Here is a 72,089-nt window from a genome sequence, read left to right on the forward strand (position 1 = left end):
CTATAATTAAAGATAATTATATGCAACGTCTACCTCCTTGGGTTTTCCACGACAGCTGATTCCAATCTGTACAGAAGAGTTACAACCTGTGGCGTTGAAAAGCTGAGCCCAGCATATTGCTGTTTAGCTAAGTTTCCGTCAGGAGAAATACATAACAGTTCTACGTCTCCTGATGAACGCTCAGTCTCAGTCGGATCAGATCCACTTTGTTAACCAGTGACTGAATGTTAACCAGAAGGAGTGATGAAATGGCTGGCCTGGTCACGTTAGCTTTTAGCTTGGCTAACAGATCGGCCCACTGACCCCTTTTCTGCTTCTGTGCACTTCACCTCCTCTTGCATCTGAGCCATTGTAGTCTGCTATACCAGTCTACTGCCACAGGGCATTGTGTCCTCAGGAGCTACAGTCTGCTGAGCGCCACTCTAAGCTCCGGTGGAAGTGAGGTGGGCGAGTTGTTGATAATGTTGAGAACTTCTTTTGGGATGTACCTTCTTGGCCTAATTGCACTGGTCATGTTACCTGCACACTTACTCATGTTAAGAGAAGAGTCCCTAACACTCTTTACACCATAACTGGGAGTCAGAGAAGCCACTGCACTACTGCGTGCCATCATGAGTATATTTGCATATTCATAGATTATGATAATAGTTATATTTTTTTGCAGAAAAAACATATAAGACACACATTATTGCTCCAAGCAGAGTATGTTTATAGTCTATACATGTCTGGAGAGGATCTTAAATACATTTCAGTAAATGCAAAATGCTTCTGCTCACTCACCCCTGTACCCATCAAACAACTTGGGGTCTGCACACTGCAAACACATTATGTCCCCTCTTCCCTTGTATGTTAGACTGGCTGGTTGGCTGCTCAGTAATGTATTTCATGCAGATATGCATTGGCAAATGCCATGCATATGATGAAAGATGAGAATAGAATCTGTATTGAAAATGTATAGAAATGTGTTTTGCTGTGTGTTTGCATGTAAGTATATGCGTATATGTGTGCGTGTGCCTAAGAAAATAAACTGAACAGACTGACTGAACAGAGCCGTGTTGAGACCAAGGCAACATAACTAATCAGTTCTCCTGAGTGTAATCTCATGAGAGTTCAAGACTGCATAAAGTTATGGACTGAATCTGCATGGTGGATTGGCCATTGACTCTTTTCTTGGGCCAATCCACCATGACCCCCACACACACATACACACAAAATGACTTTTTTACTTCACTAGTTAATTCTTCAGAAGATCATATTATACACTTCTGACAACAGGAATTTATTTTTTATAAGAAAATCCCATTATTTTTGTATCTCAGAAATACAGCTTATTTTTTGTGCCATCATCATCAACATCATAGCATATCAGTGAGCGTAAAAAAATGTCAATTTTTCTTCTTATTGTTTTCCACCATGGTTAATCTTAATCAACACTATGCAAGGCTTAAGTCATGAGGTGAATCTGGTCCTAAGTGATGACATTAATCACATTACTCAGTGGTATAATGACACGTAAACATTATATACACATAATAAGTCAAGTGATGTTTGTCTGGTATCCTTGTTTATTTATCACTACTAAATGGTAAGCACTGTATGTAAATTATGCCATTAATCACTGAGATCACCATGATGTTGATGACATTGTGTGTGTGTGTGGATCCATTCCTGCTCTCCCAGAGTCTCGGGTTTATTGGATTTATCTAACTGATGTCTTAAAAGTATGGCAATATCATTCCCTGGTTTTTCAGGTCTACAAATGGCTATTACAGTATCAAAATGTTGAAATCTAATTTTTGATGAATTATCCCATCCTTGACAAGCCTGTAAGAATTAGTTTCTACTACATTTTAACTCAGCTGTATCACATTGTGTTTGCCTTGTTTCTCTAGCATCCATTTGGACCCAGACGAGATGCTGTGGATAAGCATTCCAGTTGATTCTCAGCAGGAACCAGCCTTTGTCCCATCACGCTTCCCATCTTTCTGGAGATTGATCGGTATCAGTCACCTGCCTGACAGCGCCAGGATTAAATCTCATTTAGCAAACCTGACAATTTGAGACTGAATGAAAAACAAGTGAGACAGACAGAAGGACGGTAAGAGAGAAAAGAGACTGTGAAGGGTGGATGAGGTGATGGAGAATGTGGACAACAGAGAGAAGAAGGCAGATAGAAATCAGGATGACTCCACCACAGAACTTCAAGCTGTGCTCATGTAAGGCACTTAAACGAACAATATGTAATTTCAGCTGCTAAGGGGTCTCTCAATCAAAACAATAAAAAAAGACGGAGTGTGATGACATTGTGAAGTAGCGTGGGATCATGGGAGTTTTTGTCTTCATTGTTAAACAACTAGCTTCTCCGGGTTAGGATTAAACTCCAGTGTTCATCGTTCAGGATGTTTTCACTGGGTAAAAACACTGAATAAAACAGTTTCACGTAAAAAATCAGTTTCTCTTTTGCTGTTCGGCTGGCACCAGCCAGTAGGGGCTGTTAGCTGAGCTATTGCTAACATTTGCTCAGCTTGTTTCTCTGATAACTTAAGATCCAAAGGCCGATGACTAAAATCCTTCATCTGGTCAAAAGATATAGTCAAAAACAAAGATCTAAAAAGTTTATCATAAAAATGTGGCTTAAAACTGAGTAAAAGTCAATTTATATCAGTTTCTGTCAAACAACCACAATGCCAATGTATTATCTTGTATGCATATACTCCTCTTTGGTAGATGCCATTGTGGCAAACAGCCACAATACCAATGTATTATTTTGTGGGTATGGGTTAGGGTTAGGGTTGTATACTGTATACACTGTATACTCTCTGGTCAACACCATTGTAGCAGACAAACACAACGCCGATGTATGCATTTTGTGCGTGTATACTCTAGTAGAGGGGGTATGAGGCTATTGACAGGTGACCAAATGTAATAGACCGTTAATTTGCTTAAAATTACAGATTTCTCTGGGTTTGAAAATTGTTGGAAACATCTGGGATAATGTAAGTACACAACTCAACAAAATACATAGGTCTAGTTGTTTTTAGACATTTTAATGCGGAATAGTTACATATTACAGCATTAAAGGTAGGTTATATATATATATAGGACACAGTTACCAATATGCCTTAAAAGTTATCAATGATGTCTTAAAATCAATTAAAGTCAAAGTTGTTGTTTTTTTGTTTTCTTTTGTTTTTAAGTATTAGTTAACTCAATACAATATGCATTAGAATTGAATACATATCGTTAAAAGTAAAACTGAATTAAACTTTTAAAGTGCTGTATCAGATAAATAATAACAAACACTGTAAAAATATTACCAGCAGTGATAATTCAAAAAATAGAGTGAAAACAGGGAAGATTGAGAGTTAAAACATAAATAGAGGTTGAGCTAGTGGACGTAGTTACAAAGTGATAATAGGTAAGTCTTAAGATGAAGGTCGCCAGTGAATGATCTGTTCTAATAAGGGTGAGAAGACATGATAAGAATTGGAGGGAAATGTTTCTTAAATTATGGGTAAGTAACCTGTGCATGGTGAGGTGTACAGTATAGGGCTTAATGGGAGCTGAAAGGGCAATACTGTTCTACACAGAGCTTTGTAGGTCAGGGTATATATATATATATATATATATATATATATATATATATATATGCTGGTGTGTATGGGCAACCAATGGAGGAAGATGATGGTCAGTGTGAAGTGGTTCAAATATTCTGGTACTTGTTACAGGAGTTAAGGTTCTAAGGCACCATGCCCTCAGGCATAGACCAGTTTTAAATTCATATAATACTTAATTCAATACATTGTGCAAATTTCCTCCTGGACATCTTTTCAGGCTCACAAATCTTTTCTTGCTTTAATCCATGTAGTTAGGATTCTTGTGACAGTATTCAGAACAAGTAACTGGTTTTTGGTGAATAAGTAAGTTTGAATGGAGAGGAGACAATTGCAGTATTCAAGTCTGAAGGAAGTGAATTCATGTGTCAGAATTTCAGTATCAGACACAAATGTCACAGAGGTGGTAATAGGCAATCTTGAGCTTATGTGACCGTGTGATTATGAAACTCAAATGGCAAGAAAGAATCAGTTATGACACAAATTTATCAATGTTCAGGAGCAAGAAGTTAGAGGACAGCCAGTTTCAAATACCAAATCAGCAACCTTGAAGTTTTTGATGTCTCAAAGGTCACTTGGTTGAATTGGCACATATAACTGTGTATAGTCAACACAGCCCTGCAGTTGAATACTATATTTGTGGATAATGTCATTTAGTGGACACTTATCAGGAAATGAATACCTCTGCCCATTCTGTTTTTTTTCTGCTAATACTGGCGCCCACACATACTAGTGTGTATGTGTGTGTGTGTCCATGGGGCTTTAAACTTTCTGCAAAAGCAAACGAATAGAAACAACCAAAGCTATCAACATCAAGAGAGTAGTTTGTTGTTGTTGTTTCTATAATTTAACATTTGTAGCATTATTTGGCTAGTAATACCATTTGTTTGCTTGCTAAATCACTTATTTTGTAAGCCTTTATTTAACCAAGGAAGTCCAGTCAGAGATCCCTTTTCGAAAGGAAAACTAGCTAAGATGGCGGCATAAAAAGTCGTAGACAATATGGTACAAAATCAGTCAAATAGACAAAACTGTGAAGGAACTTATGGAGAGCTGGTTAACCCAAAATGAAGAAGGTTTTAGGAGACTGGGATGTCTTGGGTGGGAACATCCATTGAAGCTTGATCGAGGAGAACAGAGTTAACAGTACAAGTGAAACTACTGTGCAGTGTCACTCAGTTCTGCCGGTCTACTTCTGGACATAGAGTATTTAAACCCTTCACCAAACCCTTACTCATACTACATGTCTAAATAAGGTTATTCTTTACTCATCTATGCCTCTATTGGGTATCGGATTATAAACAAGACACTATGCTGACTAAAAGTTTACTGAAGTCACATTGTCTGTATACAGGTCACATGCAATACATAGTAAGAGGAGACCAGTCTGACCGTCTGCACAAAGCACAGCATATCTCTACCTGACCTTGGCTACCATAGGGGACAGCCAGCCTTATCAGGACAGCTGCTTGGCCCAGCCAACCTCAGCAGGCAGAGAGATGAACTGCTCTGAAAAAGACAGGTCATGACCTACTGCTCCCAGGATTGCAGATGACCAGAAAATGACCAGGGGAACACTGTGTCATATTTCCTTTAGGTAAAAACTATGTGATTGCACACTGTGTGATTGAAAGCCAATCACACAGATCCAACACACATTAGCATGCTAATCTGGGTATTGTAGAAACAACTGATGATGGTAACTTGACTAGGAATTGAAATTGGGTGTATTTGAAGTATTTTTGCTTGTATAAAATCAGGAAGTCTAATGTTCAAAATTGGCATAACATTTACAATAAAAGAAGTGCAAAGACTTATTTGAACAACTGGTCAACATTATTATGATGGTGGTTTTGGGCTACTTTGAAAGTCCTGTGTACACTGTCGACTAAAAGATAATATACAAGTTGACCCCAAGCATAAATTATCAAGACATATCAGTGTTTTGCATCCCTCACTGAGTTGTTTTTATTCATAATAACACAGCGACCCACTCCACTCACAAACACATAACCACGCATACACATGACACTAATAGGCTGGCACCAGTGGATGTGATCAGATAGGCCTCCATGCACAGAACTAGCCAGATGGGAGCTTAGTGGTTGGCTTTGCTGTTTAGCTACCATAAATAGTGGCAGGGACCTCAACAGCATAGGGTACCAGGCCTTTATTGGAAGCAGGCTTATATTAGAGAGAGGCCTTTATTTCTAAATCCCTCTGTCTGCTAAGTATATTTGCTCATATTTTAGTACGAAGCCTCCTTGTTTTCTGATCTGCTTCTGTTTGCTTTGTTAAATTTTTGTTACTGCATTATTGGTAATCCAATTACTCCAACATGCAGAATAATAATTCTAGCACTTGAGTTCCACCTGTAGTGTCGTTGCCGTGATTATTATTAAAATATGCATCGTTATCCCGGTATTTAAACAATATTGCATCTCTTCCGTCCCCCTCCCCTCTGTGTGATGGTCGGCTAGAGGGCTACGCATGTACTTGTAGAACTGGAGTTACATCCAGGTAACTACTATTTATGCTTTCTGGTAATTCATTTACTGCAGCAAAACAACATCCTTGCAAAAAGAACTCTCTCTGAGAATTAATTTAACATCCATTTCCAAGCTGTGGGACTGTATATGGCTCAAGACAGTCTGTGTGTGCATCCCCGTGTGTGTGTGTCAGTGCCCTGCTTCAGCTCAGGTCCCTCTGAATTCTTCATTAGCACTGTCTGTGTGGTTTAATTTTGTCTTGACACTCATGACTCACTAAACACACATCATCGTCACACAAACACAAATAGTCAGACACTTCAAGCAGTTTCTAAGTCGCTGGGCAACAGGCAGCTTGCTGGCCACCTCTCTCAGCAAAGTGTAAGACCCCCACTGGGCCATTAGAGCATGCTGGGAGATTAAACTGGCTCTCCAGAAGAGTCAGAGCAGAAAACAGCCCTTCACCCACTCATTGCTATAAGAGGGTATGTCTACAGGTTGTTTTTGTTTTTTTGTTTTTCTTTTGAAACTTTCAACGACACAGTAACACCAATGATTATTAGAATTAGTGAACTCAGTCACACTGGGTTCTTATGTACTGTGCCTGTTGAGCATGTCTCAGTTCACTCTGCGTTACAGTATGTATGCATTGTTTAACAGCTTTCCCATGGGTACTACTATCATTAATGCAGTGAGATCTAGCTAACAATGTTTTGCACAATTCAATTGCTTGTGTCTTACTCCTAAATTATGGTTTTAATTAAAGGGAGGCAAACAAAGCCTCTAAAATTGTGTGTTTACAAATACTGTATGCTCCAAGCATAAATAAGACACCCTCTCAGTTCTCTCACCCTCATCCTGACATTTGTGTACAGGCGGAATGTAAGTGAATTAAATCATCTGTTCTTGATGCATTTGAAATGAATGCCCTCTTGTGTAAAACTATGTTAAATATATCAAGCAAACCAAGTTAGTTTTACACTGACTGCGCAACAAATTTCCCCCCAGAGACAATACAGACTTAATCTACTCTTTTACTGCGTTTGATAGATGAGAAACTCATTTGAGGGTGTTTTTTAACCATTTTCACAGTTCATTTAAATAACTAAATAAAAAACAAAATTGCTGATGTAAAAAACAGCTGAATCAAGAACTGTTATTGCAGTATAATTGTTTCCATACAGGACAACAACATGGGCTTCTATGTATTCATGCATGTCTGCTTCTATTCACGAACATAAGTCGTCTGGCTGAGGCCTTGACTTGTCTGGGATGATTCACTTGTGTAAAGCACTGGAGTTCATTGGTCCATTTTCCAGCTCACAAAGCAGGTGTGGCAGAGCAGCAAGCACATGTACTCCCTTCATGGCTACAGTGTGTTACTATATGACACAACATTTTATGGTCCTAAAAAAATTAAAATGATAAGCATTAACTTGTCCCTACATCTCATATAATCCACAGAGAAGGCAGGGATACATGTTGCATGAGGGTTCGTGAACACTGAAATATCAAATACACACTTATCAACATGAGTTCTACAGCATACATACGAACTAATGTTGAGTTGTTGTGCATATTACAGTTCATGTTTATTCCCCCTCTTATTTTTGTTTTCTCTTTGAGCAGTCAAACCTCAGTTCTCACTTTCTTTCACCTTCCTCAGTCTCCTCTCTTCCTCTACCCTAACCCTCCCTCCCCACAAACCCTCTAGGTATAGGGACTATAGCTAATGACAGATAGAGGTAATCAATGCACTGCACGACTCCTGCTAAGCCCCTCTATCCTATTCTCATGCATTACTGGCCTGTCTCCTTCATTACCTATTCAACCTCTCCGGTTCGCCGCATGGCTAATCCTTTCTTTAGCTTTCCATCCCTCCCTCCCTCTGTCCACACCTCACTTTATCTCACTATCCATTCCCCAGCTCCACTTCACTCCGCCTCTATTTTACTGTAATACCTCACTTTGCTTGCCACTCCTTGCAGTGTCACACTCACAGCGCACTTCCCCCGCCATCCCAAGCTGTACCTGTATTTCTTTAAATGACCCCGATTACAATTAGAACACAATAAAGAGCACTTTTAAACTCAAATCTCTCCCATTTGTGGGAGTGATTAATAATGTATTATCCTCATTTCTAGTGTGCTTATCCTGTTTCTACTCAGGGATGCTGATGCGGTATTGGATCCATGTAAAATAGCTCATTGTTCTTATCTGTCCAGAGCTAAATCTGAATATCTTATCTACTCAACAGGAGTCTAATGAAGTTACTCACAAGGCTGAAGAAAGGAAATATCCACAGTGGATTCCCATAATCAGTTTTTCTCACTGTGCCTCATTAGATCATTATCTCAGTGTCATGCCTGTCATCTCTGTGTGTATTCATGTGTGTGCACAACTTTGTGTGGTTGCAGGTGTGTTGTTATACATGGTTCATGTGCATTTCCCATTCATTTATACTGTTCACATATACACACAAAAGCATATACAATCCATCTGAATGGATTGCCATGTTGATTGTTATTTTATTCTAGTGAACATACATTTTTCTGTTTTTGTTTCTTTTTTTGTTTGTTTGTTTTTTGTTTGTAAGACACACACCCACAAACATAGGTTAGCAGATACACTGGTGCAGAGACTAAGCCCACAATAATGACAGTTTTCCCTTCTGCTGTGCCACCACCATCTGCTATTTCTTGAGAGGGAACTATGACACACATACTCTCTCATACACACACACACACACACACACAAATATCTGTGGCACCAAAAAACACACACCTTGCAACGTCGGTCTCTGCAGGTTCAAGGCAAGCATGCTGTTCATCAGTGTTCACAATCTGTTTGCTGGTTCGGGCCTCCTATCCAACTGTTCAGTAAGCAAACAGCCCACACTCCAGCATGGACCAAAGCACACGCATCAATCCAAGATGTTTCAATGTGAGTCAAGCCAACGCGCTCACTAACCACTGCACTGGATAATATATCGGCTCCTTCATGAGGGAAATTTATTGTCATGTCACAATTTACCAAACAGAACGCTGATGTCTGGTCATTAGCTATATAAACCATATCCAAAATTAGTTTATACTTCTACTTTATACTTATTAGTTTATACCTTATTTCTTTATTTGTGTATGTGACAAAGTGGGTGAGACCACACCATTTGTCTCTATTACACTTAGCTGTAGTTCTTACGATGCTTGTCATTTGTTTGTTTAGCCAGTGTAACATATCTATTTGTAGCATTGCTTTCGCATACTATCCCGGGTTTATTTGTGTTTAGCATTGTTTTGTTACATTTGCATCCACATTTCTGGTTTAAAGAAGACAGACAAGTATTTAAGACTTGTTTTGTTACTTACCACACACACCATGCTTTCCAGGATGGAAAAGTGGGAGTCACCCATTGACTTCCTGCTTTTAAGCTCAAGCTCGCTTGTTGACATCACTAATGATGTCATAGGTTGGACCAAGTTTGGTGGGATTTATTTATTTAGTTAAATGTTTTGGTTTTTTTTGTTTTGTTTTGTTCTTTTCTTATGGTGAGGAGAGGTGTGTGCAAAGTGTGTAAACAATGTTAACTAATACAAGTGACATTGCCATATACCAGTTGTTAGGACCACAGATGCAAACTAGCTTCAAGCTAACTCTAGTGCAGTGCATCTTCAATGTTTCAAACTGCACACTATCCCAGTTAATCAATCAATCAATCAAAATAAGGTAAAGGACACCCTTGAGAGAAATATGGTTCTGCCTAGATGGATTGGAGGGCGTATTTAAGGGGAGAGTTGTTGATTTCACAGGAGAGAGCAGAAAAGCAAAAGGATGTCTATGAGCTGTGTGCACATGATCATGCCTAAGTTTGTTGAGCTGAGTTAAGATTAAGCTATGTTTTGATTTGTTTGTTCTTCATTTCATTTCACCTTCCTAGCTACTCTGGCTAAGCTTCCTCACAGTGTACACTATATATCCATTGTGAAAGACACCACATTCCACCCATATATATATATTCTTATGTTGTAATAGCAGTACATTCATCTATACTGTCTTTCACAGACTAATGATGGATACACTGATAGCTGAAAGTGGCATATTTGCTAAACATACTCAAGTAAGTATGCATGAGTAAGACTTCATAACACTACTGTGAAACAAATCTCCAAAATGTCTTCTGAAAAACTAAATGCTCAACTTGATGTGTGGAAATGCTGTTATGTCTGTTTTTGTAGACTGGTAGAAAAAAGACAAACCTGTCTTCCAGTCGAAATTCTGTATCTCTATCTATCCAGCTGCTAAGCCCACCACCTTCTAGAGTCGGGCTAATTGTGTTAGTCTGCATGCCGAAAAAGATAGGGACAAACACAGGGAATAAGGAGTAGAGGAGAAAGGGACAGAAAACTGTCAAATTGAAGTGGTTTTAATTATTCTGTCTGGGTAAGAATGACCTAAAACAATGTTGCTCAATTTGAATATATATTTTTACAGATTTATTTTATTTGCCTCATGTTGGCTTAATTAAGAGCAGACACTGCTTTATTCAGAAAGCTGTGTGTCCCAGGATCAGGAGTCAATTTAATGCATGAGTAAATTAAATCCTGTTTGCAATAAATTGCACTCATGGCTTTCATTCTTGTCAGAGAGATTTGTGCTGATTTAAACCTCCGCCATAAAACAAGAGCTTTACAAATCAGTGTGGTTAAATTCTTATCTTTCCATGATGCTCATACGCTTTCATTTCAATGCAGTGGCTTTGGATGCACACACAGACACATGCATAGATAGACCTCAAAGGGGGCTTGAGAACATGATGTTTGGCCTCCTTGAGAGAAATTACCCTTTTTCTGGGATGTTTTTTTTTTTTTTTTTTTTTTTTTTTTTAATAGATAAATAAATTCCTGTTTGTACAAAGCCTACCCTACCAAACAGATAAATTGATTGAATCAAGATATCAGGTCGGGAGATTGGTGTTCCCAAGCAATGCCTTCTATCCTCCCTCACCTCCTGATTTCCTGCCACAGAGTGTGGGCACCAAGCCTTTCTATGGTGAAAAGGCACGCGAAATTGCACACATATGCATGCATAGGTACTCGACAGTCAGTGTGAGTCAGTCAGCATGAAGAGTTACTTTGACACACACATAAGGTATGTGGCCAAACAAAGTATAAATACACTGCTCAATTTCGTTTTATGTTGATATTGATGTGCTTTAGGAATTGCTTGACACTATTTGGCGAGTGGGGTCTATCAATGCTTGAACTATTTAGCAGCTTGAAATGTGCCAACTAGCTATCGTTAGCATTGATACCTTTTGCTAGTAATGTGGGAATCAGTCGAATATGATTGAGTTCTTGTGTCCCATCCACTGTACTTAAAAGAACGGTCCCATCACACCACAGCAGTTTTAATGTTGTCTTACTGTCTCAATAGCTAGTTACCTAATCTAATATGTTAGCTAGCTAATATTAGCTCCCTCTGTCTCTCTTTCTCTCTCTTGGGAGTTGTGGGTGAGCGTGAGTGATGGTGAGTACATGTGGTGCGGATTTCTAATTTGTTTCTATTTCTATTCTTGGTATAGTTTCGTCTTCCCTTCATCTTTTGTTTCTGCATAATCAGGTAAATGTATTTTTTCATGTATTGGTTCGTTTATTGAACATTAAGGAGTTGGATTTCAGCAAGGATAGCATCCATTGAGATGCTATCTTTGTCCATCCAACATAGTAGCAATGGAAGAGATATTGTTGGCTGTGGGTTAGAGTATAGGACATGATAATATGTTATGCTCCACCTATGAGTAAAGCGGTCATGATATTTATGAAGGTAAGTAACTCAGTTGATTTAGAATGGTGTAAGTATTCGCAATCTCTATGTACAGGTTTCACCTTTAATGGTCCCTTCAACAAAGATCACAGTTTCAGGAGTTCCACCTTTTATCCCAGATGAGCCGTTAGAGCAAGAGCCCCATAGGTTTGTGAAGTTTGCAAGCTCTTTTAAAACCATGAGCCTTGGATGTAAGGATCCGAAGCACATACGCAATCTCTGAGAAGACAGATGTATTTATTCTTGAGCAGTCTTTGGAAGTATCTTTCAGGGTTAAACACAGTGATGGACATCATGTGGTATATGCCAATTCTGGTAGCATTAAATGCTTTGAGTGCAGTGACATGGGTCATAAATACCTGGCATGTTCACATAGGCAGCGAACGGAGGGCAGTGCTGGAGCTGGTAATTTGGTTGGCTCCGGCAGTAGCAGGGGGAAGGGAAAGCAGGCTGAAAAAGTCCCATCACAGCCAGAGGAGTCACACACTCCTCCGGTGGTAAAGGGGAAGAGCACCTCTCTGTCCTCAGCATCAGAGACAAAGGCGAGGGGGTGAGCAGTGTGAAATCAGGGCTATACCTGTGGGTAATGGTGTGGTGGCATCCACTAATCTTGCAGTTTTAGAGGGTCCTGTGCCAGCTAAAAGTGTAGCAGGTAGCAAGCCCAAAGGAAGTAGTGTGGCGAGGCCCGTTGTTCCTAGTAGTCAGGCTAACACAGATATTGAGGAAATTAAATATGACTCTGAGGCAGAGTGTATCTTTGTTTGATATAGGTAAAAATGGCGATCTGTACTCATTAGAGAAAATTAATGATTTTTTGGATGAGACTTTTGGCAAGTCAGTGAAGGTGACAGTATTTTCAGGATGCTGATTAATCTTATTAGATCTGTCACCATTCTGCAAAAACTTGTTGGATTTGAGGTGCTGGATGAATAGAAAAGATTCCATTTAAAAAACATGTAACTCCATTGAGGAAGGCTGTAAAAACAAATAAAGGAAAAAGGGTGAAGAAGGCCAAGTAGAAAAATGATCATGCATCACAGGGTGTTTTCCTCTTTTTGGCTGTTTTTACTGATTTCTTTTTTCTTCTCCTCTATTTCCAATCAAATGCAGGGGCAAGGGGTTGATTATTAAAATATAAATGGTGGGAGAGATAGGCTGAAGAGAGATCTGGTAAAGGAGGTTGTTCAACAGAAAAAGTTGGATGTAATTTTACTTCAGGAAATACAGTGATCATGATAATTAAATAGATTAGGGTTTATGGTGGAGGATTCAAACATCCAAAGTTATAGAACCAAATTCAGTGGGGGGTAGCTATACTTTTGCTGCTGGCTTGAATGTAAACATACTTTCTACTACTGAGCTAGTGAAGGAGCATGCATTGCTGGTAAGAGTAGAGACAGAGGGTTTTGATTTTTCCTATATTAATGTATATGCTTTTTTTGGAAATTAAAGAAGGAGTTAGTGCAGCTTAACTTAGACTGTATGGATGGGGACTGGAACTGTATGCCTCAATTTACCCTGGATAGGATGACTATGGGGCCACACCCACAATCATTCAGCACATGGGGGAAGTTAATTACTCTGATTTAATGGATGTATGGAGGGTCAAACTTGCGTTAGAGTGACAATAATAATACAGTTGTAATACAATTAGTGCTGCCAGGTTAGATAGGATTTATACTTCTCAGAGTATACGGTAAGATTGGTTAGTATAGTTCAATTAGTCCAGTAGGTTTCACTGATCACCATCTTACTACAATAAATGTATATGTCTCTCCTTGTAAGAGAATAAAATCCTACTGGCATCTTAACACTAAACTACTCCGAGACAATGCTTTTTGTCAGAGTTTTGATCTCTTTTGGAAAAAATGGAAAAGCAGAAAGGGTGAATTTGAGTCCTTAAGCCAGTGGTGGGGGGTGGGAAAGAGCAGTATACTGCTGGCAGAAAACACACCTTTTTCTACAGCCAAGGTCAAAGCAGCAGTCCAGCAGCTAGAAGATGACATAAAGAACATTGAGCGTGGAATGGGAACTAATACCAGCCCTGGCAGTGACAATACATTGGACAGGAAGAGACAGGAGCTTGGTGCAGGAGAGAGTGAATGGTGCTGGTGAGATCTAATTTCCTTAGTATTATGGAAATGGATGTTCCAAGTTCTTTCTTTTTCAATGTGGAGAAAAATGTGGCAAGAAGGAAACATATGACCTGCCTTAAGCTTCCTGGACACAGGGTGACTACAGACCCAGAGGAAATGAGGAAACATGCTGTTAACTTTTGTAATATGCTCTTTGGGGCAAAAGACTGTCATGAAAACTGTGTTGCAGAACACCTGGAGGGGCTTCCCCAGCTTAGCCCTGATGAGAAAGCTACCCTAGACAGGGACTTAAGCTTGGAGGAGCTGACTACAGCTGTTGGTCAGGGTTGGATTGCTTACCCATGGACTTCTATAGGCGATTTTGGGGTCTTGTTGGCTCTGACTTACTTGAGATGTTGTTGGACTGTTTTAAAGGCGGTCTACTGCCAGTCTCATGTCGGAGAGCTGTACTCTCATTGCTGAAGAAGAAAGGAGATCTGGCATTAAAGAAAAGAACCTGGCTTTACTGTGCACTGATTACACAGTGCTTTCCAGGGCACTTTCAAAAAGACTAAGAGACTATCTGGAACTTATTGCACATGGACCAGACTTACTGTGTTCCAGGCAGGACAATCTTTTTCTCCTAAGAGAGATATATGTGAATTTCATGATATGGATCTTGGTATTTTATCAGTGGATCAAGAAAAGGCATTTAACAGAGTGGACGATAGATATTTGTTTTCTGTTCTTAAAACTTTTGGTTTTGGGGAAGGGTTCAGGTCATCACTGGGCTTATTGTACAGTGAGGCAACCTGTATGGTCAAGGTGGGAGGGGGGTTCAGTACAGTGGGGGATAAGACAGGGCTGCCCTCTTTTGGGACAACTGTACAGCTTGGCTGTAGAGCCTTTGGTAAGCAGGTTGAGAAATATGCTTAAAGGGCTTTCCCTACCAAGGCTGCAGCAGAGCTTTCCCTTAATAGTACCAGCATATGCTGATGATATAAAGATTTTCATCACCGATCAGGGGATGTACAGGCTTTGGTGGATAGTTTTGGGCTGTATGAGAAGTGTTGTAAGGTTTAATATACACTTTTGTTGAATCGTAGTATCTTTTAGTAATTTAGTAAAGGTATTTTTAAAATTCAAATTCTCTCTCTCTCAGTTCTATTACAGAAAATAAATGTTCTATAATATCATAATTGAACATTAAGATCAGACATGTTGACTGGGGTCTTCTTGGAGGCATACAGGCTAATGGACAAACCGTAACTGCATAATTTTGATTGTAGGCTTCTGACTTACTAACCATTCATTCTACTGGATTGTTGTATACTCATAGATCATCAATGACAGCCTACAGACAGGCCTCCCTCATAATAATAATAATAATAATAATAATAATAATAATACATTATACATGATACATTATACATTATACAGTTAATTAATAATTGATGCATGGAAATAGAAGCTGAAGGTTATCTGGGTTGTGAAACATTACAAAGTAATTAAACAGGATTCATTTTAATCATGCCTGCAGTGTAATGCTAAAAAAGAAAGAAGTCAGAAAAGGAAGGAGAAGGAGCACCAGAAAGCAGCAAAGGGTAGCATATCTCTTAATGCATGGTTAAAACTAGGTAGCAGCAGTCTGAGTTATCTGTTCTCTCTTCTACTGAGAGGAGAGAACAGATAACTCAGACTTCGAAAGTGTTACACCTGAGAGAGGCAAAGGCCTTACAAGCAACACCTGAGAGAGAGGAGGAGGCTTTAGATGCAACACCTGACATAGACACCATAGATGATCAAGAAATCACTGTCAGTGTTGGAGAGGAAGAGGCATGCATGTAGATTTGGGTATGGACATGTCCCTACCAATATCAAGGTGTTGCTGGATTGTCCCTACGAATATTTTTACTAATCTCAAACAATTTAGCCGCTTTGACTTCACATAACGTTTACAATAAGATCTCTGCAGAGTTGCCAGGTTTGTGGGTTTTCTGCAAAAAAGTGCGCTATTATGATAAAGAGTGAAAGAGCAGGATATGGGGGATACTCGACTTGATGATATGGCAACCCTCAAATTCAAGCTGTAGTCATTGTTGACTAGCAGCAGCAGCAGCAGTAGAGGAGTCAGTGAGGTGGAGAATCTGATACAGTTAGTATTTATAATTTAAATGTTCCAGTCATCACAGAATTGAAAACGACTTCACTGGACAAAAGTAAGATCATTTGATATTTCATTTAATTTGAGGCGTTAGGTGTTGATACCTAATTTGTGATTGTTGCCCAGACATGCTGTTTAATTAAACAACTTCATTACTGTTGGTGAATTCCTACCAAAACCAAATTAAGATATCTGGTCCTTTTTAAAGAAGTGTCAGTAACAGTTGAGCTTAGTTGAGGTGAGCTGCATCCTCTCAGGTGAGCTCTGATGTCATAGTGAAAGATCTAGCCATAAGTTCAGGAGCTGAACGAAACATATTACAGATAGAAGTTTTTGAGATGATTTAAAGATAGATTTGAGCATCACTGTGGCTCTGTCATGAAACTCTTGAGTTGTGTCACCCAAATCCACAAACTGAAAGGGCAGAATCTCAGGTTAGGTTTGAAAACCTTACAGCAGCTGGTCACAGCTATCAGCACATTACCTACAAGTTTCTATACATTTATTTTGGTGTAACATTTATTGTGACAGTCTATGACATGTTATTTTTAAAAATTCATTTTGGTCTCAGATTTATAGTTAAGTAGTCTATCAATAAAAAAAAATGAAAATCAGAGAAAAAAATCATGATGCAAGTCCAGTTTCAGGCAAGTCAGCAAATGCATATTCAGTAAAGTAAACATTTTGAGGTGTGAGACTCTTTATATGTGTATGTGTGTGCACACATGTGCCTATGAAAGAGAAAAGAGTAACAGAGCAAGTACACATACACAATTATTTTGGCCGTCTGACTAAAAGTGTCCCTATCAAAGTTGAAACCAAACCTGCGCCCTTGCTAAGAGGCCACAAGAGGGTAAAAATTGGATATTGTTCAGTTTGAGGGAGCTATAGAGGAGGGAGAGGTTAAGGGAACTATGAGCAATGTAGAAGAGGCCCAATCGAAACTTGCACCTTTAAAGTATCCTCCAGATCCTGTCAACAAACAAGCTTTTGATCTCAAGTGTAATGCCAGCTATGTCAAACTGTGTGTTGATAGAGGACCATGTCAACTTGTTCTTAGATGTCCCAAAAATTCAGATGGCTGATCATTTCAAAGGAAGTGAAGTATAAAAATAAGCCACGGTTGGAGTATTTGCCGGACAAGGACACTATGTACTGCTTCAGCTGTCAGCTTTTTCTTAATGAAAAAAAGTACAGTAACAAGACTGCTTGGAGAGTGGCTGGGGTAATCAACTGGAAAAAAGGGCTTGAAAAAATGCAAGAGCATGAAGACTCAGAGGCCCACTTAACAAGCATGGTGCAAGGGAACACATACAAAAAGAGTGCTTTACAAGCAGCTTTTGATGTATCAGATGTTCAAGGCAAGGCGATAAGAGAGCGAGAGAAACAAAGAAACTTTGACCAGATTAATTGACGTAATTTCATATCTCACACAACAGGGGAAGGCTTTCAGGGGTGACGATGAGTCTGCCACAAGCTCAAACCAGGGCAACTTCCTCACAACTTGTGAAAATGTTTGGCTAGTACAACAGTGTACTCAAGCTACATTTAGATAATGTAAAAGAGAAGAAAATGGATAAAAAGAGGTGTCAGTTTTTTTCAAGAATACAATGACAAGGATCTGTATGTGCATTGCTATGCCCACTGCTTAAATCTGGTCTTAGCTGAAAGTTCAAAATCAAGCTTCCACGTTATTACCTTTTTCAACCTGATAGAGAACCTCTATGTGTTTTTTACTGCCTCTACGAAAAGACACACTGCAGTTGTAAAATACCAAGAGGCCCTGCACCCTGGAGAGTGTGTAATTCAACTGCAGAATCTCTCTGACCCATGCTGGACATGCATAGAGAAAGCCCTGAAGGCCCTCCTCAAAGTGATGAGTGCTGTGGTCAAAGTCCTCACTGATATAACAGAGCAAGAGCCTCTAGGTACTGCTGCTGGGTGTGCAAGGATGTACCTTAAAACCATAGACTTTGAGTTTATGCTTTGCCTTGAGATAGCCACTCCAGTTTTTGAGGTCACCACACTTGCCTCTGATGATCTACAGAACCAGAGTGACCTATCCTCAGCATATACTGTTGTTGGAGTGATGGAGTGACACCTTGTCCAACCTGAGGACAGAAGAATAGTTTAAAACTCTGTTTAAGAATGGCACTGAAAAGGCAGAAGTCACTGGGATCAGCATCCTCACAGTCCCCCCAGGACAACAAAGACAGAGGAGGGTGCCTGCAAAGTATAGTGTACTACTGCAGCCACAGAGAGCCACTCCTTCCAGTCAGTAGAGGACTACTATAGAGGGAAGACATTGACCTCTCAGGACCTACACAGGAGATTTAGGTGAGATGGGGAGACATAGTCCAGTAACTCAATGCACTCCACGATTTGATGAAGTCCAGCAACAAGATTGGAAATGATGCCATGGGTCCTGACTCTGTTGAGGCCATTCACACACTGTGTGAATTCTATGGAGGAGAGGAGGAGAGGTTGAACAGAGCTCAGGGTTTCTCGTGCTTCTTTCCCAGATACATCCACCATGAAGGGGATGTTAAAAACACTGAGAGACAACAGTGGACAGGATATCTTTCCAACACTGGTGGAAATGATAAGAATATGCAACAATTCCAGTGTCATCAGCAATGGTGGAGAGGTCCTTCTCCAAGCTCAAGCTGGTGAAAAACACTCAGAATCCTATGCATGCAAGAGAGGCTTCCTGATCTCCTCCTCCTTGCTACTGAGAAAGATATTCCTGTAATCTACAATGAGGTGATAAAACATCTACAGGGACATGGCCCCCAGAAGGTTGCTGCTTTAAGGGAGGAAGGAGAGACAAGAAGGGAGGACACAAAAAAAAGAAGTAACAAGTTCTTAACAAAGGACACAAAGTAAGGAAAGGAAGTAACAAGCTAGTAACAAAGGAAGAGAAGGAAGTAACAAAGGAAGTAACAGATTTTCTTAATTTTCAAGTTCAAGCAGTACTTTACTGAAGGAATTTTAACTGTTAAAATGTGTATCTTAAATCAGTTTAAAAAATACTAAACCAGTGTCTAATACACTTTTTCTAAAGGGTATGTGTTGCTTTTTCAGAATTGTGGCTAAAATGCATGATGTCTTCCAAGCCTCAGTATTATGATATGATATGTGAATTATATTAAATTAATTTGTTGGCACATAGTAATAGTATCTTAGCCTAGGGCAGTGAAGGAATTTCCCCTGCAGTGATTCAAGGTGGCCCAACAGTGTGGTATGGGGTCTCTGCAGTATTAGCACCACTTTTTCTTCTCCTCTTTTTTTTTTTTTTTTTTTTGGTGAAAATCAAGGGTTGGTTGGTCTGATTATGTGTCAGCCAAATGGAGAAGCAGTACCTGACAAACACAGAAAACACTTTAAATTGTGTTGTGGCAGGAAACAACGTTGGCCTACAGCCAAGTCCCCTTGAACCTGGGATATATGAATGGAGTCTGGCAGGACATGCCTTTAGATTGTATGATTAGTGGAAAGCTACTTTAACTCACATTTTAAATGGCAGCCTGTTCGGCCGTGTGGTTACTCTGGAGAGTTTAAACATATAACAGAGACATAATATTCATATAGACCGATCCCAGTCAGTTCACCCCAAGCCAGGGTCTGTTTTGAAGGCTGGGTGCCAGGTTAGCTGGCGTTCAGAGCGCAAGACACTTTGCAAGGCGGGCAGGACTCTCTGGTGCCATCGGACCAGACCAGGGGAGCCGCCGGAGATGGACCGGTCCAGGGGAGCCGCTGAACATAAAATACACACACATTGAAGTGTAAAACAAGAACGGTCTAGCCTCATTAAAAAAAGAAAAAATGTGAACATAGCACGGTTGTGGCAGTTGCTTGCCATCCACTGCGGCTGGCTTGTCTATAGCACAGTATTGCAATACTGGGGTTATTGACACAGCCCTATCAGCCATACAATATCAGCATCTTCCTATTGCCCGTTATTACTGAAGCAATTATGCCGTCTATGGAGAGGTGATAAGAGACAAATATGGAGGCAAGAGAGGCAGCCATGCGGCCAGAGAAAGTGCATCTTTGTCAGCAATATTAAGCTGAGCTTCTGCAAGTGAGGATGTCAGTCAGAGGGCTACATTAGGTAAGAGTTGGGCTGGTTAACGTGAGGAGAATTTACTGAAATACACACATTTCTTTGTATGTATCATTTGTTTGTTTGTTTGAACCAACCTCAGTCATGAGTTTGTTTTAAATACACTTTATATATACTTTTGTGGCCGATGTCAACATCTGTCAGTGGTTATAGGTTTATCACATCTTCTCTGTATTAGCCCACTTTGAGTACTGTACTCTTTCTGTCTATATGGCACAACTGGCATCGGACTGGCATCAAATGATGGAACACTGATCTGTGTTTCTGTCTCTTACACAAATTTAATATTGAGATTATTACTGTCACATGGTTTGCATTGCCCTTCAAATAAAAAGATGTGTTTTAAAGTTGTTGTATCTACCTTGAACAATGGTTTGAATTATGGTCAAAATTTTTGGGAAAAAATGTAACGTCATTACTATTGTTACAGACTGCCCAATACAGCTTCCCTACCAAATTGTAAGTAATAGGTGATCAGGGAAGTTTATTCTTGACCTAGGCCATAGTAGTTTGACAAAATCTTAACCTCAAATCAACCTTTTAACCTTAAAAGCCAGGAGGTAGACCTTGAAGTTAAGATCTTTTTGTGAATAACATACTTCACACAAAAACCAAAAGACATCTCAGAGAAGGGAACAGTTCATGTGTATGTTAGTGTGTCTCTGGGTGTGTTGAGACCAAACCATTTCCATGATGCTGCAGTTCCATAAATCATTCAGCAGAGATATTTAAACTGTAGGTTGAAATGTCAAGACATTACTGTTGTGTGAGCGTTTTATGTGCATGCTTGCATCCTGTATGTGCCTCATATTTTAACATTTCAGTTACTTTGGCCCAGTGGGTGCATTAAACCATGGGGGAGAATGGTCTCCCGTGGTTTGTTCAGATCTTTGAGCAACATGAGGCCCTAGCCTTTCCTGACTATCTTTGTAAAAACTTTGCCACTTAGGCCAGATCAGAATGCAGGCAGGGCCCCCACTGAGAAGAAAAAATAGATGACATAATGAGACACAACAAAAAATGTATACTATAAAGTCTAATAGGGTTCAAAATGTAATTCAGTGAACTCTGCATTATCATTGTTTGGTCAGTCCAGCTCCTCACATATCTGACAACATGTGGAGCTGGATGCATGTATCCTTTCAGTATGATTTTAAATGTCTTCATATGGCATCTTCTCTTGAAAACAATTAAAATCCACCACTGCACAAGTTCACTTAGTGTCTGATTAAAACTTTATGAGAAGCACATATAGTGTCCTACTCTGCATTAGAGTTACATGTCAGGTGCACTCTAAAACCCCTTTCACACATTCAGTCTATCCCTGAAATATTCAGGAACATTTCCTGCATGAGGTCATGTGTGAATGGCAGCAGGCATTGATATTCAGGGAAATCTGTACTGCCAATTTCCCACCCCAAGACCTAGTAACATTTCAGGGGAAATGTCGGTATGGCTGTGGTAGGAATGAAAGCAGTTACAATGCAGGGACAAGCACATAAAGGGTTACGTCCATCTGACGAAAGACGCTTTCACGTGGAGCAAGCAAACCAGTCAGAAGACTCCGCTGATGACATATTTGAATGTGCAACTTGTTTATGGTTGCCTTGCCAATGCCTTCATGGATGATTTGTCTCACAAACTTGTTTAATATTAAACATTGGCACCCGACAAAAACAGCTCCTCGCCCACCGTTCCTGAAAATAATAAGAGATGTCTTCCGCCGTGTACACATACAGTCCCCTCCAAAAGTATTGGAACAGCAAGGCAAATTCCCTTTTTTTTGTTGTTCACTGAAGACATTTGGGTTTAAGATCAAAAGATGAGTATGAGACAAGAGTTCAGAATGTCTGCTTTTATTTCCTGGTATTTACATTTAGATGTGTTAAACACCTAAGGATATATCACCATTTGTATCACACAGCATTTTTAGGTGAGCAAAAGTACAGGAACAAATAATCTAAATTAAAGTAAATAACATTTAATATTTGGTGGCATAACCCTTGCTTGCAATAACTGCCTCAAGCCTGCGACCCATTGACATCACCAAACTGTTGCATTCTTCATTTGTGATGCTATTCCAGGCTTTTACCGCAGCTTCTTTCAGTTCTTGTTTGTTTCGAGGGGTTTCCCCCTTCAGTCTCCTCTTCAGGAGGTGAAATGCATGCTCTATTGGGTTAAGGTCAGGTGATTTAATTGGCCAGTCTAAAACCTTCCACTTTTTTCCCCTGATGAAGTCCTTTGTTTTGTTGGCAGTGTGCTTTGGGTCATTGTCCTGCTGCATGCTAAAATTCCTCCACATTGGTTTGGATGCATTTCTCCATAAATTGGCAGACAAAATGTTTCTGTACACTTCGGAATTCATTCTGCTGCTACCATCATCAGTTACATCATCAATAAATATTAATGAGCCTGTTCCACAAGCGGCCATGCACGCCCAGGCCATGACATTACCTCCACCATGCTTCAGAGATGAGCTTGTATGCTTCGGATCATAAGCAGTTCCTTTCTTTCTCCACACTTTGGCCTTTCCATCACTTTGGTAGAGATTAATCTTGGTCTCATCAGTCCATGAGATTGTGTTCCAGAACTTTTGTGGCTTTGCAAATTTCAATCTGGCCTTCCGATTCTTACTGCTGATGAGTGGTTTGCATCTTGTGGTATAGCCTCTATATTTCTGCTCTCGGAGTCTTCTTCGAACAGTGGATTGTGATACCTTCACCCCTGCACTGTGGAGGTCGTTGGTGATGTGACTTACTGATGTTTTGGGGTTTTTCTTCGCAGCTCTCACAATATTTCTGTCATCAACTACTGTTGTTTTCCTTGGCCAATCTGTTCAACGTCTGTTGCTTAGTACACCAGTAGTTTCTTTCTTTTTCAGGATATTCCAAATTGTTGTGCTTGTTATGCCCAATGTTTGTCCAATGGCTCTGATTGATTTTCCTTCTTTTCTCAGCTTCAAAATGCTTTTCTCCCATAGACAGCTCTCTGGTCTTCATGTTGGTTTATCCTCTTTAACAAGAAATGCAGTCTTTTTAGGTTTAAACCCAGCCCAAAAAGTAGACTAGTCATGCAGAGTTATTTAATATTTGAACAATCAACCTTAAAGGCAACACCTGGTCAACAAGAAACACCTGTCAGTCACATGTTCCAGTAGTTTTGCTCACTTGAAAAATGGGTGGGTTCAAACAAAGGGTGGTATGTCCTTAGATCTTACATCTAGATGTAAATACCAGGAAATAAAAGCTGACATTCTGAACTCTTGTCTCATACTCATCTTTTGATCTTAAACCCAAATGTCTTCAGTCAACAACAAAAACAAGGGAACTTGTCTTGCTGTTCCAATACTTTTGGAGAGGACTGTACATCCAGCCTTGCCCCATCTTCTTCTTCTTCTGTTGAGTTTTATGGCGGTTGGCATCCCTAAGTGTTGCATGACCGGCATTTGCTGAACTGTCCCCTGCCCCATCTATTCCGGCATTGTCACGGTATGTGTGAAAAGGCGTGAGACAGGAATGCTCCTGAATGTCGCTGCATTTGTGAATAGTGAAAATCACTAGCAATGCCTGAAAGGTCATCCCAGTAATTTACTGGGAACTATGTGTGAAAGATGCTTAAGGTGCACTTTAAGTCTTTGACGTAAGCTCATGTGAACTGTTCTTTACTGTTTAAGAGGAGTGTCAGTCAGAAAATGTACAGTATGTCTTGAGAATTCTTGTTTTGTTGTAGTTGCTGCCTTTATGACATCTTGTTGTCTTCATTCTGTAAATTTTATCAATTTATACGTTTCAAAACATCTCGCCAAAGGACTGCAGTTGAAAATTAGCCAGCTGGCTAACACTTGCACATTTACAGAAATGTTGATTAATGTTTGTTGTCCTTATAAATAAGTAAATTAAATGAAATGTGGCACAGTAACATTTTTATACAGTTTTTTGTCTGTCAGATAATGATAAAAAAAACAGCAATAGTCAGACCAACACACTGCACATTTAGCCATAAACAGAGGTGAAAACAATATGGTACATACTGCACGTGTTGGTATGATTGACCCACGCATCATCTATGCTCTTTGTGTATAATATCCTCCGGGAAGTGCTGCTAAGCATTTGCCAAGACTCGGTCATTTTATTCCAGAAAAAAAAACTGGGGCTTTGCTCAAACTTATTGCAAAATCAGAAGCTGTAACATATAAGGCTTCAAAAAAGAAGCAGGATTTCTGTACAGCTCTTAAATCAAATCCTGAATCATCCTCTAAATAATGGCATCAATCACACGACTGAAACACAGAAGACAAGATAAAGACTATAAACTGACTATATATAAACATAATTTTTCCTGTTGATTTATGCCCCATGTCCTAAAACACCAATTTATATTTATCACTATTAAATATAAAGGAGTGCATGGTAGACATATCACCCATAATAAAGACTCACTGAGATAGATATACCACTGCTCTGTCTCCGTGCTTCAGTGTTTGAATGCCTGTGTGTAGTGTGTGTGTGTGTGTGTGTGTATTTGTAAGGAGGGTCTTTATTAAGCCATCATCACATAAAGGGCGGTTGACTTAGATAATAGAGGTGAAGCCTGTGTGTGTGTTGTTTTATATACAATATGTGTGTCATACTGTATGTGCACTGGCTGTGGCTTTTTCAAGCAATGGTTTAATACCGGATTACAGTTGATTGTCTAGCATTATATTAAATGAACGCATAATGAAGCCATGAGGATGACAATACAAACAACGTTGATGAAAAATTGAAATGTGCATGTATGTGAAGCCTTCATTTTACATATCCATTATTTCAACAATAAATAGAAAATGACAGAAAATGAGAATGAAAAGGAAAAAAAATATTTGTGCGAGTGATAGGGGAGTTGTGTTCACCTTTATTCAACCAAGCTATTGTGTCACAAATGATTACAGAGGCAGTATGTAGTTCTCTATGAAAAATGAGATGGTATGGAGCACATACTGTAAATGTAATAGTGAAGCAGTGAACTGACAATTGTTGTGATGGTGTGTGTGTGTGTTTTTGCACATGGAATGATGTGTGCGCAGTGCCTCAGAGTGTTAGGATGATATACTGACGCTGACATGAGGCATGGAGTCACATCTTGTCTTTATTAGTGTGGAGAATTATGAGGCTTCAGACCCGTTCTAATCATGTAACACACAGTTTAGCGACACTCACATTGCTGATGAATGCTCACATATTTCAACCAAGAAAGTCGAAAATGCTAAAGGCAACAACCCAGCATTGAAGCCACTCAGTCGACTCCCTGTACTTAAATCCTTAAATTAATTTTTAATTACGATTTTGTGTTTTTTTTTAAATGCCACTTTGTAATGAAAAGACATTTCTGATTATGAGTCGAATTCGGTCAACTCTGATGAAAGAAATGATCTGGTGTTTTGAAGAATCATGTAATAGTCTGAATTCAAAGTGAAGGTGTCCATGAAATTAGGATCACATTTTTTTTTTTTTACCTGCATGCAAAAAGAGCCTCATAACCCTGTCCTGTCCCCATAACCCTGGAAAGAAATAAGCAAGCAAAATGAATAAATTAAATAAATTAAAACATTGTTTGAATGACTGAGGTTATTGGCATTATTTAGCAAGTGAGACATTCAAAAGTGTTTTTGTTTTTTTTCCTCAGGCTCTATTATGATGATATATTAATAGTATCTCAAGCCCCACAAAGATGCCAAAATAAAAATGTATACACTTAAAACAGGTATGTGCTCCCCAAAACTTGGAAACAGGGCACATGTATCACAGTAGAGTACTGCAGTATTGTCTTGAACACATTTAGCACAAGACACAAAAATACACAGAAACAACACGCACAAACATTCATTTCAGAATATGTTCTTCCAGAGGAAGTAACCCTTTCTAGTGTTTTGATTAACTGAAGTGACCGACTAAAACTAGGGCGCAACATAAATACAACATAGTACAGCAGAGAGAGAAAAAGGAATGACAGAAAGAGCGAGAGAGAAAGACAACACAGTCTAACAAACACCCAAAATTAATACTTCAATATACTTCAGGAATTTAAAGCTGTACAAGTACAAAGACACTGAAAAGAACTGACCATTACTATTTTCTCTCTCTTGCACACTAACAGCACTCTGGTGGATTTATATGTGTATCTGGAGATCTCTTGGAGCTCATTCACAGCGTCTTCTGTAACTTCACAAATATAGCAACTGTCTACTAGACTAACATCCCCTGAAGCTAATACATGGTCATGGAAAATCTGCAGAATGTAAGAGAGCCATACATGCAATATGTGTCCAATATGCATGTGTATGCCTGTATATAATGTGTGTATATGTGCATTTTACCATCTGTGCACAATGGTTTGTGTCATTTTCTGTTTGTATGTATGTTTGTGTATGTGTATGAAGCATGCATAATAGTCATAAAGCAATTTTCCAGTTCCATTCATTTGTCCTCTGGCAAACTTCAATGACTATCTGAAATTAGTAACAGTTTGCTAACTTTCTGTAACTAGTTAGAAACAAAGAGCACAGTCAGGTAATACAGTACCTTAAAATGTGCACATACACCTTTTCAGAGAATCTGTGAGTAGATTCTTGATGTTTGTATTGTGTGCATTGTGGTAGGCTACACAAGATAAGGTTTTCCTCGAAATTCTATAGTCATCAGACATTGAAATGCATCATGAAGGAACAAGTCCATAAGGAGAGAGATTACTGTGGAATGTTTCTATTACTGCACATTGTTAACTTAATGTAAGTAATGTGTCATTCTTCTCAACTTCCTCCAAATTTTTCCTCTTACATTTCTTTCTCATACACTTCATCTGACTCCATCCAGTTCAGAACCAAAACTACATATGATATTGTGTGTGTCTCAAGGGCTCCAGAAATTCATTACATTTCCATTTCCCATCATCACTTTTATTATTCTCCACATCTCCTTGTTTCCCTCCTTCATGAATAGCATGGGTATTTGGTTTTATGTCCATCCCTATGGCCACAGTCATAGATTTCTCCTTCCTCTTCAAACAACAGAAATCATATTACACAATCCCCCCCGTCCCCCCCCTCCCCCCCTTTCCTCCAACTCATGAAGCACAACAGAGGTACAGTACAAGGCCTCATGTAAATCCCTACAGGGTTGCAATAACACAGTATATACCTCCACTCCATCAGCCTAATGTCATATTATTATTGACCATCTGAGAGATGATAGCTGCAGGATAATTATCTGCATGTATCACAAGCATGTCTATTGCACAAGCCAAGGGACAGCTCATAAAACTACCCCACATAATGAACAACCAAATTATCTGCCAACAAAAGGCATTTAATGACATCACAAATGTAAAGCCAATTCTGAGGCACAAAGGGTAGATTCAATACTACCACCATAGTAGGAATACAAAGGGAGATGTTCAAAACAGCAGATAGATAGATCATGTGAATGAGTCACATCGGCCAGGGACCTGAACATTGCATCCATTATTAGGGCGGGTAGTCAATGGCAAAGGCAAGCAAATTACATTGTACTTCTTCAGCTTCTGACAGGCATAAAGAGTGAGGTCCAAAATAACACGGGAACGAGCTGAAAGACGAACCGACTCGCAATAAGACAGATAGATAGGCAGACAGACACAACAATCCAGAAGCAGACAACTAAACATGTCAGCCAGGCAGGCAGGGAGAGAATCATCATAGAGATGGAGCAAGATGGACAAACAGACCGCATCATGGGCAGTAAAACAGCATTTGTTGTCACGTCCATAAGTCAGACTCCCCTGAGTTTTTCCTCTGAAATGAAAATCGGATGTTGTAGTTCCTCCACTGGGGTGTCAGAGGAGAAAAAATCCATCCCTCTTCCCGCCTCTCCTCAGATCCCTCTCTAAATCTCATCTGGTTTCATCATAAAAAACGACAGGCTGTCTTGGTAAAGCATAGGGCTTATATCAGCATGGGGTCTGGATGGGACAAAGACAAAGGCAGGACAAACAGAGCCAGCAGCTTTACACTCTTGCATTTTGTTACTGCAGTAAACGTAAATCCCTCAAAAAGTCAGTTTTTCATAAGCTGAGGCAAAATGGTTACCTTCATAGTAACACAAATTTTGAATAAAGTACCAAGTAGTTGTTTAGGTTTGTAACAATACAGTATAGGTACATATTTTAAGTGAAAAAATGTGACAGATTGTTTGTTTGTTTGTAACACTGCAGTATGGATGTTGACAGTGGCTATAGCTAATCAGATATATGTCCCCTGGCAGTGCATGCTTATGTAATTTTCCCAGAGATTGTTCCATGTGTGTTTGTACTTGTCACGTTCTCCTAGCAGAAAATATGTTTGTGCTCCTGTTCCGGCAAGACAGTTGTTTATTTTCTGTTATTTGAGCTCAGTCATTGTATACAAGAATTGCTGTGGTGTCACATTCTGATTCATCAAGTCAGCATAGAAGAGTCCTATGCTGCTCTTTTGTTCAGATGAGACCGGAGGAAGCATTTGAGCTCTATCACTGTTCTGACATTGCATGGATACCTCCAACAGCCTCATCTTCAGTATGTTTGTCTTTCCTTGCACATGTTGGTATACATGTAAGATGTGATATTGCTTCTACTTTTGACAGCAATGTTATAAAGAGCAGCTGAACTCTATGTCCCAGCGACAGTACGGGACTTGTAGTAGTTGGCTTAGTATTAGTTAAGTTTAAAATAAAGAATGGGCTTTCTGATTGAGTGAGCATGGTAAGTGATCAGTGTCCTGCCTACTGGACTGACTAGCCTGGAGTAGGCGGTGATTTGTCTGTAACTGGTATATTAATGGACATCTTACACTGACACACTGTTTCACAAGAACAATTGAATCTGTCAATTACTCTAAAGAAATGTGGTTGCATTTTCTCAAAACCACCCACATACCCAATAAGCCATAATGCTCATTGTTGCCATGGTTCACACAGAGCAATACTTACTGCCATTTACAGGTTTTCCAGAGCTCATGATTACTATGTTACAAGGTAATTTAAGTAATATTAGCAAACATGCTACCCAGTTGTTTTATGGAGTATATTATTTTGCCATTTTCCCATCAGTGTGATTTAGTAGAGAAACTCCACTGAGACATGTACTCCACTATAATGGGCTTTCATCACACTATCTTCCACTAATGACTTACCATTGTAAGTGTTCTGCTGTACACCTTTGACACAATATCATCATAAAGAGTTATGTTTACTAGCAGCACATAAAACATAAAAGTTAAAAGCTAAAATCCAGAAGTCTGCAGCAGTATCCACTGAAATGGAGTTCAATTTAAGCAGTATTTTACTAGAGAAAGATGCCAAGAGAAACTTGTTCCTGGCGTTTACTGTCTCTTTTCAAAGGTAAATTGCATCTACTGCAACAGTTGCTATTATAATTGCTTGCTATTATAATTTTAATCCTTCATGGAATTTAACAAATGAAAAACAATGATTAGTTGAATAAACAACAGCTCTCATGATGTATTATCAGTACATAACCAGTACAAATACCTAAAATGATGTACTATATGTTTACATTTACCTAACACAGGCCTCATGAGGCTGTTCAAATTATGACTGATGTCTGGCAGGAGCAAAGGTGAAAGTAGTATCACATTATTATTAAGGGTGCCTTTAAACGTTTATGATTTAAATTGTTAGACTGATTCTTGTCTCAAATGACCTAACTACAAATCTGTGACAAGCATGTGACAAATTCAAATATCGTATCTTTTAACCCAAACCACAAACTTTACCTTAACCAAGTAGTGTTTGTGTCTAAACCTAACAAAACCTTAAAGCAATAGTTAATAATTTTGGGAAATATATTCACTTCCTGGCTGACAGGTGTGTTTTCTTACCTTTTGACAGAGTTAGTCTAGCTTTTTCACTCAACACTTAACAGTTTATAAAAACTCAGATACAGGATAAGATCAGATCAGATCACACCACATCAAATCAGATCAGATCAGATAAGATTTTATTGATCCCAAGGGGGAAATTTGCATGTTACAACAGTGCAGGAAACAAGGAAACAAATAAGAACTAGAAGTAATAAATGCAAACAAAATAAGAGGTCAGGTAAATGGAAACCAATCCATAGACATTATAAACATTACAATACTTAGGCTATATAGGTGCCTGACTTGTGGATTGTAAAAATAAAAAAATGAAAGATATATACCCTTATTTAAAATGGACAGATATGAAAGTGGTATTGATCTTATTACCTAACTAATCTCGATAAGGTCTCAAAAAAAGAAAAAAAAATCTGGAAGTTTCTCTGTTTCACAATTCTCAAGTTTAATTAGTTTATTTTGATTACATACTGTTGCACAGAATCTCAATAAAATAAAATAAAATTAATAATAATAATCTCAAGTCATGCAAGTCACTGCACTGCCATGTATTAAGGCTAACATCACCAAAATATTTATTTTATCCTTCTGATAAATCACATATTTCTCAATGACCAATGGACATACAGTAAATGCATTTTTCATCCATGGTATAACTTAAAAGACTCTTCTCCATGATTCATGCAGGAATCTTGCTGTTAGAAAAAAAAAAGAAGACAGGAATGAAAAGAGGAGTAATTTTATTTGCAGATCCTGGAAAAAATATGTAAAGGTACTGACGCTGTATAATTTTTCACAATTTGATCTTGTTTTTCATCATGTTAGTTTATTATGTTATTTATTATGTTATTTAAGTGCTTTTGTAAGGTCTTGAATCAACAGGTAAAGTGCACTTATGCTGATAGGTACACGTTCTGTATCTCTGACGTGCTGAAATCCGAAAGGACGCAGTAAAACTCACTATTTTTCCATGAATGCTTATAATGATATACTATTTACCTTGTTTTAACATGAAATGTTTCACATTATAATGTGATAAATTGGTCTCGGGCGGAGGTGTACTCCCCATGATGTATTCCAGTTGTGAGCTGGCATTTGGCCTTTTTCAGTGAAACTACAAGATGACTCAATCCTACATTTCATCTACTACGGCCTCTTGCAAACTAAATGGCCCGCTTTTCGGTGCTGGTGTGTGAAGAGGGGCACACTTTGTCCATTCTATCTCATGTGTTAATTTTCATCCAGCTGTTAGTAGATAGAAGTGTGGCTCTATCTACAGTTAAAACACGCTGCGACTAATTTCATCCTGCCATGAAGGCTATGGAGATCTGTCTTTCCCTGGTTAAGCGCTTCTTAAAAGGAGTCAGAAGATAGTGACCTATGCACTCCTTGCGTGTGTGTCAGTGCTTGCGGACTCTGGTAGCTCCTCCAATGTCAGCTGAATAATGCCCCTCCAGCTGATCTATGAGAAATGACACCACCTCCAGAGGGTGTGACTCATTCGTCCTTCTGTACAGCCCCATGCATTTTAAAATCCCTCTTAGTGTACGCATACTTATCACAATATCATCCACCCTGCTCAATCACAGCATAATCTTGTCATGTCTCAACCCAAGCATGAAGTAGAACTTAAAACCATTCCTGTAAATGTGCCATATTCCTCAATTTACCCGTTCTCCGCACACCGTTTCCTCATTCAAACATAAGTTTAACATTATAACAATAAAAGTTATCACGTGATAATATGAAACGTATCACATGATAAGTTTGTATGTCGTTATAACGTGAAAATATCTTGTTATAACATGAAAAACAACTTGTTATAACAATAAGCTGAGCATGATGTCAGAGGCGCGTTTGACTCCTGTTTTGGCTAAAATATCTGAAATAAACCAACATCTTTACTTTTTCTTAACACATATCATCTAGATGCAGTGTAATTACTAGTTTAACTGTACTAGATATTTGATATAGTCAGTAGATCTTTTACACATACATACACACATACACACATTGGAGTGCTTTATTGGATGACGTGTCTCAATGTTATGTAATTTAGGAAGACTCTATGTTTTAATCAAGATAATATTAAATATCCTCAGCCACATATCATTGGAAATATAAAATTAAATGAGCAACAAGAGATAGTAGCTTTCGGATTCAGGTTGCGGTGGAATGGCAGCAATTTGAAATGGAATGAAGCCCACTGACAACCTAAAACAGTAGTTGAACACGCCACATCGGCCTACAGCAAAATGCTCTTCTCTAGCCCACTGCTACCAAAAACTGACCAAAAAAATTTTTGGAACTGCCGCAAGACTGAGTTGCACACACACATACACACACACACACACACACACATTCACGCACAAACGTTACTAAGTAACATTAGCTAGACCCGAGACGGAGCAGAGCCAGAGCACTGGTGTTGGTTACTCAATACTCCATTCATCAAGGTTGCAGGGAAATATGAATTGTTGCTCCCCCCTTGCAGTTTGTCCAGACTTCAGAGGTTGAGGTAGTTTCTTCAATTTAAAATGCCCCATAAACTGTGTATTAATGTGTGGTAGTATTGTTACGTTAGCTAAGACAGTTAAAGCTACATCAGCATGATGAAACCGTACATGATGTGGGTTTAAGTTACTAAGGAGAGGGACGTCTGTACTCTTGAAACAGAGAAGACCATTAAAATTTTTTATCAGGATCTATTTCATGTATTACTTATTACTTCTGGGCAGCTTAGATTGTATTTCGGGACGGTTTCAGGAGGATGGTGAAAAAAGTTAGTTAAGAGCCCTGGGACCCACTCAAATGACCACCTTTGGGTCCTGGGGACAACATTGAAAACCTATCAATATCACTGAAAGTGGAAGTTTAAGTTTGAATGTATGTATTTGTGATGGTTGAAGGATGATAATGGCATCAACAGGCTTCCTTTCTTTAGCTCTTGCCCTGTTTCTATCCTCCCATGTGGTTCCCTTTTCACACTTTCTCTGCAGCTGTCGTTATGGTTGGGTATCGTTTACAGTTCATCAAATGTAATTATGCTTATTGGTACTGACATCAGAAATGCTGCAGTCTCATGCCCTACTGCAGTAAACATTTTTGCACAGTGATTACATTTCACTGTATTAGTTTTGTGAAGACTGGCCACACTTTTGCATGCTGGCTCCCTTTCAGGCTATTATAAACCTGATCCATGTGCATTTACATTGTGTGTTTTACCACAATGTAAGAGTAAGTAGAGTAGATCCAAACTCCACTTTCAGATATTAATAAGAAGATTCAAAAAACACATTTAATAACAAATCCATGGCTGGTTCTTAAAGTTTGGAGCTGAATTTTAGACCAGTTCTCATCACCCAACCATAGCAGTGCCTCCAGTCCCATTCATCTCCTCAAAGATAGGAGGGTGGTGGGAGGAGAAGAGATAGAGCGTAAGTGGCTTTTTAGGGGTTCTAGTTTGTTGAAGTTGTTGCGCAGTGACCTCTCTACTATCTTCACTGTTTCTTTCCTAGTCCACTATTCTCTGCCTCGCTCTTTCTCTCTCTCTCCTTCTTTTCACTTTCTCTTCCTCTGTCTGCCTGTTGCCTTATCTCCCAGGCAACCTTATTGACTTCAGACCGACTGCACAAAATGTGTTTTCAACACTGGTGATGGCGGTCTGAGACGGACAGCCAGGACTATGGTTTTTAATCTCCTGCTGCTTTGCATTTTAAACCAAGAGCAAAGGGGCAAGAGAGGAAAAAAATGGAATGTGTGTGAGTGTATGTGTCAGACAGAAAGAGAGAATGACAGAGAGCTATCCTTGACCTCTAAGACCAGACATAGAGCACTTACTAATCTCCTTCACCAGCTGCCAAGCGAACATAGACAGTCCAAATAAAATCTGAACAAATGACAGACTCCTTCAGTGTTTATTTACTCTCTGTGGTCACCACACAAATAAACACAGGCAAACACAAACACAGAACCTCCCAGACATACTCATATACACCAGCACATGTATACATGTACAAATACAATTTCTGTCGCAATCAAACACAACCACCACCTGAAATGGAGTGTCTACTCATAATCCATAATCATGTGTTCCTTTGTTGCAGGACACTACCACACTATGTAGAAACAAAACCACAGGCTCACTAACATAACTGTCAGATACATTCAGAGGTGATCGGTCAAGGTTGCCTATACGTTTCAAGTGTCCTAATTTGATCTTACTGTTCATAGTAGAATACTATGGAAACAGCACATGACAGTTACAGTTACAGAACAGAACAGTTGGATTCCATTCCACCATTAAGGTGTACAATCAGCGATTTCCTCCTGTCATGTTGATTTTGGTGATAGGCCAGTGTTGAATCACCTTCTCTTTAAACAGTTTCTGTAGTTAGTGAGGCAACAGAGGCTGATAGTCTACCAATCTGTGCCCCAGTGGGAGTCTTCTGTGATGCTCAGGGTACTCTGCTGTGAGCCATATGAGCCCATTGCAGAGAATTCACTGAAGTCACTGTCTTTGAGGACAGCCTCATTGCTGTCACCGACTATGCGGAAGTGAGTGGGTGATTTCTGTCCTTTTATCTGTTATACAAACGTCAGATGTTCTTTTATGTTCAGGAAGGTGAAGCTTGATGCTTTTTGCCCTTCCTTACATCTGCTGGAGAATGAAAGTAAAAACTTGCATCCTTTGTGTTGTGTACAAAGCACTTCCATTTGGGGCTATGTGGGGTGCATGGACTGTGAGACAATCACAGCAGTTACTTGTCTTATGGTGACGGGATAAATGGCATCACCCCTTTTTAGATTGTCTATATGTAGTATACATATATACTATATATATTTTTTTACATTACCTCTTAGTTTCCTGGCTTGGATCCCCAGATACTGTGAGGTGATATTCCAAATATTATCCACAATATTACTACCTCACTGAATGAACATGTGAGTGCAGAGTTGCAAGCAGCTGGACCACTGTTTTCTCCATCAGACGAGTAGCAGTCCAGGTGTGATGGTTTTTAACATAGTTCCATGTGGTCCATGTGTTGAGACTGGGAATCAAGAGTTATACTTACAGTAGATTCCTAGAGTCTGACTTTGAACTAGTAACCAAAGGAATTTAAGTATATATATTTAAGCCTTTAGTGGCCAAGCTAGGGAGAAATTTCCTGAGTGCAGGTGAAACGTCACTTTGCTAATCCTTGAGTAAGTGAAGCTAGGTTGAAGTATGATTGATGTTTATACATTTAGTATCAAGTAGGGATTTAATGGTATTGTTTTGATTGACCGAAAATTACATGCAAATTTCAATGCACTGTTGAGATGTGGAACATGGCAAGGGGGAGGGAATTTGCAACATTTTGGTAGCTGTTATCAGTTTGACACACTTAAAGTTGTTGTTTCCATGAATAATTCTTCCTTTAATAATTCTTCACACCTGCTGATAGACCTACTGCAAAAAAAAAGAATGTTCATGAACATATTTCAAGGCCAAACCCTCACCATAAGAAATGTATTCAAATCAAAAGGGATTTATTTTTTTCTCTTTATATGAGATGCATCAATAAATGTATAAACTGAATAGCAAATGTTTGTATTCAGCAATTTATTGGAAACTGCAGGACAATGGAATAATATAATGTGTAAGATTTATATTTTATGAACATTAGTCATAAAATAAAGCACATCAGTGTTATCATCTATTTACAGAAGTTTTTGCCAGAGAGACTTTTTATCCATGGCCACGGATAGATTGTGAGTGGTGCAGTGAGTTGTCCGCCCCTTGTGAAATGGCAAATTGACATGAAAGTACAGTGCTTTCGACAAGGATACAGCTTTGGCTGGCCTGGGAGACTCAAACACACACACAGAAGAAAATGTATGTGTGTGTGTGCATGTGTGCATGTGTGTTTATCTGAATGACAGCAATCCTTGCGGGTGGACACCTGTCTGTTTACTGACTCCTGCTCTGTTAAAGTGCCTCACACACACACACACACACACACACGTACACAAGCATATTGATTATTAAAAATATGATACCAAGGCTTGGACTGTAGACCAATTTTTACACACACATACACACACAAACACACTAAAACACAGCAGGCCTCTGCTCATCATGGCAGCTTCATCTATCTTCTCGGTATTTCTTATTATTTGGTCTGTGGGTCACAGACCCTGCAGATTTCACGGGTCTCTGCTCCTTATCAAGATCAATTCCATTCAACTTCATAGGAGCTGAGGCCTCTTATTACATAATTGAATTTGGGTTGATAATGAGAGCAGAGCAGAGTTCCAGCACCTGTGATCTGTGGAGATGAAGGGCGGACCACCTGCTGCAGCTGCTAACATATGACAAACCAGAGCTGAGAGGTACTCTCACATGAACTTCAGTCACACTGAGGACTGAAAATCAAGTCTGGAAGACACTTTGTTTCTCAGGAGGAATTTTGTCTTTATGGGCAGGGCTTGTAGTGAGGGAGAAACCTACATCTCTACAGAAAACAAGCTAGTTAGTGTTCAAAATTTAACTTTGAAACTCCATATGTTTACAGGTGGCCTATAGAGATATTTCTCTCTGTACTATTATGGCATTACACATGACTCTTTTCCTATATTACTTAGGAAATTAAGTGAAAATAAGACCCATTTCATGAGTGTATCCCCTTACTGGGAAATGTCTTTGAGTTAGAATCTTAAAACGAAGCAAGCTTTGTGAGAGTGCAGTCTGCATGTGCATGTGAGGAAATGTACTAAAAGAGGTAACTACTGTGATCATGATCTGCTCCAGGGACTGTCCTATGGAAGAAGTAAGTCAAAGGTCCATGTGAGATTTTAAATTCAAGCACATGTAAAGTATCATCAACAGGGGTGCACACTGGAACTCTCATTACACCAATTAATGCTCTGTCTTCAGTTGAAAAGAAAACTATCAAAGCAAGGGGACTTTGTACATATGTTTTCTCTCCACAATGCTCTGGCCCCGGATGACACAGCAGTCATGCTGCTAATACAAATGAGTTATCCTCTTAATCCTCTGTGCAGAAGAACTCAATGCACCCTGACACTTCATCCCGGAAACTAACCTGGTTCAAACAAGTTAAAACAGAGGAGGAACTCGCAGATATTCCCTATACAAATATTGAACTTGGATCATTTACACACAAATCAAAGTGAGAGTTTTCTTGTAGCTGACTGTCACAGCTGAGGGAAAGTATTGTTTTCTACCGTAATACTCCATTGCTCAATCACAGGGGAGTAGTGGACTCATTCAAGGTATTCAAAAGAAACTTCAGTGGAACTTGATCTACATTAAACTTTGAAAGGGAGGAAGCCATCAGTATGCAGTATGAAACTGCTCAACATATTGGCAGCTAGTTGAACCAAAGACATCACAAGGAATCCTTTGAAATAATTTTGGTCATCCTTTTCAGACTGATTTCTCATGCTATCGTTCGCTAACTCTCTTTCCATCATAATAACTAGAGATGTACCAGTCAAAAACAGCTGGTTTTCAGTGGATCAACCAGATTTTTTTTGCAGATTTTTTTTTTTAAACACATGTGCCACACATGGCTGCATGATGGTTCACATTGCACACATAGCAGCAAAGACAGTAATGTCTCAGCCACAAACACACACACACTCTAAAACTAAATGATATGAACTGCAGCAGAGACTCACCTTCTACTGGTAATGTTACAGCACATCTGCACCCTCACCCGGACCAGGTCTGCTCAAGATGGGACAGATGGTGAGTTGGTCCAGCCCAAAATAGCCTATATACAAGATGGAATTTACATGCCAGGACATGTTCAGCTGTTTACACACAATTTACCTGAAACCAGGTGATTTTACCTTTTAAGGAAAAGTCTGACATTAATGTTTTATTGAAAATCAACTGAGGTGTGGCTCTGATGTTAATACTGCTGCTGTTTTTGTATATATTATATTATATTTAACCTCTTTCTCATTATCTGACAGACTGACATGAATCCTACTGTGTGTTTCAATCTGTAGGGAAAAATATAGAATATTAAATTTGAATCAGTACAGCTGATAAATATTATTAATCTAGATATGGTGATCAAATAACAAAATGAGACACGAGAGTTGATATTTGCTATAAAATAAGTAAAGTCTTTTTTGATTACACTAAAAAGATAATATTTAGGGAATTACAAAATATGATGGGTGAAAAACAGAGTTTATCTTCACCACTGACAAATGCAATGACAAATATTTTACTTCGAGTTGACTTCAATGAACTTAAAACTTCATCACATTGTTAGAAAAACAAATACTGTGTTTATTTTGTATGTTCTATATGAACATACAATTGAATTTTCCATTGAAGAAAAGTTACAAAAATGTTTTTGTATGCTGTCAATCGTAGTTCTTTGAAAGAACGAAAATTGGAATCGACCAAGAAAACTGCAATCAGTGCATTTAGTAATAAACTTTGAAATTATTTAATCTTTTCATTTTTCACTTTCACGTCTTTTGAGAAGTGGAACCTTACTGTGCACCACTTGTTTGACATTTTGGTGCCTTTTTTTTCTACAGGTAGCCTGGCTTTCTTCTACCTGAAGTGGGTCAGGATGTTGCTTTGGGCTCGTGTGCTTTCAAGAGGAGCGTAACACATCGCAGGTGAGAAAAAGTTCATCCTGCCAATGACTGCCATGTGGGTGTAGCAAGAATATTTTGCGCATCAAAATGCATTTCTCACTTGTGCTCACTCCTTGTCTGTCTCTGCATCTTTTTCATTCAATGTCGCTCTCCCTTTCACTTCTCTCTCTCTCTCCCTCTCTCTCTCACACACACACACCAATTGAAAGAAAAACAAATAAACAAGCACACAACTATGCACACACGTCATCATTAGCTTTTCCCTTTTGGGTGAGTTACCCTCAGGTATTCTATTATTCAGATGCTGAACATTATGAGCCATTCTCTACAGTATGTATGAGAATAGAAACATCTATTCATGAAAATGAGACATCTTGAGTATCTGAGCTCTGACTTTGACCGTGTGCATACAACCATGTGCATGGGTGTTTATGTAGGAAAGAGAGGGTTTGCATATTTGAAAGCAAACTCACACATGCACACATTCGTGTTAAGCGGAGAGGAATACAGTATAAGTGCTTACACAGTAGAATAACTGATTCGTCATTATCAGGAGACGATAGACAATCAGAACAACAGGGACTAGAGAGAAGAAAAGCATGTCTGAACTTTGTCTCCCCAAATGTTCTTCAGATAAACAAATTGTGCACCAAATCATTTTTTACATTGTTTATTGTCTTTTTCTGGTTTGCAATTTACCTTGCAGAGCTACTTGGAACTGTTGAAAATGGTGAAGCTACACTTAAAATATAATTTGCCTGAGAGAAAGTTATTTGTATCCAAACAAAACAAAACTAATCAGAAGTGCTGTTTTCATAAATAGACATTACTAAACTTGCAGCCAATAAATGGCTACCTCAGGATATCCAAGGTCTTTTTATTTCAGATTTTTGATGAGATTTTTTCTATAGACCTCCATGAAGAATGAGTCTGGGCTGGCTATGCAAAATAACAGTGACCATGGCTCAAAATGTTAATAATAGGCAGAAGGGAATGTGTAAACCAGTAGCATAGGCAAAAATCACAGTGTGGGTGGGCACAGAGAAAATCAGGGGGGCCTAGCCCATCCAAGACCAATCATACTTAATAGGTTCTAAAACGCATATGTTAACCAAAATAGGGTAATACTTGTCTGAATGCACCACAGTTTAATCATACAAGCCTTATACATCATCAGAGGTAATGTTATAGGCACCAAGAGGAACATGAACAGTATTGCATAGCCTGGCACAGCGGCCACATAAACCACACACACACACACACACACACACACACACACACACACACACACACACACAGATAGCAGACACAGCAACATCAACATAAAATGCAATTGTGCACCTAACAAAACTATACCCAATAAACAATAATATTAAAAAAGGCAATAGGCTCCCACAGTCTGAAATTGTAACTGTGGCTTATGTTTGAGTGCCAAGTGGGTGGGCCCATGCCCACTTAGGCCTACCCACAGCTACGCATCAGATTTAAACTTGGGAAATTAGTCTTTCCCAAGTTTTCTTATATAGTTCCCAAAGCCATTCAAATCAAACTTAGCTGCTTTAACACAGCCATTAGACACCATTCCTCAATAATAATGTGATACTTCATTAATTCCAACCGGAAAATTGTCTTGTCACGTTCCTCCCTATACAGGGAGGTCAGAGCGAAGGGTCAGAGCAGAGCAGCACACATTAATATGGCAGTGATTTAGTGTCTTGCTTAAGGACTCTTCAGCAACACAGATGCTTTTCAGCTTTAACCAATGGTCGCCTACTTGAAATGAACTGTGGCTGATGGTGTTTTGTTTTTTTGATTTGTTCCCCAAGAATCAGTGTAAAAATATTACCTCCTGTGCTGTTAAATCAAACATGCCTAAACAGAGGACTTGCCTACATTAAGATTTCAAATGAGTTTAGATAAAACAAAGAGCATAAGCAGAGGCTTAAAATTCCAGCTGCTTCTTAGAGTAAATGGAGCAGCAACAAATGACAAAGTGGTAATAAGGGAAGGAAGGTGCAAGAGATTGTCTGCAAACCAAAATGTTTATAGCTGTTTTTTAAGGATCCAAGACAGAATTTATGAAATCACAGATACATTGTTTTTTCGGACAGCATATGTACATTAATGGCATATGTACCTTCATTTAATGAAAAGCATTTCAACATATTATTTATTCTTTACTTAGGATCCAAGAAGAGAAAAGATCAGAAGACTCAAGTCTTAGGTTTCACAGTATTTTTTGTGCCTGAAATAATAATAATAATAATAATAATAATAATAATAATAATAATAATAATAATAATAATAATAATAATAACATTTATGTATACAGACCTTTTCAAAACAAAGTTACAAAGTGCTGTATATGGTTGAACCAGGATTAAAACATTTCAGGACTGAGGCAAATAAAATCAGGCAATTAAAATAATACAACAATACAAAAATTAAATGCAATAAAATCCCCAAGAATAAAGAAAAAAGGCTGTTTAAAAAGATTTGTTTTAAGAAGTGATTTAAAAGATGTCACTGATCCCACAAGCCTCAGATTCTTGGGCAGGGAGTTCCAGAGCTGAGGGGCCCTGACTGCAAAAGCCCGGTCACCTTTATTCTTGAGTTGGGACTTGGGAACAGCCAGCAGAGCCCTGCCTGAGGATCTGAGGCTGCACTCTGCCTCATAGGGGAGCAGCAATTCAGCAATGTAGCTGGGAGCTGAACCATGAAGTGCTTTAAATGTGATCGGTAAAATCTTAAAATCAATTCTAAAACTTACCAGTAACCAGTGAAGAGAGGCTAAAACAAGGCTGATGTGATCCTGTCTACTTAAATTTGTTAAAAGCCCTGCAGCTGCATCGTGTACCAGCTGAAGGCATGAGATCATTTTTTGGTTTAACCCTTAATAAAATGAATTACAGTAATCTAACCAAGATGAAATAAAAGCAAAAGGATGACCTTCTTGAGATCAGGCCTGGTGAGAAAAGACCTGATTTTCGAGATGCTTCTTAGCTGATAAAAATATGATTGAACAATGTTTGTAATTTGTTTTTCAAATGAAAGGTCACCATTAAATATTACACCCAGGTTTTTCTGGCTGCAGGTTTTATATTTGTAGACATGGATCCAAGATGTTTCTGTAAAATAGAGATGGACTTTGGGGGACTGAGGGGAATTATTTTTGATTATTGATGTCATTTAGCTGCAAAAGGTTTTGGGACATCCAGCCCTTTATTTCTGCCAGACAAGATAAAAGATGTTTAAAATTGCATTCTTCACTGGTTTTTAATGGGATAGAATTTTGTATGTCATCTGCATAACAACAGTAATGAATTTTGTGTTTATGTTTGTTATGTCCTAGTGGCAGCATATATATACAAAACAACGAGGGGCCAAGGATGGAGCCTTGAGGAACACCACAGGTCAGAGGGGCCACAGAAGAGGAGGCATTTCCCATGGCTACTGAGAAAGTTCTGTTTGATGAATAGGATTAATCCAGTCCAGAGCAGTGTCCCTGATGCCAACCCAAGGTGATCCAATAGGATAGTGATCCAGTGTCGAATGCAAAGCTCAAATCAAGAGGAATTAAAATCGAACAATCACCAGCATCAGTAAAAGGTCGTTTGATGAGAGCAGTTTTTGGTGCTATGACATGCATACCTGATCAAAATTTGTCAAAATCAACATTATTATTCATAAAGAAATCAACCATAAGTAGACAATCATTTCTAATACTTCTGATAAAAATGGTAATAAATGGGTCTAAATTTTTTAAAATCAGTAGGGTCGAGGTTTCTTGTGCAGTGGGTGTACTACTGCTTGCTTAAGGCAGGAGGGAACACAGCCAACGGATAGAGAGCTATTTACAAAAGATAAAATAGTGGGTTCAATACTGTTAAAACCATCTTTGAGAAATCTGGCAGGCATAAGATCTGAAGGACTCGATGAATGCCTTAATTTGGCCATTTTGTCCTTAAAGTGCACAGTGAAAGGGCCTCAAATTTACTGAGCAAAGCAGAGGGGTTGCAGTGTGGGTGTGAAGAAGGAGAAGGGTTACCAGTGATATCAGGGACGTGCAGAGGATGTTAAAGGCACAGGGCCCCAGGTTGATTTTTGCAAATAATTAAATAAGATTATGCCTGGAATGACTGCTTTTGCGACACTGGTAAAGGGATATTAAAATGAATATATTTAAAACAAACCCATGACTGAGGTTGACTCAAACACTGCTACATGACAGTTATTTAATGATACATGCAAAGAAATGAAGTGTATTTCAGTAAATTCTCCTCACGTTAACCAGCCCAACTCTTACCTAGCCCTCTGACTGACAGCCTCACTTGCAGAAGTTCAGCTTAATACTGCTGACAAAAATGCACTTCCTCTGGCTGCATGGCTGTCTCTCTCACCTCTATATTCGTGTCTTGCCACCTCTCCATAGAAAGCATAATTGCTTAAGTAATAACGGGCAATAAGAAGATGCTGATATTGCATGGCTAAGATAGTAGATATTGTATGGCTAAGATTGTTAGGCTTCTATGTGCCAACAAATTAGTTTAATGTAATTCACATATCATATCATAAAACTGAGGCTTGGGAGACATCATGTGAGACATCATTTTAGCCACAATTCTAAAAAGCAACACATAAGTTTTAGATAAGGTGTAGTAGACACTGGATTGTAAAAGATTTCAACAGTTCACATTCCTTCCTCCCTCCCCTCCCTCCAAAAATACTGAAAAAATAAAAATAAACAGTAAACATTCAACATTAATTTAAATATAACTGTATTCACTGTCCTTATACACATATTCACCTGTTGAGCGCACATAACACATAAAATATGAAGAAAGAAGAAAGGAAACATGTATGCTTACTGTACATATAATCGTACATTAAATGTTGTCATTGTATATGTGTTATTAATGTCAGACATTAAAGTAACACCTACTTTAATGTCTGACATTGCTAACACATACACAATGACAACATCACTTCTGACTAAAGTTAATGCAGATCAATATGACGCTAGCAACTCAGATTAACTTAGTTAACATTGAATGCATCTCATTGGCTGCTTGTTACAGAAGGGAGGAAAACATCCTTAATTTCGTCATATTTAAGTGTATCATATGGTTGTCAAGTTATAGCTTGTGGGGGATAAAGATGCAAACCTTTTTCATAATTCATTACTAACTTAAACAACTTGGAGAAACGTGTTACATGACAGTAACCATACCTGCTTTGCATGGGATGTGCGATGACAATAATTGGAATTTATTCATTCATTCATTCATTTAAAAAAAAACACCCCAGAAAAGGGGCACCTTCTCTCTAGGAGGCCAAAGGGGCAGGTTCTCAAGCCCCCTTTGAGGTCTATCTATGCATGTGCCTAAGCGACATGACCACTCTTGAGTATTATTTCATTTATTTTGTTTCTGAAGGATAAAACTTGCTCACATATCATGGGGATGGCTTCAGTTTGTTAGCTAGGAGGGTTAATTATGGATTTGATGGTTTTGAAAAGGGGTTATGACGGTTTGTTGTAATGATGTTGGAGAAAGAGGAGGACCTAGCTTCTTTTATTGATTTTTGATAGGTAGACATTAGTTCTTTCATAATTTGATATGACACTGCCAGTCTGTCCTTTTTCCATTTCTGTTTGGCTTGTCTGCATTTTCTCTTTATATCTTTGGTAATGCTATTTAGCCAAGGTGTGCTGCAAGATGATTTGACTTTCCGGAAATTTACAGGTGCTATGGAGTAAGTACAGCTTTATATGTATTGTTGAAGTTGTTTAGTAATTCTTCTGCTGACAAATTTGACTTTTGGTTATTGCTATGTATAGATGCAATGGTGAAGGCTTTATGAAATCTGTCAGCAGAATTTGTATTGAGGACACAAGAGGAAAAATGAGTAGCCATGGTGGGAGCAGGCAGTGGAAAGAGGGATGCAAAAATAATAGCTTTGTGGTTAGACACACATAAGCTAGCCTCAAAGAGATCAACACTATCAAGAATAAAACCACAAAACACAACAATGTCCAAGGTGTGTCCCTTTAAGTGGGTGGGACCCTCAACTGACTGAAGAAGATTAAAAGAATGCACAAAGTCTATAAAATCCATAGTAAAAGAGGAACCAGAGGGGCAGCTTACATGTATGTTGAAATCACCTAAAATCAAGACTCTGTCAAAGCAAGGCATAATGAAAGCTAAAAGATCAGAGAATTGCTGAATAAAACCAGAGTTAGATTTTGGGGCTCTGTAGATTAAAACACAAAGTAGTGGGGCCTTGCCATTTATCATAAAACCAAGTGATTCAAATGAGGAAAAGTTTCCAAGTGAGTAAGGGGAACATTTAAAATTCTCTCTGTGAATCACAGCCAGTCCACCTCCACAACCTGAAATCCTAGGCTGCTGAAAATAATTAAAACCAGGAGGACATGCTTCATTCAGTGTAATACAGTCACCTGGACTTAACTAAGTCTCAGTAAGCATAAATAGATCTAACTGCTTTGATACTATGAAATCATTGCAAAAAATGATTTTTTTGCCCATGATCTGACATTCAACAACCCAAACACTTCTGAGTTGGGAGATGGAGATGGAACAGGACTGGCCAAGCAGGCATGAGATTTTAGAGATGAAAGAGCTGGCTTCAGGTGATTTTGAGGCTGAATATTAACAGTAATGAGGTTCCTTGGACATGCACCAGATTGTTTGACTGCAAATCTCAGAGGACATCTATAAGTGGTTATCACAGGGATGTTGAAAATGTCAGTGTCTGGTCTGAGTCTGACAGAAAAGTTGCTGGTGTTAAATGTGAAACCAAACAAATAGGGACTGGGACCCAAGGAGCATCAGTCTCTGACGGACGGGTCATTTCCAGTCACAAAAGTTGTGGGGTGGCATATTTGGTTTCTGTGAGGAGCACCTGAACAGAGGACTTCATGTGCTAAATTAGCAGATAGCATCCGAACTGCAGCTCTGAGACCATCTGGGCCAAAAAGCTCTCCCTGTTCCCAGAAGACGTTAGAATTATTGATAAAATCCACACTGAGAGCATCACAAGTAGAGGACAGCCAGATGTTCAAGCTAATCAGCCTGCTGAAATGCCCCGTCCCACGGCCACATGTGGGAATTGGTCCTGAAATATAAATTTTACTTTCAAATGATTTGAGGATGTTAAACAGGTGGACGAAATCACGCATTAAAAGTTTGGACTGCTGTTTGGAAATGTCATTTGTGCCAACATTGATAATGTTAGCTACATCAGGGTGGGATTTTATTATGTCCGGAACTTTGTCTGCAATGTCAAGCACTTTAGCACCAGGGAAACAGAGAGTATGAGCTCTTCTAAATCTCATGTTTCTAATAATTGAGTCTGCGATTATAAGCATTGTTTTTGTGTACTTTGTGCGGAGGTGGTGTTAGCAGTCGCAGAGATACCACTGGCTGTGCTCCCCGATTCCATGGAGGAGCCACACCCCGGGGTGTGCTGTACCAGCTTGCAGCTAAGAGCAGGCTGTAGAGCTGTACCTTGCTCCCGGTGGATGGCCCGAGAGCAATCTGGTGTCAAGTGTGGCCAGCCAGGGGTGCCGATGTGCAGCCAGCATGGGTTCAGGGGTTCATGGGTTCTGTTTGGGTTCAGGGGAACAACAGGCCAATAGGACCAACAGGCCAAATCCTGCAGATCCAAGATGTTGAATTTATTTCCGAGCTGGATCTCCTGAGGTCGTTGAGAGCAGTAAGACTACTTGCCACCATGCTTACCCTCACCAGACCAACCTTCAGCAGGCTCAGTATGGGGGTTAGAGCTGGCCGGAGCTTTGGGTTTAGCTCCCAGGAGGATCCAAGAATCCCCAGGCTGACCAATTTGGAGCTCCAGTGGCGACGGAGCAGCATGGGATGGTGTTGTTATTATCCGCCGGTACCAGAGCTGAACAGTCAGTGGAGCGGGTTGGGCTGGTCGTGTCCTGGACATTGCAGCCAGAGGAGCCAAGGACAGCAAGTTGTTTAGCCTGAGCAGTAGCGGCGGCCAAGAACACCAGGACAAGCTTGTCCTTCTGTCTGAGTTCAGCCTCCAGATGAGAAATATTATTCAACTTTGATAAGGTAAGATAGCAAGACTTACACACAGTCATCACATTGTAAATAACAGTATTCTTAAAGTAACTTAAACTCCACGTCTGATGACTATAATCCTTTATCTGGTTAAAAGATATAGTTAAAAATGAGCAAAATTTCTGACAGAGCTTCTGGCAGGTACACACAGACACCAACACATGTGGTATTAAGGTGTTCTCAAATTCTCTAACACGATTAACTTTGATAAATGTAAATACTGTGTGTATGTTTGTGTATGAATGTGTACATTTATTTGTGCTCTCATGAATGTATGGCTGTGTGCAACAATAGCATAGACAGCAAAAAAAGATAAATTAATGAAGGCTGGCTAGAGAACGGAGGATGACTTTGAGACAAACCTCACTGGAGAATACTAGAGAAAAAGTGATGAAGAAAAGTCTACAGACGAGTTGCAAACAATATCTACTGCCTTGTGAGGACACCGAGACATGCTGTTCAGTATAGAAAAAGCAAGGAGCTTTTGTAAGCAAGCATTACAGCATTGTGTAAATGTCTGTGTGTGTGGTGTGTGCGTGTGTGTGTGTGTGTGTGTGTGTGTGTGTGTGTGTGTGTGTGTGTGTGTGCGTGCGTGTGTGTGTGTGTGTGTGTGTGTGTGTGTGTGTGTGTGTATGCTGAAGTGTGTGTGAGAGTGTCTCAAGCAGCAGCTCTCCACGTCTTGACGTATATGAAGCAGTGGAAATCACAGCTTAAGTATGTATGGTTCCTCCTGTGGGAGCCCCTGTTTAATTTTGCATGCCTGCAGAGAGTGTCATAACACATTCACATCACACAGCTCAACAAGCTCACAGGGTCAGGCTAGAGAGGAGAACTACTTCTGTGTGTCTGTCTGCGCATTTGTGAATTCATGCACGGTTGCTCTATATGCAAGCATTATGTGGACAGTATAACCTTGCATGCATATAATACACGTTTGCTTACTTGTTCATATGTATGCCTGTTTATGTTCATTCATGTGCAAACACTTGTGCCTCTCCTCATAAAGCCCATTGTTATGTTGGCCAACATCATTTGTACTGTATTGCAAGGCTGAGCAGACCACTTAACCTTAATTAACAGCTCATCTATACATAGCGTCTGTGATAATGGAGTAACCAAACAAGACCCCAAACATTTAAAGGTCCAATCCATATTCTAAAGGCCAACCAAAGGCCAACCTCACCAACAGAGGACAAAACATATAACAGACAGGGGCTTTTATTTTACAAAACAATTAATGTGAGATCTTATTAGAGAAGTCGTATTGACTTATTGTGAAGCTGCTAAAAGTTTGCATGAATTGCAGCATGTGAGCAATTACTGGAGCAAATTGGATCTTTAGTTTGACCTTTTATGAAATAAAAGAGTAACAATATTTCAATATCTATTTACAATTAAAGACATGGATGTAATAATAAAAGTAACATATTTGATGTTTTAATTGCAGTTTTGTAGTAATAGAAGTAAGTAATATTAGAACATGCAGAAGTTTAGTATATTGTGGTCATCTACTATTACCTTGCGAGGCAGCTGGATTTGCGAGATCACGACATCACAAGATCACACTAGAATCTATCTTGTCAGGCCGAGTATTTTTTGAAAGTGGCTGCCCTTTTCCAAACAGTTACCATGGACGACTTCTCAGATTGTTCTGTGTAACAAACCATCTGGTGCATCAGGTTACTTCTACTATACATTATATGCATTTTTAACCACCAGCTATTTGCATTTGTATCATTTTTCTGCCACAATTCTCATTCGTGATTACCAGAAGTTTGAATATTTTAAAAGTAAACATAATTTTTTTTAGGATTCACAAATGATTTGTTAATTTATTTATTTCTTTATTCACATACAACAAATACAATAAAATCAAATAAAGTTTGCAGGAACCACTGCATGCCTTTTCATTGCCTTCCTTTTTACTGCTTTGGAGTGTTTTAAATTTCAAGTGGTCTTAGCAGCAGACAGCCAGATGTCAATGAATAGTTTCAACTCAAGGCATTCAGATCATGTCTGTGTCCATGCTACAGTGTGTCAAGCTGTTCTGCAAAGATAAAGATGAGATAGTCTTTCTTGTGCAGGGGAGAGCCACATACACACACACACACACACACTCTTAAGGTCACAAACCATACACACTCAGGGACAAAAGAGAGAACAGTCAAATGCATACTGTACGCACTTAGCACATCACTTAAACACTCCCACATAGGCTTTGTTTAATTCATTAGCTGTTCCATGTGACATGGCCATCTCTGCACATGCACACAATCATACACACATGCACAGGACAGAATGAGGCCAGTCTACTCTAAAGGACTGCCAGGAGATGATTAACATGTTTTGCTTGCCACTACCAACATCTGCCATTTCGCTCTCCCTTTTTTGTGACAGTAATTTGCTCTTAGAGTCATCCAGACACATTGAAAATACGAAAACAATGAACTTCTCTTATCTTCTGTGAATCCCTGTGATTGTCCTGCGTTGGTAGTGGTGTGTGTTTGTGTCATACTTTGTTGCGCCACAGGCCTGTTCTCTCACTCGCTGTAAAAAGTCCACGGGGGCTTCTAGCAGGTCTTGTTCTGATTTTCTATGTCTCCAGCTCCATTGCCTCCTGCTATTCCCTACTCCCACACAATGACAGGGGTCGAGACCTGTGTTTGCCTGGCCTGAGAGCCACAGCAATACGCACATATGTAGAAGCACGCTTGGACTCACACAAACAAGCATGCACAAGATACACATTTGCAAATGGCACACACTCACTTGTAAACCCTTTTTCACTCTGGAGTTTTACCCCGAAGGAAAGAACTAATTTACTCTTGCAGAGGGTTCAGAGGTGTCACAGTGCGTTTACTTGTCTGTGCATGGGTCTGTGTGTGTGTGTGTGTGTGTGTGTGTGTGTAGGTGACAGAACATGAATAGTTGTGCAAAGAGTTAAAAAAAAAATGGTGTTATTGGTGTATTGACCTTGACATGTCACTGGTTGTTTGGGGAAGGGCAGTTTGGCTCTAGGTACTCAGTCTTTTATTATCTACTCTCTCCTTTTTCTTCCTCTCTTTATCTTCTCACTCCCCATCCTCCCTTCTCTCATTTTTATTCTTTGTCTTACTGACTGAGTGTGGTGTTTCAAAATACATATTTCTAAGTGTCACTCAGCGCATGGAAAAACTGATTAGTTTGACCATACCCTTGGGTCTCAAAAGCTCACACTGTATTAGCAGAGCAGAACCAAAATTAATTAAATGCACCATTCATGAACCTATTGGTTCCAGTGAGGAGGATGCAAACTGGCGGGGGTGAGCATTAGCCAATAACATTCTAAGTGAAGGCAATTGGTCAGTTAGAAGTAGCCAATAGAAGTGAGCATTGCAATTAGGGCTTCAATTGATTTCCTGTGTTGTAAAAGACGGCTGTAAAATTGAAAAATTCATTCTCTGATATGGCAAACAGACACAGACAAAGGGCTCTTATCTCAGTGATAACTTCTTGAAGACCATAAGATCTTGAATTTTTAAGCGGGTTTCAGTTTGACACAAGTTCAATAGCCCATCCTGTCACCTGTAAAGCCATTTGGATTAGCAGCTAAATTGATTGTATCCATCAAATCTTTTCTACATCCACAAATCCCTCCCTAGAACTAAATATGTTCAGAATACAGTGCTTGAGACGTGATGAATGTTGGTAGCTCCTCCCACTTCCCGGAGGACCACTGACCCTGAGATAGAGGGATGGAGTGATATTATTTTAATCACAGCTATCATGTTGTATCAGGTTAGCAGCAACTTCATGAAAGACAAAAAGGCTCTCAGATGAAGTGTGTGTGCAGAGGAAGGAATTAGATGTGACACCAGCTATGGCTATGGTAGACATGTGCCGTCATAATGATTCTCTCAGGAGCCAAATCCATTAAGGGAAGTTACATACTTGTTCAAACCATACATAAACATACACACACACACACACACACACACACACACACACTGTAGCAGCCCTGCTATAAAAATGACATGCTCAGACACACATATACTGTACGTAGAATATGACCCTGTCAGTGAGATATAACTGCCTTGCTTGCTGCAGGAAAGTCAATTAATCTCACGCCAGAGAAATAAAGAGAGCACTCATGTCATGCTTATTTTCGTGCAAATGCCTGAACTGTAAATGAACAGAAAAATTAACAAAGGCATTCCAAATCCAATCAAACCACATAGGGATGTGCCACACTGCTGCAGATTGCTGTTATCATTTTCTACAGCCTCCTTTATCACAAACAAACACACATGCATCTAACGATGCAGGGATCCACATGCAAACGTGTGTCTTCAAAGCTTTCCCCGCCATTTCACAGGTCAGAGTGGATTATTTAGAATCACTTTGTCTCTCGTCATGGTGTAAGATAGCAACATATCAGCACGACCGGGATATTTCATAAGTGTGAGGTTTGCACTACAAAAACAAATACACACACATAGGCACAACCCAAAAAAAAAAAAAAGAAAAGAAACACAGAAGATATCTCAAAGGCACAAAGGCGCGTTATTAAATTAGATGGGGAAACATGCGCCCAGTGCCTCAAAGACAAGAGCCTTTCTCTTTTCACCTAATCCCAACAAAGGGATGCTTACTCCTTTGTTCTGCACTCCCTCTCGTCTCCGTTCGGACAAGGAATGAGGGATCCAGGGAAGGGAGGAGTGTTTGCCAAGTCCAGGCGGAGAAGAAAAATCTCTCCCTTTCTTTGTTTGTTTGGTTTTTCCATGGAGTTAATCTCAGCACTGCTGATTAGCGGGTGGTACAGTACACGGTCGTCTTCTCCAAGAGGAAGGGAAGGAGAGAAAAAGGGGGGTAGAGAATAAAAACAAACAACTACTTCCATCTCCAACCAACTCAGGAGAGATAGGCCTTTGCCACACACATAAGCACACTTGTGTACAAACACATTAATTGCCAGAGAGAATAGATAAAAGAAAGAAAATTAACAAGAAAATTAACAAACAAAATCTGCCACCTTGGGGCTGTCCATCACCTCAAACAACAAAGGATTAATATTTCTAATCGGTTTACATGTTTAATCACCTCGAATAAAGCTTAGTCAGCAAAAACAACAGTTAAGGTAGAACGCTGTCTCAAAAAAAGGACAAACCTTTGAATGTACCACTGGACCATAAGAAAGAGAAGAACCATTTGAGTTGGATGAGATTTTCATCCTCAATGGTGATGACCACTATTTTGACACTGAAGATAATGACAAAGAGCAGAACCTGCACGAGCAGGAAAAGAGGTGAAAGAGAAACAAGAGATGACTTGGGGATTTTGAAGAATTAATGAAGGCTGGAATAAACATTGTTAAGGACAAGAGGGAAAACAAACTGCCAGAATTGGAGACAAATCCCAGCCCAGTCCTTATCAATATTCATAAATCAGACACAGTTATAGAAATGAAGAATTTAAAAGGGACATTGTGGTCCCATCTTTATTTAGCTTGGGTGTCCCAGCTGTGACCTTGTCATCCAAAGCACTTAATCATCCAGCAATCTAGACAAGACTATCCTCTCTGTTTTTTTTTTTTGTTTGTTTTTTTGTTTTTTTCCTAGGTATTAGTAGATGGACAAGGCAAGAATAAAGAATGACGTAATTCCCAAGAGGAGCCTGGCCATTGACTTTGAGTCAGTAATGATTATTGATATTTCTAGGACTCATTAACCTGAGCCTTATAATAACAATGCCTCATGTTGTACCTGATTGTTTGCTTGCTTACAAAATTGAAGCATTCTCCAGATCACAAACTCATACCAATGTTCAATTTCAATGCAATGCAAATTAAAACCTGCTTTAATGCAGCACTGATCATAAACACATCTGATAGGCATTGCAAAGGTGCCATATTATGTGTTGATTTTCAAAACACTGATTCATTTTAAGCAGAGCAACAATAAAGGTAGTTCTCAAATGCAAGTTCTATGTAGTATTTGTAAGGCTGACAGCAGTAAAAACCTCTGATGACTGCTTTGCAATACTTTATTAACAAGATATTACTGTAAACTGAAAATTCCTGATCCAATACTGCAACTCATCCAATAATTCCATAGAGCCTTGTCTCTTAAAATATTATGTCAAATATAATAAAATAAACAAAAGGTAAATATGTAGACAGTTGCTACTTCTACATCATTTTTTTCAGTTAGTCATCAATGATCTTTAAATTTGGCTAAAGGTGAGTCTTGTTTTGCTGTGGAGACTCAAATATCCAAGTGTTGATTAGAGCTTCTTTCATAGCTGACAAATGCTGCTAATTGTCATTCAACTAAAAAATGACCCATGCCCTTTTGTGTCTGTAACTGTGGTTAAATTGTTTTTTTTCCCCTGAGATGTAGACAATCGCAGATGTTGAGCACTCTACCCTTGAACAAAAGATAAAGTCACTCAAGTGAGGATGTACCATCATTGTCTATTACCTATATCCTTGTGTTTGTGTGTGCCTGCATTTGACCAATCACAGTACAGTCTAGAGTCTGCCAGGGTTTGTGCTACACGGTCCTCTCCTCTGTCTGATAGTATCAAATATCTCAGGGAACAGACATGAGTCTTTGTGATTGATGACTGGCTCTAGAGGGTTCTGCTCAAGAGAAAACTACTTTGGCCCGATTCTCACACATCCCATCCCTGGTGTGGGTGGTATCTGGAGAATCAAGTGTGTGAAGAGTCCTCTTTTTCACTGCACACTTGTCCTTTCTTTATCTGCCGAGCAGAGATCTGACCTGGGAGCTGACGTCAGAGTGGTAAAATAGGTTCTGATGATACTAGCCCTCAGGGCGTTTCAGTGCAGCTCATGAGCAATATACTGCCTTAATGTAATCTCTCTCCTTGGTTTGCTTTGTGCATTTCATTGAAAGGCCAATGTTTATTGCCAGTTAGACCTTGGTCACTGGTAACTTAAATATGCAAAAATTACATTCTTTCTATGCAATAAAAATAATGTGCCACACCATCCCTAATCTTTGGCCTCAACAGCCTATTTTTCTTATATAGGTGGCAGGGTACAACCACTTTCAAGATGTGCTGGCTGAAAGGTCTCCAATAACTGTGTTCTCAAGCAATAAGGTGTAAACAAAGATTCTGATGGAAAGACACACTCCATAGCAGTGGGTGTCAGTAGTGTGTCACTTCATAGTTTGATAGCTACCATAAAACACAAAATAAAAAGACAAGAAGAAAAGGAACCACAACAAACATGTCGGAGAGAATGCAACAACCACCATCCACCAGAGCATTGAGTGTTACTAACTGCCTATTGGCGTGGCTTGAGTTGTCACCACTGCTGAGGCAAGACCTTTACCTGTTGCCAGTCACTCAGTGGATTTTTGATGAGCAATGGTGGCTGTTAGAAACTACATTTTAGCCAACAAGGTGTGGGTTCAGATGATGTCAACCTCCTCCTAGACCTTCAGTGGTCAGCCGTCTCCTCTGACCTCCTCCCAGGGCTTCAGCAGTTGGCCGTCTCTGCCAACGTACTACCAGACCTCCAGTTGGCAGTCTCCACTGACCCAGAGCCAGACCTCCCAGATCGTCAGTCAGCCATCTTAGCTAACACCGAGCCAGATGTCCAGCTGCCCACATCCTGCTCTGCACTCCAGCAGTCTGCCTCTCCTGCACCTGCAGCTGAATCTTCTGGTGCTAGCTGTCATTCCTGGCCTCCAGCTTCATCACCAACCTCCAGAGTGGCCCAGCCTTCGTTGCCGACCTCCAACCCTCCTGGTTGCCCTCCAGAGCAACACTGGCCATCTGTTCTGCCTTCCGGTCACCCTCCTGAGTAACTTCGCCCATCTGTCCTGCCCCCTGGTTGCCCTCCGGATCGATATCGGCCTTCGGTCCCACATCCTGGTCGCCCTCCATATTTGTTACATCCTTTGGCCCAGCACCCAGGACACCTGCCTGAGGCCTCATGCTCCACCCATGGTCTGCCCCCAGGACACTTGCCCCTGAATTAGCAGTCACATTAGTACTGCAGTATTGTACTGTATGCCAGGTAGTCAAAAAAAGCAAGGGAGAGATATGATAACATATGGGAGAGCAATGGTCATCAAGTCCCTTGCAATCAATGAATAGTACATGTTCCAAATGTACCAACCAAATGTGCAAATCTGTTTGTTGTAAAAGTTTTCCAGTAATCATCACAGACACAGAATCATGGAGAGCTTAGTTGCTCTGCAAGGGAGAACAGACTCAGACACCTGATTCCTTTTCTGATCCCTATTGTCGTGGGAAACAGATTAGATAGACAACTGTATCCTTTCCTTAATGCTTCTCCCATAGGGGGAGAATGCTCATAGACACACAACAACACACACAAAGACACACACACTATTAGAGACATTTGCAGATGCGAACACAATTATGTACTAGTGCAGACTCAAACTACTTACACACACACACACACACACACACACACACACACACACACACACACACACACACACAGGGCAGAGTGTGAAGGCCTCCAGTCAGTTACACTTCAAAGGCCCAGTGCTTGATTGGGCCACCTGAGGTTTGGGGGTAAAGACAGGACAATGCTGCTCCTAAGAGAGAAGATCTGCTCACTCTTCTGCATCTCTCATTATAGTCACCCTGTTAAGCAGAGCTAGAGGCTTCAGCAAAAAAATAACAGGAATAATAAATAAATTATACATTTGAAGTTATCAGTGTAAACATTACTGTTATCTCCAAATTTCAGCACATGATCTTTAATTATCACAACCGTCTTTCCCATTACACTGATATCATTTTCTTCTGATCTCTCAAAAGAAAAACAAAATTTCAAAACTTTCTGTGTGCTGTCTATCTTATTTGATAAAGTAGGAAATATATTAAAAGCACTGATTGCCCCTATCCTAACACACTGACCTAGCACATTTAAACTTTAAATTTTAGTTGATGTCCTTAGAGATGAAAATGTGGTTAAAGAAATGTGAGTGAGCTAAACATACCTTGAGTCATATTGATCATGGACCTCATTAAAACAGCGAGTACTCTGTCACAATCCCCTGGCCTCTCTCTTCTCTATCATCAGGACTTTATGTCAGCCTTTCCAAATATCAGCCACATTTGTGAAGGGTAACATCCGTGTTTATATGCTTGTGTGCATAATGTGGATGCATGCATGCATGTTTGCTAAGTTAATGTGATGCTACATTCTTTCATCTCTGATCTGACTGATGTGATTTTACCACAGAAATGGTTGCATTTACATTATATTCGTGAACACAAGATTTCCATTTCAAAGTCCAAAGTCATATAGGACCTATTTTTTGTTAGTTTGTTTTCTTTTTTTTATCGCATACTGTATGTGCAGTAGATGCTGGTGATATGGAAAACTTAATGATGTGAGACACAATGTTAAGCTAATTGTGAAATGCTTTACATTTAAGATGGCTCTCACAGATCTTAAAGTAAATTTTTACAAAATCAAATATTTGTTCATATTTCAGTCATTTTATCAATGCTGCATTTCAAAATATCTAATTTCAATAAGCTTTATAGAGAGAAGACAGTAGATCTTAGGTTAGAGAGTGAAACAAAAGGTTAAAGTTCACAATAAGTGTTGAATGCTATAGCTTTTACATAAAGCACAAGCTTTATGTAAAAGCAAAAGCAGCAGAAAATGGAGCAATCTGTCCTTCACTAACAATGTTTCCTACAAATTACGTTCATGTGCTATTGATTTCCATTTGGTGGCACTTTTCAGTGCCAAGAGCAAATACTGAAGTAGAATCTGATCAAAAACTTTAGCAGTAAACATGTCTGGGGTACGTTCAGTATGGATGTTCTGTCAGACATGCTGCAGAAAAAAAGTAATCCAGGCAACGAAATTGTTTTTCTAAAACATACTTTTTACAATTTAAAATAGCTGTATATGAATGCAATTTGTGGGAGTACACTGAAACTCAGCACTTTGAACACTTGGTGACAGTTGGTTTGGAACTTGCTTCGTGTCAGTTGGTCCACTGGGTTGGAAACAGCAGGGACACTTTCTCCATGTGGGTGAGGGATGAAGCTCTAAAATAAAGTTGGGGAAAAAGGGCACAATTCTGTCAGCAAGGAAAGATGATATGTACCCAGTAGAACCTAAGTTTCTTGAGGAGGTTTCTTTTTTGTAACCAGGGAACACACAAAGATTCACACAAGCATAGTCATACACGACCCATTAACATTCTCAGAAATAACTCTTTTAATTTAAAATATTTTTGGGTACCTGACTGTAAGCTGTTTCTGTTTTGTCCATCTAAATCCTATCATATGCTGTGATGACATGACTGGTGTTATTGAAATGTTTTCTTTGCTTTTCATGTTTTAAATCTGGGAATTGTTGTCAAATGTTTATTTTTTTTAGCACAAAAACATTTCAATTCCATCTCTTGTTATACAGAGGAGCCCAATGGTGTTAAGCAATGAGTTTTGGAGACATATTGGAACACAAACTGGAATGATGGCTCAAAGATATGTTAATATCTACCTGCCTACAGGCAGGCATTGCCCCTTATTGGCCAATTAAAACATTTTGAGGTCTGTCTTCTGAGTGTTTCATATCTGATTACACTTACACTTTTGTTCGATAATAACATCTGACTGATATTTACTGGTTTACAATCTAACTTTATTGTATCAACAAAAGTCAATTTGTGCCACAAAGACTATAATATTGGTCATTATTTTTTCAATACTCCTTTTTTTTTTATTTGATCTTCACTATTATAGATATAATAAATGAACAGTAGCTACAGTTTGTATGGTTCAGTCCTTCTTGATGATTGGTTTGCAGCATTTTATTGTTATTATTATTATTTTTATGTCATTATGTTGTTTCTACAGTAGTACAAGTTTCTACAACTACTCTCTGATACCATAACTCTGATATCCGGTATGACAGTTGGACGAGCTACATGCCCATCCAACATACTGACCTCAAAACGCTTACCCACTCTCTACATAAAGAACACATTACTTCTTGTATTCACACTGAGGGTTGGTATGGAATGTAAACAATGCAAGGCTGATAGACATTATGGCAATTTCAAGCAAAAGTCAGCCCTGAATTTAATATTTACTCTAAGATATAACTGCATCCGCAGTTAGCAAGCTAAACTAACAAAAGAGCACTGTCTCAAGACATAATAATAACAAAACAACAAAATTCCATTCCTTGTCCCACTCACTTGGTCGCTAAGCTGTAACATGGTAACTTTCATTGTTGTGTTTGGTACCGGTAGCATTAGATAGACCTCTGTGCATGCAAAGTCACAGTTTTAACTCTCCCTCCCTAAAAAACTTTCCAATGACTGGCAGAAAAAGAAAGCAAAGGCTGTTATTGGAGTGCCAATATTTCTATGTCTTATTTTAATCCTGCCAACAAAATAGGGCCAAAATCTACAGGGATGGTAAAAGCAGAGACATCAGAAAAACTGTTTGTTTTGATTGTACAGTTTTACTGTTTACTGTATTCATAATCTGTCATACAATGGTTCAGATCAGAAGAGAAGAAAAAATTGATCAACTAAACCAGTTTATGTTAGGGTTGCTGAGATCATTCCCAATACTAAACTAATTGACGGTGGTTTTATATCAGAACTTTATAAAGCTGATATAATTTAGAGATAAAAGAGTGGGTTGTCCAAGACACATAAATATAGGTGATTGGATGAGTGGCCATTCTTGTGCAACAGGGAACTCAAAAGGCATTAGGATCAAAATGAAGTTGTAAATAAAGAAAAGAAAGCGCTACCAGGAAGATTAAACTTGTCTTTTAAGTGCTATATAACGTTTAGAGTCTGTAATAGATAACGTCAGCAAGCAGGGGAATGAGATGAGGCTGTTCTACATAAATGAATGAGCAGTGAATTAATGCTATATGTGGGATAATCTTTTGGGGCATTACATACAGGACACCTAACAGATGTAATAATATCAAACCAGACTTGTGGCTCTATGTTCCTTACATTTGTGATTGCAGAAATACATTTTTGTGGAGTAAAATAGAGTGACTGTTCCATTAACATGTGTACACTTACTGTACTTTTGCTGTTGCTTTTAATGGTTAAACTGCTGTTAAACTATAATGTAGCCTATTAAAATTGCAATCAACATTGAAAATAGGGAAATAATGTGAACCCTTGAGAGGAATCCCAAAATTAACTTTTAACAACAAAGCATGACCAAAATTCTCACACATGAGAGTTGGTAAGTGCCTACTTGACATCGTTCTATTATTTGTATGACTTGTTCCTAGCTCAGTAGCACCATAAACACAGCTTAGAGTGTTTTCCTATAGGAGGAAACAGAACATTTTTATTTTTAGAAAATCAGTTTGAAACACTGAAATGATTAATTTTCAAAAAACTGGTAAAAAGCAAAACCAATTACTTTTACTTTGTTCTCTTGGCTGCATTTTAGGGGAGCATTTTAATGGCTTCTGTATGTATTAAATCATTTCAAGAAAATAATTGAAACAAAGCAACATTTGTATTGAAAAAAGTTAAATCAGCTGCAATGTGGGTTTATTGCGGTGCTGTATTGACGTTTGTGGGTCATAGGTCACTGCATGGCTCACCAGATGATGATGATCACAGCAGCTGTACAGGGGATTAAATGTAGATTAAAGCACTTTGTCTTTTTAATGGAACACTTTCATTTACCTTCCCCATCTGTTTACTGCTCCTCCTCTTACTCCACCCTGCACTTCCCACTTAATCTTTGTCCTGACACACAAATCATTTGTATCATATGTCTCAGTTGAGTAAAACAAAAATAATCTATGTGTGTAATCTGTATGTACGTGTATAAGTGTGTGTATGTGTGTATGTGTGCACGCAGCACAGTCATGCTACATTCCTTGAGGGAAACCTAGAGCACAACCACATGCCTGCATTAAGGGAGTAAACGATTGAATGGGAAATTACAGAAAATTACAGGGAGTGTTCAAAAATCAATTTGTGTTTGAGGCCAAATGGGAAGAAACGTATACAAAAGCAACACAATCTAAACAATAGCTGAGATACAACAGGAAGCTGCTGGAGAAAACATATTTTAGACAGACAACATAATTAGAGCTGCAAGACTATAATGGCTGGTGGAATTTTCTTCAGCAAACATCCTGCAAAAGAAGAGCTCCTCTATTGTGTGCTTACAGAAAAATCGAGCTAACTCATTTGGAGCCATCACAAAAAAACAAAAAAAAAAAAACAATGACTGTTATGTTCTTAACTTGTTTGTAGAATGGTGTTATTTTCTGACAAGTTGATTCATTAATTTTTTTCTACACAGAAAATAAACAGGCATGAGCTGTGCTCTGAACTCTTGACTCTAAAATCTTCTGTTTGCATGTGTGTACATGTATAGGTGTGTGTGCTATACAGTGCACCATCTTTTTTATCTCTCCCCTCAGAGTGCTCCTCTGCCTTGTGGTTCATATATGCACTCTCAGAACGCACCACTTCCTTGCAACATTCATGATTAAGTATCCACTTTACCGCCTAACACTGCTGCTGATCTGCTTCCCCTTAATCTAACTTATACAGTTTTCTATATACTGTTTGTACCCCCAGGGAGAGATGTATGACCCTCTATGACCTATGTAATCATTACAGCCATAAGTCAGCCAATGCATGTTCGCTTCTGTTGTGATATTTGTCGATGTTATAACTCCCCAGGGATTTTTCTGAATGACTCCAAGAGCTGATGTACCTGTACTAGCTGTGTATGTATTTGAGTCACTGTCCAACTGTATGCAAATCTGTGCATGCATGCGTGCGTGTGTGTGCGCCTTCCTGCCTGCTTGGACTGTGAGGTTTTTAATGGTTCCAATATCTCCCTGCATGTTTATTGGCTAATTATGAAAAATGGGGAGACTATAATTCACCCAAAGCCACCCCCTACACTGTCACAGTTTTGGCCAAGTCATATATACGCATACAAATACCCCAGTTCTATTTTCTAGTTTAAAAGTTAAGTCTGAAAAATGACTTTCAGGCTATAGGAAAACATTTAAATTCAGTCCAAACTACCCCAAACTATTTCTTGCTTTTCTTTTCCTGTTTTTTCTTTTTTTCTTTTGGTTTATAGTAGTTGCCTTCTCTTCTTTTCTTTCTCTCTCTTACAATCAGTCCATTCAATTTACACTGCGACAGTCTGCAGAGTTGAAGCAGCCGAGCTGTCACAATGAATTTGTGTGCCCTAAACAAGATTAACTACTGCTATTTGTATCCCTATATCTCTGAAAGGGTAATCAACGCAGGCGGTTTGGCTTGCTAATTTTCACCATGGTAACCACTTACAAAAGCCTATCACAGCAAATAGCTTGATTTCAACAGTTGTACTGTATGTGTGCCTTGTGCACATATAAGTGTGTTTCCCTCATGCCGGACTCAGTGTACAAGTTATTCTGGATGATTTACCTCTGATTTGCCCCTCAAGAGAATCAGGGGAGCATTCTGGTCCACAGATATCGCTGTTCAGCACAGAATATCAGTTTAGAGATATTTTCACTGTCTGAACTGCTTCCAGACATGATTGAGGCTACTGTAATATCTTTTAAACCTGGTTATTTTTTGCACAAATTTGGACCAAACCTCACCGCTGGCTGTGAACCCATAGTAGATGAACAACAAGAAGGAGAAAAATGACTTGACTCTTGAAGTTGCAACTGTCAAGCTGATGTCGTAGAAAGATGCCCTGAACTTGTGTTCAGCTGCAAAGAAAAAGGAGAACGTGGAAGACTGAAAACGTGAGGTGAGAGGTGAGGTGAGAGAAAGAGAGATTGTGTGTGGTGTGTGTGTATCTTACAGAGGGAGATACTGCATGTGCGAGAGAAAAAAAAAAAAAAACAGATAGCTTGCTCCTGCAGCATAATCTTATTATTGTGTGTGTGTGTGTGTGTGCGTATGATGCTGTTATTTTATTATCTTGCAGTTTATGTTCACATGTAGATAATCAGCAAACTTTTCTTCTCAAGTGTGTGATGCAATCCTATTTCAAATCAGTGAGGATTTTAAAACTCTTGTAATGTACATGTCTGAATGCCCTGACCACTTTGAAGTGCTAGACATAAAGCAAAGGCTTTAAAATTTTCTAAAAAATCCACTCAGGATTGATTATATACTGACACTTTCATATACAGCTGTTTTTCCTGGAATGTAAGATGAAGCAAAGAGCAATAATCGTTGGTTTTATGGGTCTTCTAATAAGATTGAGTCAGACTAACCACACAGTCATGAGTTTTGAGAAAATACTTTCAATAGTAAAATGTTCCAACAGTGTAAGCACAGATCAAAGATCATATTTGGGACAAATCCTTTCTTCATTTATAACTATATAGTTATAGCTCTCAGCTGATGTTAACATGCATTGATATGACAATAAGGAATGGCAAACTTTACATTCTCTGGGTGGAAGTGCACTCTGTAAAGTAGTCTAGCTTGAATGTCAAGGAAGGTGGTAGGTAGGCAGACTCAGCAGACATCTTGATTTCACAGAGGTGAATATTTATTTACAGTGCTCTCCATTACATGTGTAACTCAGGGGTCTCAGGCCTCACCTCTCCTCCTCAGCAGCCAAAACCCCAACCGACTATGTAGGGTGTTCAATTCCAACTAGACTGTTTGAGCCAGTATCATATAAAGTACAAATAACCACACAGTAACACAGTAACCTTAATACAAGGAAATCAAATAAAATGCTTGGACTCATTTATAAGCTCTGTTACATTAATAAATGTCTCTATAAATGGCAAGTTATCCAATTACATTACTTTAGAACGCATCAAACAAACAAGAGAAACACAGAAAAGAAAACCTCTCCACTTGGTTTCTCCCAGTGATGTTAGCATGACATCACCAATACCATAAAAATCAGGAAATGCTGGATGGTGGGATCCTCCCAAACAGTAGTAAGGCTGAATCCAAATGTCCACCCTCCAGACTTGCGGACTGAGCCCTCATGGACTTAGTTGTATGTACCGTGACTTGTTCACCATCATCACATCTAAGTCTGCAAGGGCGCTGGACCACGAGGGGATACAAATGTGCTCTGAGATTGGACTCAAGACCTCCAGTTTTTCCATGCTCCATGCTTCTAAACACTGCTAATGTTATATTCGCATTAAATCCTCAACTGATGACTTTCACATTGTAGACGGACAAAAACCAACCTTTGCCCGTCTAGTTTAGCAGATTATAATAAACAAATTCACATTATTAAGCCCATGGGCCTGTTATTCTGTGTGTGCATTATACCTTCCTACAGCAATTACTTTATAAAACAAAAGCGAAAAAAGCAAATGTCATCAAAGGTAAATATTTTACATAGCCTATTATTATTAATATAATTATGATCATTATTGTTTTTTATTAGTGATATCAATAATATATATATATATTTTTACATCTTCATTTTATTGCCAATAGTGCTGCAGGATTATGGGTAATTTCCCAAGCTAAGTCTGGTCAAGTCTGCACCCCAAGTGGACTCTTTGAAAGTCTGCAGAAAGTCCACTTGAGGTCCCTTGTGGGCTTGATGAATTGTGGATTTGGATGTGTGTTTGCTTAAACCTACTCATTAGCTTTGATGTGAACTGTAACATAATGCTAACACAAACAAACCCGGGATAATAAGTGATGCAGTGTTACAATAATCGTGAAAAACACAAAAGGCCCTCTCTAGGGCTAGTGATTGGTTTGTCCATTCTGGGCTACTGTAGAAACATGGTGGGCTCCATGGAAGAGGACCCACTCCCTATGTAGATATAAAGGGCTGATTCTTAAGTGACAAAAACACAATGATTCTTATTTCCAGGTGATTATACACTAATTAAAACATACTTGAATATTATATTCTGCCAAGTCCATTCCACTAGATGCCACTAAATTCTGCACACTGCACCTTTAAATAAAATCCTTAGATTGATTAGATCAGTCAAAAGTGGGCTTTCTTTAGCAAATATGGGTGAATAAGATTCAGAGCTACAAAGAGATACAGACTGTACAGTATGGTTGGCCTCCACCCACTCCTACCCTTCTAAATTAATAAATGAAACCTCAACCTCAATGTAAAGAAAGTTTTTGCCAAGTGAGGTCCAAACACACATCTCCAATATTGCTTTTCCATGACTCACAAGCTAATGGTCAAGTGCAGTTTTATATAATGGGCAGGGTTATAGCTAGTCACCCTAAATCACATCTGATTCAGTACATTTCTGTATACACCCCCAGGTTAGGGATGAGTCATCAAAAATATTTTAAATATTTACAGGAAGAGAGGGCTGTGTCTTTAAGATTATGTGCAGTTACCTTTAAAGAATCTAAATTGTCAAGTATGTGCTTATCATGAAATTAAGTGCTTAAAATCATTAACTTCTGTTTAGGTCTCATACACTTAATGTGCTAGCGTGTTTGACCATTAACTGCAAATTCCATGCAGTTTGCTCATTTGTGTGAATGATGAGCTATTAAACTTAATCATTGTTTAGACTGGGGTGAATAGAATGGAGTGGAGAGCTCTTTGTACGACCCGCAGTAAACTGTAATGGTGGACTTAGGAGAGACAGATGGCTTTGAGCATGAGTCCTATTGTTGCTTTGCCCTCTAAAAACTCATGAGAAATTTTCAATTGACCATCGGCCACCCACACTGTGAGCTAAAAGCCCATTTAAGAATATGAGCGTGACTTTCTGTGTCTCAAGCGAAAGATTTCCTGAAAGGCTATTTGCAGTTCGTCTGTCTTTGAGTCTCTCAATTGGTCTAGATAAATGCAGCCATTCCGATATAATTTTTAGAGAAAAATATAGTTTGCTAGTAGATATATTAGACTGCAGAGTTTGCTGAAATTTAGAGTTGATGACCACTGAAATTGTGCTGTGATATGAGTTGGAGCTTAAAAGTGTTTTGATTGTTGGAAGCTCTATATGGTACAACATACACTGGAATCCAAGGCACTCCCTTCAGAAAGCCACAGTTTATCTGTGTTCAGGTAAACATCTGAAGAGTTTGTGAAATTTTATACAAGTGACTTTTAATTCAAGTTACCTTTGAAAGGAATCTTTCAGTCTTACATATCCAGGCTGTGTGGAAATAGTGAGATAACAGATGTCATTGGTGTTTCAGGAGGATTATTACCTTCTGTGCTCTGCTGGTGAACTCTACAGCAGGTTTGTAACTCTCTGAACAGGTAATCTACCACCTGATCTTTTCTGCACACACTTCCATGAGCACACACATACACACACACACACAGTCCCAAAATACACCTACAAATAAACCTAAACAAAATTTTCACGTACACACAAATCAACAATGAGAACCATTACTGCACTCACCTACACCACAGGGAAGATACTCAGACAGAAAATAACACACTGAGAGCAAGAGTGAATGAAGACAGTGGAATGAAAGGAGAAAATACCAGACATACAGAAAAAAGGAACTGCACTTTGTTGAAGAGTACTTCTTTCACGTGTGCTTCCTTCTCCATACCGAATCTTACCATTATCTTTTTCTATACAGTCTTCTACCGGTTCCTCCTTTTCACTTTCCACTACTGCCACATCCTCTTCTGCTTTCTTTCTCCCCTTGTTCTCCCAGTCTCTACACTGATGTATCACAATATCTCTGTCCTCATTTAAAAATTCCCCCTGGTCTCTTTCCTCTTAATTTTCCTCCTCTGCGCATACTACACACTAAAAATCACTGGGTTAAAATCTTACCCAGTTTGGGTCAATATAGCACAAACACAATACTGGGTAATGTTACCCAGAAAGTCAGTCAAGACAAGAGATTGTTTAGACCCAGTTTTAGTGTTATTTTTTGTTTTACTGTTGGGTTATTTACTCAAACTAAAACTTGTTATAATCTACTAGAAAGATATTCCCTCATTTGGTGTTTTGATGATGGTGGTGGAGAGCGCTGTCTTACACGTCAGTCCAAAATCTCCCATATGTCTCATTAGGTTGAGATCTGGTGACTGTGAAGGTCATAGCATATGATTCACATCATTTTCATACTCATCAAGCCATTCAGTGACCCCTTCAGAACAACTTTGAATTGATTTGCAGTGACCCTTCCCTCTAAGGGGACAAGTGGACCCAAACTATGCCAGCAAAATGCTCCCCAAAGCATAACAGAGCCACTGGATCCCCTCGCTGTAGGGGTTAAGCATTCAGGCCTGTACTGGTTTTTCTTTAATTTGTCACCCATCTGTATGCCTGCACTGCACAGTGAGCCCACAGTAGGTCAATCTTGTCTTAATAACTTTTAACATCAAACAAGTTACTACTGAAGCAACCACAATAGGATCAAAATGAAAGCTAATAACGTTATGGTTCATAGATTGTAAGAAAAAAAGAGCACCGATCTAAGAGCTACATCAGCATCTTCTACCAAGTCTCTCTTATTAGCTTTTTGGTTTTGAAAAGGCAATCCCAGCATTCTCTCTTTTGGAAGGTCCCTTTCCTATTTAGCATGCATCTCCTCCACTGAGAGATTCATGTCTATTTAATTGTACAGTGTGATGATGCAGTTTGAGTTTCTTTTGTGTATTTTCTTTATCTGTTCAACTCTGAATGTCATCACTGCTCAAACTACCACATTCTTTTATTTATTCTGAACAAATCAATGTTGCATCTGTAAACACATAACTCATCACAAGTTACCTTCTTCTGGGTGTTTACAGCAGAAAATGTGGATGCTTTTATGAATAGTGATTTATTGTGTTTTACATATATCAATTTGTGATAAAGGGTGGTGAAACAGACATTTATTTGGATATACACAATGTCACAGACAATTACTTGAAGGTGTACTTCACCTGGCACCAGCTGCTTGTTTTTGGCTTAATCTCAACTGAGCTACAAGACTGCATGGTCTGTTGCTTCACTGTCGAAGTGAAGCCTGTCCTGGCATAGCCCTGTCACTCCACTCTAATCATAGAATTAGAATACGTACAATTAGCCCTTTCTGGTCCATTAAAGTGTACTTTGGTGCATGCAAGACTGCTGCCACAATGTTTTGATAACACTGTCAAATGATGTCAAAGATGTCATGAAATATTAAATTTCCCTTGTACAGCTGCCAAATCTGAGCTAAAGAAAGGCCACTTTGGAAGACTCAGTGTGCAGGGAGTTATCATAAATACTTAGGCATAATTTTTAGCGACAAAGAGAGAAAGAGTAGAAGAAGTTGCTTTGACTTGGCCACACCAGAAGTCCTCATATTTTTAGCTGTTTCTCTCCAACTGTTATTCTCCATCTGCATCGTGTCTTTCATAGCTGGTTTTATTTTTATTCTGCAGGATGTTGGATAGGTGACAGAAAATAGATAGCAGAAAATAGAGCAAATCAAAACAGGAGTTGAGAAAAGAGAGGGGAGTGCACCTGAGTGAAGGAAGAAAACAGACATCCCTTTCTTTCTCCTCCTCTTTGGGACTGTCACCCTGTTGAACCGCTCACTATCACGACTTTGACAAGAGCGAGAGGTACAGAGGTAGAGAGAGTGAGTGAGAAGAAAGAAGAGATGAGGCAAAGTGAGACTCCCTTAAGCATTACACTTTTTAAGGCTTGTTACAGAAATCCATCCATTGACATCGAGCAGTTTTTTTGGAGACTGTAGACTGATTACCCGATGAGAGACAGACGAGGAGGAAAGAGCGATCCAATTAGGAAGACTGAAGTGCCTCTAAAAACCCAACTCAGTGCCACAGCCAGTAGACTCTCAGAAGTCGAATGACTTTCATGCTGGTGGCTTGTTGCTTATCAAGTGTTCAGAATAAAATAAGACGGCTGATCTTCTATGTGATAAAAATATCCTTTATAACAGGTGTGAGTCCAGCTTATTATACAGCATCCAAAACACCTGTCCACTGCTAAAAGGAAGCGATGCATTGTCTCACTGTGCTATTGTGCAATACAGAAGACAGCATAAAGAATCTATAGAGGACCATTTTTACTATCCAGTCTAAGATCAATGAAAGAAATGACTTCAGTTTTTGGTAAACTGAAACCTTTCCTTATATTTGTTTTTTTTTCTATTTTTTAACCTGGCAAAAGAATTTTCACCTGCATGAGAATATTGTTGTGGCAAAATAAAAAATTAACAATAATGTGGCTAAGAGCCACACACTGCTCAAAAGAGTATGAGCAGTATCTAGTTAAAGAATGAGGCTGGTAATACTCTATATTATATAACAATGAATTGCTTCTACTACTAAATATTGTCTATGTAGTGTAGGTCTGATATAGTCAAGTAAGTTATATGTATACAGCCCAAAATCACAAATTTGCCTCTGTTCAGAACCTCTGTTCAGATAAAGTTTATACTATGATATATAATCTGAGCTCAGTGAAACAAACACTGTTCTGTTTTTGGTTAATCTCTTCTCTTTTTAACCTGGTAAAAACTTTTAACTTACATTTTAAAAATCCTTTCACTGGGGAAATATAGGAAGAAGATAGAGAAGGGATTCCTCTTCCAGGAAGAATAGATACGTAATAGATGTCACATGTACAGAAACAACAATAATAAAATTACAATATGGAGAAAGAGAAAGACAATATTGGGATGACATATTGCAAACATATAATAGTAAATGGATCTCAGATGACATCAAGCAATTCAAGGTGCCACCAAAAAGGTAGAAACAGAGCCACATGACCACCTGGAAACTAATCTGGAAAGAGAGCAGAGTACACTTACACACAGAGGCAAAACTCAAGGATAGCAATTACATAAATGCTGCTTATTCCCCTACGACATAGAGCTCAGTTGTTGTCTAAAAAACTGAATTGAAAATAAATCAGTGAGGCTAGTATGTTTTAAGTCAAGCACACATACAAAAGTACAGTCCTCTCAACACTTTTTCTCTTCACATTTATAGTTCAGGGAATGAACTAAAATGACTCCTTATTACAAGAGTACAGTCCCCTAAAACCTCTGACCTTGACTAAATTCTTTCTCTCCCTGCTATCTGTCTCTGTATTCTGGATGATTTGGCTCCTGATTCCCCACTCTGATTAAAGCTTGTCAGGAGTGGCCACCACAAATTAACATGCACTCCTTCATTTATTCCTCCTTTCATCAGTTACAGGGAGAGAGAGGAAGCAAAGGGCCTTAGGGAAGGTGGAGGGGGTGAGTGAAAGAGGCAAGTAAGTGCACAGAGGGAAGGGAGGGGGGCGGGGGGGCGATGTAAGAAGCAAACAGAGTAAAGCAGAGAGCTACGTGTGGCCTTAAGGGAAATGAAGAGATGGGGCTGGGGTTGGAGGAGGTGTGAAAAGAAGATGCTGGCATGAGGAACAGGGAAAGATGATAAGAGCCCCAGGGGTAAGGAGAATTGAGGCATAAGAAAGCTTGGGGGTGGGGGTAGGGGGCTTTTGTTTGAAGCAAACTTCATATCCACTTGATCCGCCTCTGAATTTTGATCAGAACTTGTTAGATGTCTGCAACTGCCCCCCTCCCTCCCTCCTTCCCTTTCTCCTTGTTTGGCTCCACTCTTCTTTTCTCCTTGTCATTTCCTCTCCCATGGATCGCTCCTTTGTTTCTTCTGTGACACAATGGGACTGCTGCGAGACGATAGAAGTGCAAGAATGGGACAGTGAGAGCAGTCTAAAGAGAAGAGGCTTAAACTTGAAGTTTGGCTCAAGATTTAAAAAATCACATTTTACTTATGTTGATGATATAGCATGAATACCAAGGTGAGTACTTTTGTCATTCAGTGCATGGTCTGTAAGGCAAACTTTGCTATTCAAATACATGGAAACCATTTTTTTCTCTCTTTTCTTCAGAGGATCTACTTTATACTATTAAGAGAAATCAAACTCAGCAAGCTCTGGGAAACCAATGGAAGAATTAGGTTGAGACAGACACCATTTAAAGAGGGCTGCAACAGTGATCACTGACAGGTCTTTCATTTACTCCAACAGGAACATGACCCCTACAACATCTGACTGGACAAGTATCAAACATGCAACCACGATTGGACCAACATCAATGTTAATCAATGAACATTATCTTAGGAGCTTTTTTTTTTTGTTTTGGATAGCTGAAGGCTACATTACCCATGATCCTCAGCCAGCGTTGGCATGGATTTACTTTACTGAATTTATTCCAAACTGATTAAGATTTTTGTGTGCAGCTGGTTCATGGAGTATCCCCCCTCATGGAGTATATAAAATTAAATGAGGAACTTCACATTTTACAATCACAGGCTATAAAACACCTTTTCTTGACAGAGATAGTGGCGTTTGGATTCAGGTTGCGGCGGAGTGGCAGCAATTTGAAATGGAATGAAGCCCACTGACGGCAGACAGCCCAAAGTCGAACGCGTCAAGTCTGCCAAGAACACAGTTTCCTTCCTTAACCCTTACACTAACCTGCCTTTGCACTAAATTGCATCAAATCTTGTACCATGGCCAAATAAACAGGATGAAGATGGGGTTATCAAACTGGACTTTACATTTCACATCCCTCGTTTAATCCCTGTACTTGTCACTTTCATATATTTCATCAAACTGGACTTTACATTGTGCATTGTATTCAACCTCCATAATTTAATCATTAATGCACATATCATAGTCAATATTTCATTTCAAGTTTTATATTCCATTTCAAAACTATTACTATTCCACTCTGTAAACTGATTTTAAAATTTCAATGTAATTTTAGTTTGCATACATGTGCTCCATTGGAAGAGCTAGCAGAACCAAGTGTAATCTGTAATAATTTTGCCTTCACCTGGTTAAAAATGAGAATGTTTGTTTGATGACCAGATTATTTTTGTGGTTGCATTTGGCCTGCTCACATTTTAGGCTTTCTTGAAGCTACTTATTGTGTTTATGGGTTTTTAGTTTCTGTTTACTCTGTGTTTCCCTCCTGTGTTCTTGTACTCCTCCTCAACCTACTTTTCCCGTCACACCTGCCCTGCACTCAGTCTGGTTAGCTCTGCCCTTCTCCCTGAGTCTTCCCCACCCAATCATCTCCCAACCTGTCCTTGTGTCTTGCCACCTGTTCCTTGTTGTTTCATTAGTTCAGTTTGTATTTAAGTCCTGTTTTTCAGTTTAGTGTTGTAGGATGCTTTATTCTGTATTGTTAGTTCATTTTATTCAGTTCAGTTTTGCTCTCCCTGCACTCAAGCCTAAATAAAAAGACATTATTCAGTTCATTCTGACTGCTGTGTCCTGCGTTTGGGTCCATCTCCTGCTACTCCCTTGACATTCAGTATCCTGACATAACCATAAAAGGTTTTGTTATTGTGCACATATTGCATATTAAACATTATTATCGTAATTATTTTAATTGACTATTATCATCATCATTATTATTATTATTATTATTGTTGTTGTTATTATTATTATTATTATTATTATTATTATTATTATTATTATTATTATTATTATTATTATTATTATTATTATTATTATTATTATTATGTGAAATCAATTACCATTATTTGATTAAGGATTTTGCTTAAATCACAATTTAAGAAGAAATGTAATTGTACAAAAAAAAAAAATCTCTAAATGAGGCCCCTGGGCATATAGATGGATAGATAGATAGATAGATAGATAGAAGTTGCACAATTAATTTTATATTTCCAAGAATATGTGGATCAGGATATTTAATATATATTTGATATTCTTAATATATTCAAGAATTATTATCATCATTCTTAAGACATAGAGTCCCCCTCAATTAATATTGTGACAAAATTTGTGTGTGTGTGTGTGTGTGTGTGTGTGTGTGTGTGAGAGAGAGAGAGAGCAAGAAGGGGGGGAACTCGATGAACACACACAAAATCTTAATCAGTTTGAAATAAATTATGGTTTTGTAATGGGTAACAAAGTGAACTGTCTGCATCTCCATAGCAACGGGGGCTAATGATCATGGGTAATGTAGCCAAAACTGAAAAAAAAAGTTATCTCTCAGATACAAAGGAGAAATAATTAAAATTGATTTCCATAATATTAACCTGTCGTATTGCTGAGTTATCAAGGAGACTATTGTGTTTTTGTGTTGAGAAATGATAAAGATATCATTAAAAGAAAACATTAACATGGGTTAATGCGGGTCCTACGGTCCTCCCAGCGGACTGATGCTCACAGTGTCTTATAGTGCCGCGGTTGGGTTAATATTGAGT

The sequence above is a fragment of the Thunnus thynnus genome, chromosome 7 (assembly GCF_963924715.1).
Source record: "Thunnus thynnus chromosome 7, fThuThy2.1, whole genome shotgun sequence".
Classification (NCBI taxonomy): Eukaryota; Metazoa; Chordata; class Actinopteri; order Scombriformes; family Scombridae; genus Thunnus; species Thunnus thynnus.